The following is a 72089-nucleotide window of genomic DNA, read 5'->3' on the forward strand; positions in this document are numbered from 1 at the left end:
TTTAATGAACTTCGTGACATTTACATAGTATATAGCACACAAAATTCTTCAAAAGGACCAAGTATTGATAGTTTAATGAACTTCGTGACTTTTATGTAGTATAGCAAACGAAAATCTTCAAAAAACAAAAATTTACAAGTTTAACAAATTTCGTGACTTTTATGTGGTATATAACACACGAAAATCTTCCAAAAGACCACATTTTTAAAGTTTAACGAACTTCGTGAATTTTATGTAGCATAACACACGAAAATCTTCCAAAATATTAAAATTTGCAAGTTTTACGAATTTGTGATTTTTATGTAGTAGCACACGAAAATCTTCCAAAAGATCCAATTTTGCTAATTAAACAAATTTCGTTACTTTTATGCAGTATATAACACAGAAAAAATCATCCAAAAGACTAAACTTTGCATGTTTATGAAACTTCATGACTTTTATGTAGTGTATAGCTCACGGAAATATTCCAAAATACAAATGAATGCAAGTTTAATGAACTTCGTGACTTTTATGTCGTATATAGCACACAAAAATCTTCAAAAGGACAAAGTTTTGAAAGTTTAACGAACTTCGTGACTTTTATGTATTATAGCACACGAAAATCTTCCAAAAACAAAAATTTACAAATTTAACAAACTTCGTGACTTTTATGTAGTATATAACACACGAAAATCTTCCAAATGACCAAATTTTGAAAGTTTAACGAACTTCGTGAATTTTATGTAGTATAGCACACGAAAATCTTCCAAAATATTAAAATTTGCAAGTTTAACGAACTTCGTGATTTTTATGTAGTAGCACACGAAAATCTTCCAAAAGATCCAGTTTTGCTAATTAAACAAATTTCGTTACTTTTATGCAGTATATAACACAGAAAAATCATCCAAAAGACTAAATTTTGCATGTTTATGAAACTTCATGACTTTTATGTAGTATATAGCACACGAAAATATTCCAAAATACCAATGAATGCAAGTTTAATGAACTTCGTGACTTTTATGTAGTATATAGCACACAAAAATCTTCAAAAGGACAAAGTTTTGAAAGTTTAACGAACTTCGTGAGTTTTATGTAGTATAGCACACGAAAATCTTCCAAAAACAAAAATTTACAAGTTTAACAAACTTCGTGACTTTTATGTAGTATATAACACACGAAAATCTTCCAAATGACCAAATTTTGAAAGTTTAACGAACTTCGTGAATTTTATGTAGTATAGCACACGAAAATCTTCCAAAATATTAAAATTTGCAAGTTTAACGAACTTCGTGATTTTTATGTATTACCACACGAAAATCTTCCAACAGATCCAATTTTGCTAGTTAAACAAATTTCGTGACTTTTATGTAGTATATAACACAAAAAAAATCATCCAAAAGACTAAATTTTGTATGTTTAAGAAACGTCGTGACTTTTATGTAGTATATAGCACACGAAAATAATCCAAAATACAATTGTATGCAAGTTTAATGAACTTCGTGACATTTACATAGTATATAGCACACAAAATTCTTCAAAAGGACCAAGTATTGATAGTTTAATGAACTTCGTGACTTTTATGTAGTATAGCAAACGAAAATCTTCAAAAAACAAAAATTTACAAGTTTAACAAATTTCGTGACTTTTATGTGGTATATAACACACGAAAATCTTCCAAAAGACCACATTTTTAAAGTTTAACGAACTTCGTGAATTTTATGTAGCATAACACACGAAAATCTTCCAAAATATTAAAATTTGCAAGTTTTACGAATTTGTGATTTTTATGTACTAGCACACGAAAATCTTCCAAAAGATCCAATTTTGCTAATTAAACAAATTTCGTTACTTTTATGCAGTATATAACACAGAAAAAATCATCCAAAAGACTAAACTTTGCATGTTTATGAAACTTCATGACTTTTATGTAGTGTATAGCTCACGGAAATATTCCAAAATACAAATGAATGCAAGTTTAATGAACTTCGTGACTTTTATGTCGTATATAGCACACAAAAATCTTCAAAAGGACAAAGTTTTGAAAGTTTAACGAACTTCGTGACTTTTATGTATTATAGCACACGAAAATCTTCCAAAAACAAAAATTTACAAATTTAACAAACTTCGTGACTTTTATGTAGTATATAACACACGAAAATCTTCCAAATGACCAAATTTTGAAAGTTTAACGAACTTCGTGAATTTTATGTAGTATAGCACACGAAAATCTTCCAAAATATTAAAATTTGCAAGTTTAACGAACTTCGTGATTTTTATGTAGTAGCACACGAAAATCTTCCAAAAGATCCAGTTTTGCTAATTAAACAAATTTCGTTACTTTTATGCAGTATATAACACAGAAAAATCATCCAAAAGACTAAATTTTGCATGTTTATGAAACTTCATGACTTTTATGTAGTATATAGCACACGAAAATATTCCAAAATACCAATGAATGCAAGTTTAATGAACTTCGTGACTTTTATGTAGTATATAGCACACAAAAATCTTCAAAAGGACAAAGTTTTGAAAGTTTAACGAACTTCGTGAGTTTTATGTAGTATAGCACACGAAAATCTTCCAAAAACAAAAATTTACAAGTTTAACAAACTTCGTGACTTTTATGTAGTATATAACACACGAAAATCTTCCAAATGACCAAATTTTGAAAGTTTAACGAACTTCGTGAATTTTATGTAGTATAGCACACGAAAATCTTCCAAAATATTAAAATTTGCAAGTTTAACGAACTTCGTGATTTTTATGTATTACCACACGAAAATCTTCCAACAGATCCAATTTTGCTAGTTAAACAAATTTCGTGACTTTTATGTAGTATATAACACAAAAAAAATCATCCAAAAGACTAAATTTTGTATGTTTAAGAAACGTCGTGACTTTTATGTAGTATATAGCACACGAAAATAATCCAAAATACAATTGTATGCAAGTTTAATGAACTTCGTGACATTTACATAGTATATAGCACACAAAATTCTTCAAAAGGACCAAGTATTGATAGTTTAATGAACTTCGTGACTTTTATGTAGTATAGCAAACGAAAATCTTCAAAAAACAAAAATTTACAAGTTTAACAAATTTCGTGACTTTTATGTGGTATATAACACACGAAAATCTTCCAAAAGACCACATTTTTAAAGTTTAACGAACTTCGTGAATTTTATGTAGCATAACACACGAAAATCTTCCAAAATATTAAAATTTGCAAGTTTTACGAATTTGTGATTTTTATGTACTAGCACACGAAAATCTTCCAAAAGATCCAATTTTGCTAATTAAACAAATTTCGTTACTTTTATGCAGTATATAACACAGAAAAAATCATCCAAAAGACTAAACTTTGCATGTTTATGAAACTTCATGACTTTTATGTAGTGTATAGCTCACGGAAATATTCCAAAATACAAATGAATGCAAGTTTAATGAACTTCGTGACTTTTATGTCGTATATAGCACACAAAAATCTTCAAAAGGACAAAGTTTTGAAAGTTTAACGAACTTCGTGACTTTTATGTATTATAGCACACGAAAATCTTCCAAAAACAAAAATTTACAAATTTAACAAACTTCGTGACTTTTATGTAGTATATAACACACGAAAATCTTCCAAATGACCAAATTTTGAAAGTTTAACGAACTTCGTGAATTTTATGTAGTATAGCACACGAAAATCTTCCAAAATATTAAAATTTGCAAGTTTAACGAACTTCGTGATTTTTATGTAGTAGCACACGAAAATCTTCCAAAAGATCCAGTTTTGCTAATTAAACAAATTTCGTTACTTTTATGCAGTATATAACACAGAAAAATCATCCAAAAGACTAAATTTTGCATGTTTATGAAACTTCATGACTTTTATGTAGTATATAGCACACGAAAATATTCCAAAATACCAATGAATGCAAGTTTAATGAACTTCGTGACTTTTATGTAGTATATAGCACACAAAAATCTTCAAAAGGACAAAGTTTTGAAAGTTTAACGAACTTCGTGAGTTTTATGTAGTATAGCACACGAAAATCTTCCAAAAACAAAAATTTACAAGTTTAACAAACTTCGTGACTTTTATGTAGTATATAACACACGAAAATCTTCCAAATGACCAAATTTTGAAAGTTTAACGAACTTCGTGAATTTTATGTAGTATAGCACACGAAAATCTTCCAAAATATTAAAATTTGCAAGTTTAACGAACTTCGTGATTTTTATGTATTACCACACGAAAATCTTCCAACAGATCCAATTTTGCTAGTTAAACAAATTTCGTGACTTTTATGTAGTATATAACACAAAAAAAATCATCCAAAAGACTAAATTTTGTATGTTTAAGAAACGTCGTGACTTTTATGTAGTATATAGCACACGAAAATAATCCAAAATACAATTGTATGCAAGTTTAATGAACTTCGTGACATTTACATAGTATATAGCACACAAAATTCTTCAAAAGGACCAAGTATTGATAGTTTAATGAACTTCGTGACTTTTATGTAGTATAGCAAACGAAAATCTTCAAAAAACAAAAATTTACAAGTTTAACAAATTTCGTGACTTTTATGTGGTATATAACACACGAAAATCTTCCAAAAGACCACATTTTTAAAGTTTAACGAACTTCGTGAATTTTATGTAGCATAACACACGAAAATCTTCCAAAATATTAAAATTTGCAAGTTTTACGAATTTGTGATTTTTATGTACTAGCACACGAAAATCTTCCAAAAGATCCAATTTTGCTAATTAAACAAATTTCGTTACTTTTATGCAGTATATAACACAGAAAAAATCATCCAAAAGACTAAACTTTGCATGTTTATGAAACTTCATGACTTTTATGTAGTGTATAGCTCACGGAAATATTCCAAAATACAAATGAATGCAAGTTTAATGAACTTCGTGACTTTTATGTCGTATATAGCACACAAAAATCTTCAAAAGGACAAAGTTTTGAAAGTTTAACGAACTTCGTGACTTTTATGTATTATAGCACACGAAAATCTTCCAAAAACAAAAATTTACAAATTTAACAAACTTCGTGACTTTTATGTAGTATATAACACACGAAAATCTTCCAAATGACCAAATTTTGAAAGTTTAACGAACTTCGTGAATTTTATGTAGTATAGCACACGAAAATCTTCCAAAATATTAAAATTTGCAAGTTTAACGAACTTCGTGATTTTTATGTAGTAGCACACGAAAATCTTCCAAAAGATCCAGTTTTGCTAATTAAACAAATTTCGTTACTTTTATGCAGTATATAACACAGAAAAATCATCCAAAAGACTAAATTTTGCATGTTTATGAAACTTCATGACTTTTATGTAGTATATAGCACACGAAAATATTCCAAAATACCAATGAATGCAAGTTTAATGAACTTCGTGACTTTTATGTAGTATATAGCACACAAAAATCTTCAAAAGGACAAAGTTTTGAAAGTTTAACGAACTTCGTGAGTTTTATGTAGTATAGCACACGAAAATCTTCCAAAAACAAAAATTTACAAGTTTAACAAACTTCGTGACTTTTATGTAGTATATAACACACGAAAATCTTCCAAATGACCAAATTTTGAAAGTTTAACGAACTTCGTGAATTTTATGTAGTATAGCACACGAAAATCTTCCAAAATATTAAAATTTGCAAGTTTAACGAACTTCGTGATTTTTATGTATTACCACACGAAAATCTTCCAACAGATCCAATTTTGCTAGTTAAACAAATTTCGTGACTTTTATGTAGTATATAACACAAAAAAAATCATCCAAAAGACTAAATTTTGTATGTTTAAGAAACGTCGTGACTTTTATGTAGTATATAGCACACGAAAATAATCCAAAATACAATTGTATGCAAGTTTAATGAACTTCGTGACATTTACATAGTATATAGCACACAAAATTCTTCAAAAGGACCAAGTATTGATAGTTTAATGAACTTCGTGACTTTTATGTAGTATAGCAAACGAAAATCTTCAAAAAACAAAAATTTACAAGTTTAACAAATTTCGTGACTTTTATGTGGTATATAACACACGAAAATCTTCCAAAAGACCACATTTTTAAAGTTTAACGAACTTCGTGAATTTTATGTAGCATAACACACGAAAATCTTCCAAAATATTAAAATTTGCAAGTTTTACGAATTTGTGATTTTTATGTAGTAGCACACGAAAATCTTCCAAAAGATCCAATTTTGCTAATTAAACAAATTTCGTTACTTTTATGCAGTATATAACACAGAAAAAATCATCCAAAAGACTAAACTTTGCATGTTTATGAAACTTCATGACTTTTATGTAGTGTATAGCTCACGGAAATATTCCAAAATACAAATGAATGCAAGTTTAATGAACTTCGTGACTTTTATGTCGTATATAGCACACAAAAATCTTCAAAAGGACAAAGTTTTGAAAGTTTAACGAACTTCGTGACTTTTATGTATTATAGCACACGACTTTTATGTATTATCGAAAATCTTCCAAAAACAAAAATTTACAAATTTAACAAACTTCGTGACTTTTATGTAGTATATAACACACGAAAATCTTCCAAATGACCAAATTTTGAAAGTTTAACGAACTTCGTGAATTTTATGTAGTATAGCACACGAAAATCTTCCAAAATATTAAAATTTGCAAGTTTAACGAACTTCGTGATTTTTATGTAGTAGCACACGAAAATCTTCCAAAAGATCCAGTTTTGCTAATTAAACAAATTTCGTTACTTTTATGCAGTATATAACACAGAAAAATCATCCAAAAGACTAAATTTTGCATGTTTATGAAACTTCATGACTTTTATGTAGTATATAGCACACGAAAATATTCCAAAATACCAATGAATGCAAGTTTAATGAACTTCGTGACTTTTATGTAGTATATAGCACACAAAAATCTTCAAAAGGACAAAGTTTTGAAAGTTTAACGAACTTCGTGAGTTTTATGTAGTATAGCACACGAAAATCTTCCAAAAACAAAAATTTACAAGTTTAACAAACTTCGTGACTTTTATGTAGTATATAACACACGAAAATCTTCCAAATGACCAAATTTTGAAAGTTTAACGAACTTCGTGAATTTTATGTAGTATAGCACACGAAAATCTTCCAAAATATTAAAATTTGCAAGTTTAACGAACTTCGTGATTTTTATGTATTACCACACGAAAATCTTCCAACAGATCCAATTTTGCTAGTTAAACAAATTTCGTGACTTTTATGTAGTATATAACACAAAAAAAATCATCCAAAAGACTAAATTTTGTATGTTTAAGAAACGTCGTGACTTTTATGTAGTATATAGCACACGAAAATAATCCAAAATACAATTGTATGCAAGTTTAATGAACTTCGTGACATTTACATAGTATATAGCACACAAAATTCTTCAAAAGGACCAAGTATTGATAGTTTAATGAACTTCGTGACTTTTATGTAGTATAGCAAACGAAAATCTTCAAAAAACAAAAATTTACAAGTTTAACAAATTTCGTGACTTTTATGTGGTATATAACACACGAAAATCTTCCAAAAGACCACATTTTTAAAGTTTAACGAACTTCGTGAATTTTATGTAGCATAACACACGAAAATCTTCCAAAATATTAAAATTTGCAAGTTTTACGAATTTGTGATTTTTATGTACTAGCACACGAAAATCTTCCAAAAGATCCAATTTTGCTAATTAAACAAATTTCGTTACTTTTATGCAGTATATAACACAGAAAAAATCATCCAAAAGACTAAACTTTGCATGTTTATGAAACTTCATGACTTTTATGTAGTGTATAGCTCACGGAAATATTCCAAAATACAAATGAATGCAAGTTTAATGAACTTCGTGACTTTTATGTCGTATATAGCACACAAAAATCTTCAAAAGGACAAAGTTTTGAAAGTTTAACGAACTTCGTGACTTTTATGTATTATAGCACACGAAAATCTTCCAAAAACAAAAATTTACAAATTTAACAAACTTCGTGACTTTTATGTAGTATATAACACACGAAAATCTTCCAAATGACCAAATTTTGAAAGTTTAACGAACTTCGTGAATTTTATGTAGTATAGCACACGAAAATCTTCCAAAATATTAAAATTTGCAAGTTTAACGAACTTCGTGATTTTTATGTAGTAGCACACGAAAATCTTCCAAAAGATCCAGTTTTGCTAATTAAACAAATTTCGTTACTTTTATGCAGTATATAACACAGAAAAATCATCCAAAAGACTAAATTTTGCATGTTTATGAAACTTCATGACTTTTATGTAGTATATAGCACACGAAAATATTCCAAAATACCAATGAATGCAAGTTTAATGAACTTCGTGACTTTTATGTAGTATATAGCACACAAAAATCTTCAAAAGGACAAAGTTTTGAAAGTTTAACGAACTTCGTGAGTTTTATGTAGTATAGCACACGAAAATCTTCCAAAAACAAAAATTTACAAGTTTAACAAACTTCGTGACTTTTATGTAGTATATAACACACGAAAATCTTCCAAATGACCAAATTTTGAAAGTTTAACGAACTTCGTGAATTTTATGTAGTATAGCACACGAAAATCTTCCAAAATATTAAAATTTGCAAGTTTAACGAACTTCGTGATTTTTATGTATTACCACACGAAAATCTTCCAACAGATCCAATTTTGCTAGTTAAACAAATTTCGTGACTTTTATGTAGTATATAACACAAAAAAAATCATCCAAAAGACTAAATTTTGTATGTTTAAGAAACGTCGTGACTTTTATGTAGTATATAGCACACGAAAATAATCCAAAATACAATTGTATGCAAGTTTAATGAACTTCGTGACATTTACATAGTATATAGCACACAAAATTCTTCAAAAGGACCAAGTATTGATAGTTTAATGAACTTCGTGACTTTTATGTAGTATAGCAAACGAAAATCTTCAAAAAACAAAAATTTACAAGTTTAACAAATTTCGTGACTTTTATGTGGTATATAACACACGAAAATCTTCCAAAAGACCACATTTTTAAAGTTTAACGAACTTCGTGAATTTTATGTAGCATAACACACGAAAATCTTCCAAAATATTAAAATTTGCAAGTTTTACGAATTTGTGATTTTTATGTAGTAGCACACGAAAATCTTCCAAAAGATCCAATTTTGCTAATTAAACAAATTTCGTTACTTTTATGCAGTATATAACACAGAAAAAATCATCCAAAAGACTAAACTTTGCATGTTTATGAAACTTCATGACTTTTATGTAGTGTATAGCTCACGGAAATATTCCAAAATACAAATGAATGCAAGTTTAATGAACTTCGTGACTTTTATGTCGTATATAGCACACAAAAATCTTCAAAAGGACAAAGTTTTGAAAGTTTAACGAACTTCGTGACTTTTATGTATTATAGCACACGAAAATCTTCCAAAAACAAAAATTTACAAATTTAACAAACTTCGTGACTTTTATGTAGTATATAACACACGAAAATCTTCCAAATGACCAAATTTTGAAAGTTTAACGAACTTCGTGAATTTTATGTAGTATAGCACACGAAAATCTTCCAAAATATTAAAATTTGCAAGTTTAACGAACTTCGTGATTTTTATGTAGTAGCACACGAAAATCTTCCAAAAGATCCAGTTTTGCTAATTAAACAAATTTCGTTACTTTTATGCAGTATATAACACAGAAAAATCATCCAAAAGACTAAATTTTGCATGTTTATGAAACTTCATGACTTTTATGTAGTATATAGCACACGAAAATATTCCAAAATACCAATGAATGCAAGTTTAATGAACTTCGTGACTTTTATGTAGTATATAGCACACAAAAATCTTCAAAAGGACAAAGTTTTGAAAGTTTAACGAACTTCGTGAGTTTTATGTAGTATAGCACACGAAAATCTTCCAAAAACAAAAATTTACAAGTTTAACAAACTTCGTGACTTTTATGTAGTATATAACACACGAAAATCTTCCAAATGACCAAATTTTGAAAGTTTAACGAACTTCGTGAATTTTATGTAGTATAGCACACGAAAATCTTCCAAAATATTAAAATTTGCAAGTTTAACGAACTTCGTGATTTTTATGTATTACCACACGAAAATCTTCCAACAGATCCAATTTTGCTAGTTAAACAAATTTCGTGACTTTTATGTAGTATATAACACAAAAAAAATCATCCAAAAGACTAAATTTTGTATGTTTAAGAAACGTCGTGACTTTTATGTAGTATATAGCACACGAAAATAATCCAAAATACAATTGTATGCAAGTTTAATGAACTTCGTGACATTTACATAGTATATAGCACACAAAATTCTTCAAAAGGACCAAGTATTGATAGTTTAATGAACTTCGTGACTTTTATGTAGTATAGCAAACGAAAATCTTCAAAAAACAAAAATTTACAAGTTTAACAAATTTCGTGACTTTTATGTGGTATATAACACACGAAAATCTTCCAAAAGACCACATTTTTAAAGTTTAACGAACTTCGTGAATTTTATGTAGCATAACACACGAAAATCTTCCAAAATATTAAAATTTGCAAGTTTTACGAATTTGTGATTTTTATGTAGTAGCACACGAAAATCTTCCAAAAGATCCAATTTTGCTAATTAAACAAATTTCGTTACTTTTATGCAGTATATAACACAGAAAAAATCATCCAAAAGACTAAACTTTGCATGTTTATGAAACTTCATGACTTTTATGTAGTGTATAGCTCACGGAAATATTCCAAAATACAAATGAATGCAAGTTTAATGAACTTCGTGACTTTTATGTCGTATATAGCACACAAAAATCTTCAAAAGGACAAAGTTTTGAAAGTTTAACGAACTTCGTGACTTTTATGTATTATAGCACACGAAAATCTTCCAAAAACAAAAATTTACAAATTTAACAAACTTCGTGACTTTTATGTAGTATATAACACACGAAAATCTTCCAAATGACCAAATTTTGAAAGTTTAACGAACTTCGTGAATTTTATGTAGTATAGCACACGAAAATCTTCCAAAATATTAAAATTTGCAAGTTTAACGAACTTCGTGATTTTTATGTAGTAGCACACGAAAATCTTCCAAAAGATCCAATTTTGCTAATTAAACAAATTTCGTTACTTTTATGCAGTATATAACACAGAAAAAATCATCCAAAAGACTAAATTTTGCATGTTTATGAAACTTCATGACTTTTATGTAGTATATAGCACACGAAAATATTCCAAAATACCAATGAATGCAAGTTTAATGAACTTCGTGACTTTTATGTAGTATATAGCACACAAAAATCTTCAAAAGGACAAAGTTTTGAAAGTTTAACGAACTTCGTGAGTTTTATGTAGTATAGCACACGAAAATCTTCCAAAAACAAAAATTTACAAGTTTAACAAACTTCGTGACTTTTATGTAGTATATAACACACGAAAATCTTCCAAATGACCAAATTTTGAAAGTTTAACGAACTTCGTGAATTTTATGTAGTATAGCACACGAAAATCTTCCAAAATATTAAAATTTGCAAGTTTAACGAACTTCGTGATTTTTATGTATTACCACACGAAAATCTTCCAACAGATCCAATTTTGCTAGTTAAACAAATTTCGTGACTTTTATGTAGTATATAACACAAAAAAAATCATCCAAAAGACTAAATTTTGCATGTTTAAGAAACTTCGTGACTTTTATGTAGTATATAGCACACGAAAATAATCCAAAATACCAATGTATGCAAGTTTAATGAACTTCGTGACTTTTACATAGTATATAGCACACAAAATCTTCAAAAGGACCAAAGTATTGATAGTTTAATGAACTTCGTGACTTTTATGTAGTATAGCACACGAAAATCTTCAAAAAACAAAAATTTACAAGTTTAACAAACTTCGTGACTTTTATGTAGTATATAACACACGAAAATCTTCCAAAAGACCAAATTTTTAAAGTTTAACGAACTTCGTGAATTTTATGTAGTATAGCACACGAAAATCTTCCAAAATATTAAAATTTGCAAGTTTAACGAACTTTGTGATTTTTATGTAGTAGCACACGAAAATCTTCCAAAAGATCCAATTTTGCTAATTAAACAAATTTCGTTACTTTTATGCAGTATATAACACAGAAAAAATCATCCAAAAGACTAAATTTTGCATGTTTATGAAACTTCATGACTTTTATGTAGTGTATAGCTCACGAAAATATTCCAAAATACAAATGAATGCAAGTTTAATGAACTTCGTGACTTTTATGTAGTATATAGCACACAAAAATCTTCAAAAGGACAAAGTTTTGAAAGTTTAACGAACTTCGTGACTTTTATGTAGTATAGCACACGAAAATCTTCCAAAAACAAAAATTTACAATTTAACAAACTTCGTGACTTTTATGTAGTATATAACACACGAAAATCTTCCAAATGACCAAATTTTGAAAGTTTAACGAACTTCGTGACTTTTATGTAGTATAGCACACGAAAATCTTCCAAAATATTAAAATTTGCAAGTTTAACGAACTTCGTGATTTTTATGTAATAGCACACGAAAATCTTCCAAAAGATCCAATTTTGCTAATTAAACAAATTTCGCCAGTTTATCAAATTTCGTGACTTTAATGTAGTATATAGCACACAAAAAATCTTCCAAAAGACTAAAATTTTCAATGTTTAACAAACTTCGTGACTTTTATGTAGTATAGCACACGAAAATCTTCCAAAATACCAATGTATGCAAGTTTAACGAACTTCGTGACTTTTATGTAGTATATAGCACACAAAAATCTTCCAAATGACCAAATTTTGAAAGTTTAACGAACTTCGTGACTTTTATGTAGTATAGCACACGAAAATCTTCCAAAATATTAAAATTTGCAAGTTTAAACAAACTTTGTGACTTTTATGTAGTAGCACACGAAAATCTTCCACAATCCAAAATTTTGCTAGTTTAACAAATTTCGTGACTTTTATGTATAAGTATATAACACGAAAAATCATCCAAAAGACTAAATTTTGCGATGTTTAAGAAACTTCGTGACTTTTATGTAGTATATAGCACACGAAAATCTTCCAAAATACCAATGTATGCAAGTTTAATGAACTTCGTGACTTTTATGTAGTATATAGCACACGAAAATCTTCAAAAGGACCAAAGTTTTGAAAGTTTAACGAACTTCGTGACTTTTATGTAGTATAGCATACGAAAATCACAAAAACAAAAATTTACAAGTTTAACAAACTTTCGTGACTTTTATGTAGTATATAACACACGAAAATCTTCCAAAAGACCAAATTTTAAAAGTTTAACGAACTTCGTGAATTTTATGTAGCATGGCACACGAAAATCTTCCAAAATATTAAAATTTGCAAGTTTAACGAACTTCATGTGATTTTTATGTAGTAGCACACGAAAATCTTCCAAAAGATCCAATTTTGCTAATTAAACAAATTTCGTTACTTTTATGCAGTATATAACACAGAAAAAATCATCCAAAAGACTAAACTTTGCATGTTTATGAAACTTCATGACTTTTATGTAGTGTATAGCTCACGAAAATATTCCAAAATACAAATGAATGCAAGTTTAATGAACTTCGTGACTTTTATGTCGTATATAGCACACAAAAATCTTCAAAAGGACAAAGTTTTGAAAGTTTAACGAACTTCGTGACTTTTATGTATTATAGCACACGAAAATCTTCCAAAAACAAAAATTTACAAATTTAACAAACTTCGTGACTTTTATGTAGTATATAACACACGAAAATCTTCCAAATGACCAAATTTTGAAAGTTTAACGAACTTCGTGAATTTTATGTAGTATAGCACACGAAAATCTTCCAAAATATTAAAATTTGCAAGTTTAACGAACTTCGTGATTTTTATGTAGTAGCACACGAAAATCTTCCAAAAGATCCAATTTTGCTAATTAAACAAATTTCGTTACTTTTATGCAGTATATAACACAAAAAAAATCATCCAAAAGACTAAATTTTGCATGTTTATGAAACTTCAATTAGACCAAATTTATTAAGTTTAACAAACGTCGTGACTTCTATGTAGCATCACACACGAAAATCTTCCAAAGTACCAATGTATACAAGTTTAATAAACTTCGTGATATTTATGTATTGTAGCACATGAAAATCTTCCAAAATACCAAACTTTGTAAGTTTAACGAACTTCGTGACTTTTATGTAGTATAGCACACGAAAATCTTCCAAAATATTAAAATTAGCAAGTTTAACGAACTTCGTGAATTTTATGTAGTGGCACAAGATAATCTTTCAAAAGACCAAATTTTGCTAGATTAACAAATTTCGTGACTTTTATTTATAATATAGCTCACGAAAAAGCTTCCGAAAGACTAAATTTTGCAAGTTTAACAAACTTCGTGATTTTATGTAGTATAGCACACGAAAATCCTCCAAAATACCAATGTATACAAGTTTAACGAACTTCGTGACTTTTATGTAGTAAAGCACGCGAAAATCTTCAAAAGGACCAAATTTTGAGAGTTGGATAAACTTCTTGAGATTTACGTAGTATAATAGCACACGAAAATCTTCTAAAATCCAAATTTTGCAAGTGTAACAAACTTCGTGACTTTTATGTAGTATAGCAAACAAAAATCTTCCAAAAGACCAAATTTTTAAAGTTTAACATACTTCATGACTTTTATGTAGTATAGCACACGAAAATCTTCCAAAATATTAAAATTTGCAAGTTTAACGAACTTCATGACTTTTATTTAGTAGCACACGAAAATCTTCCAAAAGACCCAATTTTGCTAGTTAAACAAATTACGTGACTTTTATGTAGTATATAGCACACAAAAAATCATCCAAAAGATTAAATTTTGCAAGTTTAAGAAACTTCGTGACTTTTATATATTATAGCATACAAAAATCTTCCATAATACCAATGTATGCAATTTTAATGAATTTCGTGACTTTTATGTAGTATAGCACATGAAAATCATCAAAAGGACCAAATTTTGAAAGTTTAACGAACTTCGTGACTTTTACGTAGTATAGCACAAAAAAATCTTCCAAAAGACCAAATTTTGAAAGTTTAACGAACTTCGTGACTTTTATGTAGTATAGCACACAAAAATTTTCCAAAATTTTAAAATTTGCAATTATAATGAACTTCGTGACTTTTATGTAATAGCACACAAAAATCTTCCAAAAGACCAAATTTTGCCAGTTTATCAAATTTCGTGACTTTAATGTAGTATATAGCACACAAAAAATCTTCCAAAAGACTAAAATTCTCAATTTTAACAAACTTCGTGACTTTTATGTAGTATAGCACACGAAAATCTTCCAAAATACCAATGTATGCAAGTTAAACGAACTTCGTGACTTTTATGTAGTATAGCACACAAAAATCTTCCAAAATACCAAATTTTGAAGTTTAACGAACTTCTTGACTTTTATGTAGTATAGCACACGAAAATCTTCAAAAATATTAAAATTTGCAAATTAAACAAACTTTGTGACTTTTATGTAGTAGCATACGAAAATCTTCCACAAACCAAAATTTGACAGTTTAACAAATTTCATGACTTTTATGTATAATATAGCACACGAAAAATCATTCGAAAGACTAACTTTTGCGAGCTTAACAAACTTCGTGATTTTATGTAGTATAGCACACGAAAATCTTCCAAAATACCAATGTATGCAAGTTTAACGAACTTCGTGACTTTTATGTAGTAAAGCACACGAAAATCTTCAAAAGGACCAAATTTTGAAAGTTGGACGAACTTCGTGAGTTTTACGTAGTATAATAGCACACAAAAGGACCAAATTTTGCAAGTTTAACAAACTTTATGACTTTTATGTAGTATAGCACACAAAAATCTTCCAAAAGCCCAAATTTTAAAAGTGTAACATACTTCATGACTTTTATGTAGTGTGGCACACGAAAATCTTCCAAAATATTAAAACTTGCAAATTTAACGAACTTCATTACTTTTATTTAGTAGCACACGAAAATCTTCCAAAAGATCCAATTTTGCCAATTAATCAAATTTCGTGGCTTTTATGTATTATATAGCACACACAAAATCATCCAAAAGACTAAATTTTGCAAGTTTAAGATGCTTCGTGACTTTTATGTAGTATAGCACACGAAAATCTTTCATTTAACCAATGTATACAAGTTTAACGAACTTCGTGACTTTTATGTAGTATAGCACACGAAAATCATCAAAAGGATCAAATTTTGAAAGTTTAACGAACTTCGTGACTTTTAAGTAGTATAGCACACAAAAATCTTCCAAAATCCAAATTTTACAAGTTTAACGAACTTCGTGACTTTTATGTAGTATAGCACATGAAAATCTTCATCAATACGAAAGTTTGCAAGCTTAACGAATTTCATAATTTTTATGTAGTATAGCAAATGAAAATCTTCAAAAAGACCAATTTTTGTAATTTTAAATAACTTTGTGACTTTTATGTTGTATAACACACTAAATACTTCCAAAATACCAATGTATGCAAGTTTAACAAACTTTGTGAATGTTATGTAGGATAGCACACGAAAAGCTTCCAAAATACCAAAGTTTGTAAGTTTAACGAACTTCGGGACTTTTCGGTAGTATAATCAATGAGTACAATAGGGTTAATTGATTAACTAATTTGTAATTGCCTTTAAATTGATTAAGAGGGATTTTATTCGATTAATGAGTATGTATTTTAAAAACCTTCCTTATTTAGCTTATCTAACTTATTAACAATTAGGATTAATCGATAAGTATATTAAAAAAAACTCATGGATCATTCTATTTAGTGTAAAATCTTCTATAAATAGATGACATCTCTTAATTCCATTTCACCCCAATTTTAGAAATTAAAACTATACTATACTATTTTCTACTCCATTTGTAATACTCCATATTATTCTAGGCATGATTATTCATATAATTATGAAGTATTAAGAGGGAATTAATGGATTAATATAATTAAGAGAAGGTTAGTTGGAATAGAAAGATGTTGGTTAGAAGCAAACCAAATGGCAAGGTGGTAATTTTGGTTTAGTTGAGGGGCACATTGGACCTTAACCTTATATTGCATGACATGTGATTGGTTGGTAGAGGTACACCATTCCAATTCAGATTTTTGTGAAAGAGAAGTGGAGAGAAAAGTGGAAGAAGTCATACATCCCATTTCAAGTTTTCATTTTCGTATTCCTTGGACAGCCCCCACTAAACTGATCATAACTCTCTGCTCACAACTCCGATTCAGGTAATTCTCGAAGATTTGGATTCTACACGGAATTCTCTTCGATTTGGTATGTTATTTCGTTCTAATAGCTTGTTTATTTGTGGAGAAAAACGAGCTTGAAGTTGGGACATGCATGCTGAATGTGAAGAAGAGTGGGCTACGGATTTGATGAAGATGAAGTGAAACTTTGACTATGGTGGGAGTTCAATGGCAGCAAGGAACATCTTTCTAACCTCTCTAAATCCATGGTGAGTCCTTAGTTAGAGACTTTGGGGAAAATTATGGGAATTGCATGTTTGGGGTTTAGGGATTGTGAGATAAATCCATGAAATTCATGATGCTAAAACATGCTATGTGATAATTGTTGGTTGTTTGTGATGCATATTACTGTTATATGTTGTAATTTGACACATGCAGGTGGATTCTAGGGGTTAGAATACCCCCATAGCGGAACTGGTGCGTTCTGCATTTTTCTGATTCTGCTATGGTCCGCTAAGCGGGCTAAGGCCGCTTAGCGGATGATGTACATTTTTCCAGAAAATCGCGAGTCCGCTAAGTGGACGTGAGGCTGCTAAGCGGAAGATGCTGTTTGTGGAAAATAAAATATCGCGAACCCGCTAAGCGGACAGGAGCCGCTAAGCGGAAGATGCTGATTGCAGAATTCTGTTTCTTACCCCTTGAGTTCAGTTCTGGTTTTCATTCGTAACCGGACTCCTCCCTTATTGTTTATGCGTACCTGTTGGTAGTATGTGACGCTGTTAAGTATTTAATTTCAATACTTCCATTTGATTATTTGGAAATTGTGAATTATGCATGATTTGAATGTGATAGTGTAACTACCATTATTTGTTCCTTAATGCTTGATGAATGCAATGTGATGGAACATGGAAATGTGGTGATATCCAAATGTTTTGGTTAAACATTCGGATTGAATTGTCTTATGACCTTACGCTTGTTGTGTGTGCGTATGCTTGAATCGAAGTGACCGGGGGCTAGATTGGGATATACCTCTTACTATGAAGTCAAGGTATTTTCCCGGACCATGGAGTCCGTAGAATAGTCCGATGATGTGATCAAAGGTCGCGCACCTGAGCTACCGTTGCAGTGTGCTAGTGAGTTTCCGTACGGGGTTTTACTCACTTGGAGTTAACACACTTGCGTGCTCGGTATGGTGGGATTATGTGGCCACGTAGGCCAATACATTTTCGGTAACTCACCTCTAGTGAAGTCATGTAGACTACTACTAGGCTTTCGCCCGGTGGGCTCATGCGTCAAGATGGCGGTTTGGTACTTGGTGTTAACACACGTGCGCAAAGGTGGTTACCGGGGCAAAGACGCCATTTCGGCTAATGTCATCTCGCGGCCAGATAGGCTTGTGCGAACCCGCTTAACTACTCTTGCAGTGTGCTTGTACGAGTCTCTTAACAATAGGCATGGGTGAACCCATCGAGGGTGCGTTCATTCTATAATCCAGTCGAGGTTTGTAACGACTTCTGGATTCCCCGTACATGGGTATGGGTTTTTGCATACTTGTTTGTCGATACTTGTGTATGATGAGTCCTATGGTGGACGATTCCTTGTTTTCTCCGTACTTGTACCGGATGTGAGGATAACCCCGAATCAATGGTAGATTCGGTTTTGATGCATGTACCCTGTAGATCTGAGTGGGCCCATAGGATAGGAGGACTCACTGAGATTTAGTAATCTCACCCCAATCAACTTATTTTTTCAGGTACAGTTTAGTAGTGGTTGGTCAGTAGCAGGTTTGGATTGAAGACATGGAAGTGGTGATGGCTCAAAGACCTCGTCAGATCTCTTTTTCCGCTGTGCAGATCCATTGAAGACAGATGTTTTGTAATTCTTGTTAGAATTTCATGTTGTATTGTATTATGGATCTTTCTATATATATAGCTTTTGTATGTACTCAATATCAATTTTAACGTTATATGCATAATATACTAGTCAATTATGTATGGGGTGTTACACCATTTTTCTCTATTTTCTTATTCTATATTAAAGTTGTCTTAATTCCAATAGAGTGAAAAAAAATTGTGAAAGTTTGGTTAGCTTAACGAATTTCATGACTTTTATGTAGTATAACAAATGAAAATCTTCAAAAAAAACCAAATTTTGTAAATTTAAATAACTTCGTGACTTTTATTTTGTAAAACACACTAAAAACTTCCAAAATACCAATGTATGCAAGTTTAACAATCTTTGTGTATGATATGTAGTAGAGCACACGACAATCTTCCAAAATACCAAAGTTTTCTAGTTTATCGAACTTCGGGACTTTTAGATAGTATAGCAAACAAAAATCATCAAAAAGAACAAATTTTATAAGTTTAACGAACTTCGTGACTTTTATGTAGTATCGCACACGAAAATCTTCCAAAATACCAATGTATGCAAGTTTAACAAACTTCGTGACATTTATGTAGCACATGAAAATTTTCCAAAATACCTAACTTTGCGAGTTAGACGGACTTCAAAACTTTTATGTAGTATAGCCCAAAAAATCTTAAAATGGACCAAATTGTGCAAGTTTAACGAACTTCGTGACTTCTATGTAATATAGCACCGCAAATCTTCCAAAATACTAATGTATGCAAGTTTAACGAACTTTGTGACATTTATGTAGTATAGCACATGAAAATCTTCGTAAATTTGAAAGTTTACAAGTTTAACGAATTTCATGACTTTTATGTAGTATAGCACATGAAAATCTTCAAAAAGACCAAATTTTATGTTGTATAACACACTAAAAACTTCGTAACTTTTATGTTGTATGACACACTAAAAACTTCCAAATACCAATGTTTGCAAGTTTAACAAAATTTGTGTATGTTATGTAGTATAGCATACGAAAATCTTTCAAAACACTAAAATTTGTAAGTTTAACGAATTTCGTGACATTTACGTAGTATAGCACAGGAAAAACTTCCTAAATATAAAAGTTTGCAAGTTTAACAAACTTCGGGACTTTTAGGTAGTATAGCACACGAAAATCTTCAAAAAGACCATATTTATTAAGTTTAACAAACGTCGTGACTTTTATGTAGCATCGCACACGAAAATCTTCCAAAGTACCAATGTATGCAAGTTTAATAAACTTCGTGACATTTATGTATTGTAGCACATGAAAATCTTCCAAAATACCAAACTTTGTAAGTTTAACGAACTTCGTGACTTTTATGTAGTATAGCACACGAAAATCTTCCATAATATTAAAATTAGCAAGTTTAACGAACTTCGTGAATTTTATGTACTAGCACAAGAAAATCTTTCAAAAGACCAAATTTTGCTAGATTAACAAATTTCGTGACTTTTATTTATAATATAGCTCACGAAATAGTTTCCGAAAGACCAAATTTTGCAAGTTTAACAAACTTCATGATTTTATGTAGTATAGCACACGAAAATCCTCCAAAATACCAATGTATACAAGTTTAACAAACTTCGTGACTTTTATGTAGTAAAGCACGCGAAAATCTTCAAAAGGACCAAATTTTGAGAGTTGGATAAACTTCTTGAGATTTACGTAGTATAATAGCACACGAAAATCTTCTAAAATCCAAATTTTGCAAGTTTAACAAACTTCGTGACTTTTATGTAGTATAGCAAACAAAAATCTTCCAAAAGACCAAATTTTTAAAGTTTAACATACTTCATGAATTTTATGTAGTATAGCAAACGAAAATCTTCCAAAATATTAAAATTTGCAAGTTTAACGAACTTCGTGACTTTTATTTAGTAGCACACGAAAATCTTCCAAAAGACCCAATTTTGCTAGTTAAACATGTTAGAACAAGATTTGTTCTTATCAATTATCTTAGTTTTGATGATAACAATAATATGAATTTTGCTTAAGATAATATGGTACTCTAATCCAATGCAATTTCCCTTTCAGGAAATATATATAAAGAGTACGCATAATTCAGCGCTCAGAAGATGTGTCTCAAATGGTTCAGCATGCAACATCAGAACATGGTCTGGCAAGACATCAGAAGATGGTCGAAGCAGAATCAGAACATGGGTCTATGGAAGCATCAGAAGAACATGAGATCAGAAGCATTGAAGATCAGAAGATGGTATCACGCTCAGAAGCACTTCAAGGTCAGAAGATCAGAAGATGCTGTGCACCAAGCTGTTTGACTCTGATGATATTCAAACGTAGTATTCACAAACATCAGATCAGAAGGAAGTACACGTGGCAGACTACGCTGACTGACAAAAGGAACGTTAAAGCTACTAAAGGCTACGTCAGTAGACACAGCGTGAACAAGGCTCGAGGTAGTTGACAAAAGCGTATAACATTAAATGCAAAGCTGTACGGAACACGCAAAGCATTAAATGCATTCAACGGTCATCTTCTCAACGCCTATAAATATGAAGTTCTGATGAGAAGCAAGGTTAACGATTCTACAAAAAAATCAACTTATATCAAACTTGCTGAAACGCTGTTCAAATCAAAACTCAGAATCTTCATCTTCATCAAAGCTCACTACATTGCTGTTGTAATATCTTAGTGAGATTAAGCTTAAATTGTAAGAGAAATATCACAGTTGTGATTATCGCTTTTAAGAAGCATTTGTAAACTCTTGAATAGATTACATTAAGTTGTAAGGAACTAGAGTGATCAGTTGATCAGTATACTCTAGGAAGTCTTAGCAGTTAGCTGAGCAGGAAGTCTTAGCAGTTGGCTGAGCAGGAAGTCTTGGCAGTTGGCTGAGCAGGAAGTCTTGGCAGTTGGCTGAGCAGAAAGTCTTAGGAGTGAACTAAGCCTAGAGTGATCGTGTTGATCAGTAGACTCTAGAAAAGTCTTAGGAGTGAACTAAGCAGTTGTTCCTGGAGTGATCAGGTTATGATCAGAAGACTCTGGAAGACTTAGTTGCGGCTAAGTGGAAAACCATTGTAATCCGTGCGATTAGTGGATTAAATCCTCAGTTGAGGTAAATCATCTCTGCGGGGGTGGACTGGAGTAGCTTCGTTAAAAGCGAACCAGGATAAAAATAATTGTGCATTTTATTTTTATCGCTCAAGTTTTTAAGTCACACTTATTCAATCCCCCCCCTTTCTAAGTGTTTTTCTATCCTTCAATTGGCATCAGAGCGCCGGTTCTAAGGTGCAAGCACTTAACCGTGTGTAGAAAAGATTCAGGAAGAGAAAAACGCTTCATTTAAAAGATGGTTGATGAAAGTGAAAGGACTATACCTACACCTGCATCTACATCTGGCTCTGCTGAGCAATACAACGGTAACAATGGTTATACTAGACCGCCGGTATTTGATGGTGAAAACTTTGAATACTGGAAAGATAAACTGGAGAGTTACTTTCTGGGTCTAGATGGTGATCTATGGGATCTTCTGATGGATGGTTACAAACATCCAGTAAATGCTAGAGGCGTGAAGCTGTCAAGGCAAGAAATGAATGATGACCAAAAGAAGCTTTTCAGGAATCATCATAAATGTAGAACTGTTTTGCTGAATGCTATCTCTCATGCTGAGTATGAGAAGATATCTAACAGGGAAACGGCCTATGACATATATGAGTCCTTGAAAATGACTCATGAAGGAAATGCTCAAGTCAAGGAGACAAAAGCTCTTGCCCTAATCCAGAAGTATGAAGCCTTCAAGATGGAGGATGATGAAGACATTGAAAAGATGTTTTCGAGATTTCAAACTCTGACTGCTGGATTGAGAGTTCTTGACAAAGGATACACCAAGGCTGATCATGTAAAGAAGATCATCAGAAGCTTACCCAGAAGATGGGGTCCGATGGTGACTGCATTCAAGATTGCGAAGAATCTGAATGAAGTTTCTCTGGAAGAGCTTATCAGTGCCTTGAGAAGCCATGAGATTGAGCTGGACGCAAATGAGCCTCAAAAGAAAGGTAAGTCTATTGCATTAAAATCTAATATCAAGAAATGCACTAACGCTTTTCAGGCTAGAGAAGAAGATCTTGAAGAATCAGAATCTGAAGAAGAAGATGAACTGTCCATGATTTCCAGAAGGCTAAATCAACTCTGGAAGACCAAGCAAAGGAAGTTCAGAGGCTTCAGAAGTTCAAGGAAATTTGAACGTGGAGAATCTTCTGATGAAAGAAGATTTGACAAGAAGAAGGTCATGTGCTATGAATGCAATGAGCCTGGACACTACAAGAATGAATGTCCAAATCTTCAGAAGGAAAGTCCCAAGAAAAAGTTTCATAAGAAGAAAGGTCTTATGGCAACCTGGGATGAGTCAGAAGATGATTCAGAAGATGAGCAGGCCAACTGTGCGCTGATGGCGACAGAAGATGACGGATCAGAATCTACATCAGAATCAGATTCTGAAGAGGTATTTTCTGAACTTACTAGAAATGAGTTAGTTTCCGGTCTAACTGAACTTCTGGAACTCAAGTCTCAAATTAGTCTCAAATACAAAAAGCTGAAAAAGCAATTTGAATTTGAAACAAAGAAGCTTGAGTTGGAGAATTCTGAATTAAAGGAAAAACTTTTAAAATTATCCAATAATGTTGGATCTCCTTCTGATTCAGAAAAATCCACTCCCAGTCTGAACCATATTCTGAAAGAATATGATTTAAGTTTCAAGAAGTTCCTATCTAGAAGTATTGGCAGAAGTCAGCTAGCTTCTATGATATATGCTGTGTCTGGAAACAAAAGAGTTGGCATTGGTTATGAGGGTGAAACCCCATACAAACTTGAACCTGTTGATGAAATGAAAATTACATACAAGCCATTGTATGATCAGTTCAAGTATGGCCACTCACATGATATTAGGCACACTTCACATGCACAAAGTTTTCACAGTACACACACTAAGAAGCATGTGACACAACCTAGGAAATATCATGAAACTCACATTAAGAATTATCATGCTGTTCCTCCTATTGCTTACAATGTTAAACCCAAGTTCAATCAGAACTTGAGAAAATCTAACAAGAAAGGACCCAAAAAGATGTGGGTACCTAAGGATAAGATTATTCCTATTGCAGATATCCTTGGCTGCAAGAAGGACAAAGCACAACATGTCATGGTACCTGGACTCTGGATGCTCGCGACACATGACAGGAAGAAGGTCTATGTTCCAAGACCTGGTGCTTAAGTCTGGAGGAGAAGTCAAGTTCGGAGGAGATCAGAAGGGCAAGATAATTGGCTCTGGAACTATAAAATCTGGTAACTCTCCTTCCATCTCTAATGTACTTCTTGTAGAAGGATTAACACATAACCTTTTATCTATCAGTCAATTAAGTGACAATGGTTATGATATAATCTTTAATCAAGAGTCTTGCAAGGCTGTAAATCAGAAGGATGGCTCAATCCTATTTACAGGCAAGAGGAAGAACAACATTTATAAGACAGATCTGCAAGATCTTATGAGTCAGAAGGTGACTTGCCTTATGTCTGTTTCTGAAGAGCAGTGGGTCTGGCACAGGAGATTAGGTCATGCTAGTTTGAGAAAGATCTCTCAAATTAACAAACTGAATCTTGTCAGAGGACTCCCTAATCTGAAATTCCAATCAGATGCTCTTTGTGAAGCATGTCAAAAGGGCAAGTTCTCCAAACCTGCATTCAAGTCTAAGAATGTTGTTTCTACCTCAAGGCCATTAGAACTCTTGCACATTGATCTGTTTGGACCAGTCAAAACAGCATCTGTCAGAGGAAAGAAATATGGATTAGTCATCGTAGATGATTATAGCCGCTGGACATGGGTAAAATTCTTAAAACACAAGGATGAGACTCATTCAGTGTTCTTTGATTTCTGCATTCAGATTCAATCTGAAAAAGAGTGTAAAATCATAAAGGTCAGAAGTGATCATGGTGGTGAATTTGAGAACAAATCCTTTGAAGAATTCTTCAAAGAAAATGGTATTGCCCATGATTTCTCTTGTCCTAGAACTCCACAGCAAAATGGGGTTGTAGAACATAAGAATAGGACTCTTCAAGAAATGGCCAGAACCATGATCAATGAAACCAATATGGCTAAGCATTTCTGGGCAGAAGCAATAAACACTGCATGTTATATTCAGAATAGAATCTCTATCAGACCTATTCTAAATAAGACTCCCTATGAATTGTGGAAGAATAGAAAGCCCAACATTTCATATTTCCATCCTTTTGGATGTGTATGCTTTATTCTGAACACTAAAGATCATCTTGGTAAGTTTGATTCCAAAGCTCAAAAGTGTTTCCTTCTTGGATATTCTGAACGCTCAAAAGGCTACAGGGTATACAATACTGAAACATTGGTTGTAGAAGAATCAATCAATATCAGGTTTGATGATAAGCTTGGTTCTGAAAAACCAAAGCAAGTTGATAATTTTGCAGGTTGTGATATTGACATATCAGAAGTTGTTGAGCCAAGAAGCAACGCATCAGAAGCAGAGCTCCTCAGAAGCAAAGAATCTGAAGATCAAGTAACAGCTTCTCTGGAGGATCTAAGTATTTCTGAAGAACCATCTGTCAAAAGATCATCCAGACTCATCTCTGGTCATTCAGAAGATGTCATTCTTGGAAAGAAGGATGATCCAATCAGAACAAGAGCATTCCTTAGGAACAATGCAGACTGTCAATTAGGTCTTGTATCTTTGATCGAGCCAACTTCTATTGATCATGCTCTAGAAGATCCAGACTGGATAATTGCTATGCAAGAAGAAATAAATCAGTTTACAAGGAATGATGTTTGGGATCTTGTTCCTAGACCAGATGGATTCAATATAATCAGTACAAAATGGGTCTTCAGAAACAAGCTCAGAATGAGAAGATGAGAAATTCTTACGTATGAGTATCCTGTGATATGAAATTTTTTTTAAGAAGTTCTGATAGAAATCAATTAGAAATTGTGATTCAGTTATTACTAACGTTTCAGTGTCTAAGTTGATTCAGAATCTCTCTTCAAAGCAAAACAGCTGTAACTGACTATCCAGATGGTAAACACGTGTTCACTATTCCTGGACAAGCGTGCGTGCAGTTGAGGGGACGTCTTCTTAGGTAACTGTGCAAATCACGTCTTTTGTCATTATTATCTCTCCTCAAGTCACGTAACATTAAATGCTTTTCATCATTTACTTTCTTTTCAGTTTTCTTTTTATACTCTTCAAACGTTTCTTTTCCCTCTCATATTTCTCTCTCTGCATTCGGTTTCTTTTTCATCTCTCTCTTTTCATATCATAAACCCTAGCTATTTCCATTATCTGAAAGTTCATCATGAATCCATCGTCAGGCTCTGGAAATCAAGACAATGATAAGAAACAAAAGAGAAAGGCATCTGCTGAACCTGAAACCAAACCTAAAAGAGTTAGGATCTCCTATGACCCTCTCAAAATATATCAACCCCTTGACGATTCTCGAAAATCACCTCCCTCTTCAAAGACCTCCACCACCTCTTCCTCCTCATTCATCCTCTCGGAACCACCTTCTTCACCATCTGATATCTCTTCTCCTTTAACCCTTCCCTCAGATATTTCTTCATCCCTCTCATACCCTTTTCCCACCAGAACACCTAATCCCTATAGTGTTGTTCTTCCCGACTCAAGGATCACTGTCAACCCTCCAACCCCTACCACTCAGACATATCTGGAGCTCTTACATGCTGATGTAAGTGGCTGGTTGGAGATTCTTGGTGCTGCTCACCTTAATCATCTGGATGAGTATGCTACAAACAACCTCTGGAATACCTTTCGTCAGGATTTTCTGGAGAAGGCTACAGACACTCAGAGAAGGATTATGTCTGAAGCTCCTGGTGTTCGTGGTCTCCGGTTGGAAGTTGGTGAGAGCAGCCATCACTGTCTCATCAGGAACAGAAGAGTTCTTGAAGAGAAGATACCTGCAGATGAGTTGGAAGAAGAAAATCTCTGCAGAGATATCGTGGTGTGGAAACCCCGGTCTTCTGTGCTCTGGTTTCCTGTGCTGACTGGAGATTTTCAGTGGCTGTTCAACTGGTTCAGAATGAACCCTTCTGAAAATGCACCTCACATGGTCTTTCCAGTAGTGGTTTATCGTGCTGAAGTTGCTGGTCCTACTCCTCCAACAAACCTTGCAGCTATTCTTCAAGCATTGGAAGATGGAACTTCTGAGCTGCCTGAACCAGAATATACTAAGGCTCTTTCTGAGTCAGACTCAGATGAGGAAATGGGAGATGCACAAGCTGAAGATCTTCCAGAAGATCACTCTGCTGAGATTACTGTCCCTCTGGGCAGAAATACTGGTGCTTCTTCTTCGGGTGAAACCTCAGCTCTGATGGAGACCTTGGAAACTCTTCATCAGAATCAAGATATGCTGGCTTCTCGTTTGGATGCGCAAGAAGCAGCCAATGCTGAGTTTCGTTCCTTCATGACAAGGCAAGCTGCAAGCACTGACGGGATTCATGCTGTTCTGGCGCGGATTTTGCGTAGGCTAGGATCTTAGTTTTTTAGTCTTTGTAGTCTCCTTTCCTTGTTGCATCTGTTTTCCTGCATTCCTGTCCTGTAAAACTTTGATTATTCAATGAAAAAGTTTCTTTGTGTTTTACATTCCAGTAAATGTTTTCTTTTGTCGTTTTATACATCTGAATCTTTTTATATATTCTTTTTGATGTTATGACAAAAAGGGGGAGAAAGATAAATGATAAATGATTTGATTAAATCTATCAGTTGCTGGGTAAAGGCTCCCACACATTCACTAACAAGAACTGCAAGTTCTATATGGTTTAAGTGTTTTGCAGGTACAAAGAAGTGAAGTGAATCTTCAAAGCAAACACTAGAAGCAAAACCATTGAAACTGAAGCAAGCTGAGTGCTGTCAAGCTTCAGAGATCAGAAGCAAGAAAGAAGAATGAATCAGAAGCACTGATAATAGAATTTGCCAAAATTCTATTTGCCCTGATACACATAATGTCATGGCTCTGATACATTATTTGCTCTGATACATGTTTTTAGCCTAAAATGCTCTGATACATTTGGCTCTGATACATATCATGTATTTGAATATACATTTTATGTTCTAACTCGTTCATGCTGACTTTTGTCGTTTAGTTTCTGTTCTGTAACATTTCAGGATGTAGAGATGCTCAGATGATGCTCTGGTACATTCAACAATGTTCTGATACAAATCTAGCATGAAGTGGTGTTAGTAAGACATTCAAAGTTCTGAAGCTATCCGAGGGAAGCAGAAATCAGAAGATGTGAATGATCTAAAAGATCCAGAAATTCAAGTTCTGAAGCTGTCCTGAATGGAAGCAGAAGTCAGAAGCTGTGAATGTTCTGAAGATCAAAGAAATTCAAGTTCTGAAGCTGTCCTGAATGGAAGCAGAAGTCAGAAGCTGTGAATGTTCTGAAGATCAAAGAAATTCAAATTCTGAAGCTGTCCAATGGAAGCAGAAGTCAGAAGCTATGGATTCTCTGAAGACAGAAGCTCATATGATCGTCTCTACCGAAATAATCAGGGAAGTCTTTTATTAAAGTTCTTCGAGTATTTATTTCAGGGGGAGATTATTTATCTCAGGGGGAGATTGTTAATCTCAAGGGGAGACATATTCATATGCTTATGCTATAGCTGTGTAATTTGTCTTTTGCCGTCTACTCTTTCTGATCGCAAATTCATATCATTTATATATGTTTTTGTCATCATCAAAAAGGGGGAGATTGTTAGAACAAGATTTGTTCTTATCAATTATCTTAGTTTTGATGATAACAATAATATGAATTTTGCTTAAGATAATATGGTACTCTAATCCAATGCAATTTCCCTTTCAGGAAATATATATAAAGAGTACGCATAATTCAGCGCTCAGAAGATGTGTCTCAAATGGTTCAGCATGCAACATCAGAACATGGTCTGGCAAGACATCAGAAGATGGTCGAAGCAGAATCAGAACATGAGTCTATGGAAGCATCAGAAGAACATGAGATCAGAAGCACTGAAGATCAGAAGATGGTATCACGCTCAGAAGCACTTCAAGGTCAGAAGATCAGAAGATGCTGTGCACCAAGCTGTTTGACTCTGATGATATTCAAACGTAGTATTCACAAACATCAGATCAGAAGGAAGTACACGTGGCAGACTACGCTGACTGACAAAAGGAACGTTAAAGCTACTAAAGGCTACGTCAGTAGACACAGCGTGAACAAGGCTCGAGGTAGTTGACAAAAGCGTATAACATTAAATGCAAAGCTGTACGGAACACGCAAAGCATTAAATGCATTCAACGGTCATCTTCTCAACGCCTATAAATATGAAGTTCTGATGAGAAGCAAGGTTAACGATTCTACAAAAAAATCAACTTATATCAAACTTGCTGAAACGCTGTTCAAATCAAAACTCAGAATCTTCATCTTCATCAAAGCTCACTACATTGCTGTTGTAATATCTTAGTGAGATTAAGCTTAAATTGTAAGAGAAATATCACAGTTGTGATTATCGCTTTTAAGAAGCATTTGTAAACTCTTGAATAGATTACATTAAGTTGTAAGGAACTAGAGTGATCAGTTGATCAGTATACTCTAGGAAGTCTTAGCAGTTAGCTGAGCAGGAAGTCTTAGCAGTTGGCTGAGCAGGAAGTCTTGGCAGTTGGCTGAGCAGGAAGTCTTGGCAGTTGGCTGAGCAGAAAGTCTTAGGAGTGAACTAAGCCTAGAGTGATCGTGTTGATCAGTAGACTCTAGAAAAGTCTTAGGAGTGAACTAAGCAGTTGTTCCTGGAGTGATCAGGTTGTGATCAGAAGACTCTGGAAGACTTAGTTGCGGCTAAGTGGAAAACCATTGTAATCCGTGCGATTAGTGGATTAAATCCTCAGTTGAGGTAAATCATCTCTGCGGGGGTGGACTGGAGTAGCTTCGTTAACAGCGAACCAGGATAAAAATAATTGTGCATTTTATTTTTATCGCTCAAGTTTTTAAGTCACACTTATTCAATCCCCCCCCTTTCTAAGTGTTTTTCTATCCTTCAAAACAAATTACGTGACTTTTATGTAGTATATAGCACACAAAAAATCATCCAAAAGATTAAATTTTGCAAGTTTAAGAAACTTTGTGACTTTTATATATTATAGCTTCAAAAATCTTCCATAATACCAATGTATGCAAGTTTAATGAATTTCGTGACTTTTATGTAGTATAGCACATGAAAATCATCAAAAGGACCAAATTTTGAAAGTTTAACGAACTTCGTGACTTTTATGTAGTATAGCACAAAAAAAATCTTCAAAAAGACCAAATTATGAAAATTTAACGAACTTCGTGACTTTTATGTAGTATAACACACAAACATTTTCAAAAATTTTAAAATTTGCAATTATAATGAACTTCGTGACTTTTATGTAGTAGCACACGAAAATCTTCCAAAAGACCAAATTTTGCCAGTTTAACAAATTTCGTGACTTTAATGCAGTATATAGCACACAAAAAATCTTCCAAAAAACTCAAATTTTCAATTTTAACAAACTTCGTGACTTTTATGTAGTATAGCACACAAAATTCTTCCAAAAGACCAAATTTTGAAAGTTTAACGAACTTCGTGACTTTTATGTAGTATAGCACACAAAAATCTTCCAAAATTTAAAATTTGCAATTTTAATGAACTTCGTGACTTTTATGTAGTATAACACACGAAAATCTTCCAAAATATTAAAATTTGCAAGTTTTATGAACTTTGTGATTTTTATGTAGTAGCACACGTAAATCTTCTAAAAGATCCAATTTTGCTAATTAAACAAATTTCGTTACTTTTATGCAGTATATAACACAGAAAAAATCATCCAAAAGACTAAACTTTGCATGTTTATGAAACTTCATGACTTTTATGTAATGTATAGCTCACGAAAATATTCCAAAATACCAATGAATGCAAGTTTAATAAACTTCGTGACTTTTATGTAGTATATAGCACAAAAAATCTTCAAAAGGACAAAGTTTTGAAAGTTTAACGAACTTCGTGACTTTTATGTATTATAGCACACGAAAATCTTCCAAAAACAAAAATTTATAAATTTAACAAACTTCGTGACTTTTATGTAGAATATAACACACGAAAATCTTCCAAATGACCAAATTTTGAAAGTTTAACGAACTTCGTGAATTTTATGTAGTATAGCACACGAAAATCTTCCAAAATATTAAAATTTGCAAGTTTAACGAACTTCGTGATTTTTATTTAGTAGCACACGAAAATCTTCCAAAAGATCCAATTTTGCTAATTAAACAAATTTCGTTACTTTTATGCAGTATATAACAAAGAAAAAATCATCCAAAAGACTAAATTTTGCATGTTTATGAAACTTCATAACTTTTATGTAGTATATAGCACACGAAAATATTCCAAAATACCAATGAATGCAAGTTTAATGAACTTCGTGACTTTTATGTAGTATATAGCACAAAAAAATCTTCAAAAGGACAAAGTTTTGAAAGTTTAACGAACTTCGTGAGTTTTATGTAGTATAGCACACGAAAATCTTCCAAAAACAAAAATTTACAAGTTTAACAAACTTCGTGACTTTTATGTAGAATATAACACACGAAAATCTTCCAAATGACCAAATTTTGAAAGTTTAACGAACTTCGTGAATTTTATGTAGTATAGCACACGAAAATCTTCCAAAATATTAAAATTTGCAAGTTTAACGAACTTCGTGATTTTTATGTAGTAGCACACGAAAATCTTCCAAAAGATCCAATTTTGCTAATTAAACAAATTTCGTTACTTTTATGCAGTATATAACAAAGAAAAAATCATCCAAAAGACTAAATTTTGCATGTTTATGAAACTTCATAACTTTTATGTAGTATATAGCACACGAAAATATTCCAAAATACCAATGAATGCAAGTTTAATGAACTTCGTGACTTTTATGTAGTATATAGCACAAAAAAATCTTCAAAAGGACAAAGTTTTGAAAGTTTAACGAACTTCGTGAGTTTTATGTAGTATAGCACACGAAAATCTTCCAAAAACAAAAATTTACAAGTTTAACAAACTTCGTGACTTTTACGTAGTATATAACACACGAAAATCTTCCAAATGACCAAATTTTGAAAGTTTAACGAACTTCGTGAATTTTATGTAGTATAGCACACGAAAATCTTCCAAAATATTAAAATTTGCAAGTTTAACGAACTTCGTGATTTTTATGTATTACCACACGAAAATCTTCCAAAAGACTAAATTTTGTATGTTTAAGAAACGTCGTGACTTTTATGTAGTATATAGCACACGAAAATAATCCAAAATACCAATGTATGCAAGTTTAATGAACTTCGTGACATTTACATAGTATATAGCACAAAAAACTCTTCAAAAGGACCAAGTATTGATAGTTTAACGAACTTCGTGACTTTTATGTAGTATAGCAAACGAAAATCTTCAAAAAACAAAAATTTACAAGTTTAACAAATTTCGTGACTTTTATGTGGTATATAACACACGAAAATCTTCCAAAAGACCAAATTTTTAAAGTTTAACGAACTTCGTGAATTTTATGTAGTATAACACACGAAAATCTTCCAAAATATTAAAATTTGCAAGTTTTATGAACTTTGTGATTTTTATGTAGTAGCACACGTAAATCTTCTAAAGATCCAATTTTGCTAATTAAACAAATTTCGTTACTTTTATGCAGTATATAACACAGAAAAAATCATCCAAAAGACTAAATTTTGCATGTTTATGAAACTTCAATTAGACCAAATTTATTAAGTTTAACAAACGTCGTGACTTCTATGTAGCATCACACACGAAAATCTTCCAAAGTACCAATGTATACAAGTTTAATAAACTTCGTGACATTTATGTATTGTAGCACATGAAAATCTTCCAAAATACCAAACTTTGTAAGTTTAACGAACTTCGTGACTTTTATGTAGTATAGCACACGAAAATCTTCCAAAATATTAAAATTAGCAAGTTTAACGAACTTCGTGAATTTTATGTAGTGGCACAAGATAATCTTTCAAAAGACCAAATTTTGCTAGATTAACAAATTTCGTGACTTTTATTTATAATATAGCTCACGAAAAAGCTTCCGAAAGACTAAATTTTGCAAGTTTAACAAACTTCGTGATTTTATGTAGTATAGCACACGAAAATCCTCCAAAATACCAATGTATACAAGTTTAACGAACTTCGTGACTTTTATGTAGTAAAGCACGCGAAAATCTTCAAAAGGACCAAATTTTGAGAGTTGGATAAACTTCTTGAGATTTACGTAGTATAATAGCACACGAAAATCTTCTAAAATCCAAATTTTGCAAGTGTAACAAACTTCGTGACTTTTATGTAGTATAGCAAACAAAAATCTTCCAAAAGACCAAATTTTTAAAGTTTAACATACTTCATGACTTTTATGTAGTATAGCACACGAAAATCTTCCAAAATATTAAAATTTGCAAGTTTAACGAACTTCATGACTTTTATTTAGTAGCACACGAAAATCTTCCAAAAGACCCAATTTTGCTAGTTAAACAAATTACGTGACTTTTATGTAGTATATAGCACACAAAAAATCATCCAAAAGATTAAATTTTGCAAGTTTAAGAAACTTCGTGACTTTTATATATTATAGCATACAAAAATCTTCCATAATACCAATGTATGCAATTTTAATGAATTTCGTGACTTTTATGTAGTATAGCACATGAAAATCATCAAAAGGACCAAATTTTGAAAGTTTAACGAACTTCGTGACTTTTACGTAGTATAGCACAAAAAAATCTTCCAAAAGACCAAATTTTGAAAGTTTAACGAACTTCGTGACTTTTATGTAGTATAGCACACAAAAATTTTCCAAAATTTTAAAATTTGCAATTATAATGAACTTCGTGACTTTTATGTAATAGCACACAAAAATCTTCCAAAAGACCAAATTTTGCCAGTTTATCAAATTTCGTGACTTTAATGTAGTATATAGCACACAAAAAATCTTCCAAAAGACTAAAATTCTAGATTTTAACAAACTTCGTGACTTTTATGTAGTATAGCACACGAAAATCTTCCAAAATACCAATGTATGCAAGTTAAACGAACTTCGTGACTTTTATGTAGTATAGCACACAAAAATCTTCCAAAATACCAAATTTTGAAGTTTAACGAACTTCTTGACTTTTATGTAGTATAGCACACGAAAATCTTCAAAAATATTAAAATTTGCAAATTAAACAAACTTTGTGACTTTTATGTAGTAGCATACGAAAATCTTCCACAAACCAAAATTTGACAGTTTAACAAATTTCATGACTTTTATGTATAATATAGCACACGAAAAATCATTTGAAAGACTAACTTTTGCGAGCTTAACAAACTTCGTGATTTTATGTAGTATAGCACACGAAAATCTTCAAAAGGACCAAATTTTGAAAGTTGGACGAACTTCGTGACTTTTATGTAGTAAAGCACACGAAAATCTTCAAAAGGACCAAATTTTGAAAGTTGGACGAACTTCGTGAGTTTTACGTAGTATAATAGCACACAAAAGGACCAAATTTTGCAAGTTTAACAAACTTTATGACTTTTATGTAGTATAGCACACAAAAATCTTCCAAAAGCCCAAATTTTAAAAGTGTAACATACTTCATGACTTTTATGTAGTGTGGCACACGAAAATCTTCCAAAATATTAAAACTTGCAAATTTAACGAACTTCATTACTTTTATTTAGTAGCACACGAAAATCTTCCAAAAGATCCAATTTTGCCAATTAATCAAATTTCGTGGCTTTTATGTAGTATATAGCAGACACAAAATCATCCAAAAGACTAAATTTTGCAAGTTTAAGATGCTTCGTGACTTTTATGTAGTATAGCACACGAAAATCTTTCATTTAACCAATGTATACAAGTTTAACGAACTTCGTGACTTTTATGTAGTATAGCACACGAAAATCATCAAAAGGATCAAATTTTGAAAGTTTAACGAACTTCGTGACTTTTAAGTAGTATAGCACACAAAAATCTTCCAAAATCCAAATTTTACAAGTTTAACGAACTTCGTGACTTTTATGTAGTATAGCACATGAAAATCTTCATCAATACGAAAGTTTGCAAGCTTAACGAATTTCATAATTTTTATGTAGTATAGCAAATGAAAATCTTCAAAAAGACCAATTTTTGTAATTTTAAATAACTTTGTGACTTTTATGTTGTATAACACACTAAATACTTCCAAAATACCAATGTATGCAAGTTTAACAAACTTTGTGAATGTTATGTAGGATAGCACACGAAAAGCTTCCAAAATACCAAAGTTTGTAAGTTTAACGAACTTCGGGACTTTTCGGTAGTATAATCAATGAGTACAATAGGGTTAATTGATTAACTAATTTGTAATTGCCTTTAAATTGATTAAGAGGGATTTTATTCGATTAATGAGTATGTATTTTAAAAACCTTCCTTATTTAGCTTATCTAACTTATTAACAATTAGGATTAATCGATAAGTATATTAAAAAAAACTCATGGATCATTCTATTTAGTGTAAAATCTTCTATAAATAGATGACATCTCTTAATTCCATTTCACCCCAATTTTAGAAATTAAAACTATACTATACTATTTTCTACTCCATTTGTAATACTCCATATTATTCTAGGCATGATTATTCATATAATTATGAAGTATTAAGAGGGAATTAATGGATTAATATAATTAAGAGAAGGTTAGTTGGAATAGAAAGATGTTGGTTAGAAGCAAACCAAATGGCAAGGTGGTAATTTTGGTTTAGTTGAGGGGCACATTGGACCTTAACCTTATATTGCATGACATGTGATTGGTTGGTAGAGGTACACCATTCCAATTCAGATTTTTGTGAAAGAGAAGTGGAGAGAAAAGTGGAAGAAGTCATACATCCCATTTCAAGTTTTCATTTTCGTATTCCTTGGACAGCCCCCACTAAACTGATCATAACTCTCTGCTCACAACTCCGATTCAGGTAATTCTCGAAGATTTGGATTCTACACGGAATTCTCTTCGATTTGGTATGTTATTTCGTTCTAATAGCTTGTTTATTTGTGGAGAAAAACGAGCTTGAAGTTGGGACATGCATGCTGAATGTGAAGAAGAGTGGGCTACGGATTTGATGAAGATGAAGTGAAACTTTGACTATGGTGGGAGTTCAATGGCAGCAAGGAACATCTTTCTAACCTCTCTAAATCCATGGTGAGTCCTTAGTTAGAGACTTTGGGGAAAATTATGGGAATTGCATGTTTGGGGTTTAGGGATTGTGAGATAAATCCATGAAATTCATGATGCTAAAACATGCTATGTGATAATTGTTGGTTGTTTGTGATGCATATTACTGTTATATGTTGTAATTTGACACATGCAGGTGGATTCTAGGGGTTAGAATACCCCCATAGCGGAACTGGTGCGTTCTGCATTTTTCTGATTCTGCTATGGTCCGCTAAGCGGGCTAAGGCCGCTTAGCGGATGATGTACATTTTTCCAGAAAATCGCGAGTCCGCTAAGTGGACGTGAGGCTGCTAAGCGGAAGATGCTGTTTGTGGAAAATAAAATATCGCGAACCCGCTAAGCGGACAGGAGCCGCTAAGCGGAAGATGCTGATTGCAGAATTCTATTTCTTACCCCTTGAGTTCAGTTCTGGTTTTCATTCGTAACCGGACTCCTCCCTTATTGTTTATGCGTACCTGTTGGTAGTATGTGACGCTGTTAAGTATTTAATTTCAATACTTCCATTTGATTATTTGGAAATTGTGAATTATGCATGATTTGAATGTGATAGTGTAACTACCATTATTTGTTCCTTAATGCTTGATGAATGCAATGTGATGGAACATGGAAATGTGGTGATATCCAAATGTTTTGGTTAAACATTCGGATTGAATTGTCTTATGACCTTACGCTTGTTGTGTGTGCGTATGCTTGAATCGAAGTGACCGGGGGCTAGATTGGGATATACCTCTTACTATGAAGTCAAGGTATTTTCCCGGACCATGGAGTCTGTAGAATAGTCCGATGATGTGATCAAAGGTCGCGCACCTGAGCTACCGTTGCAGTGTGCTAGTGAGTTTCCGTACGGGGTTTTACTCACTTGGAGTTAACACACTTGCGTGCTCGGTATGGTGGGATTATGTGGCCACGTAGGCCAATACATTTTCGGTAACTCACCTCTAGTGAAGTCATGTAGACTACTACTAGGCTTTCGCCCGGTGGGCTCATGCGTCAAGATGGCGGTTTGGTACTTGGTGTTAACACACGTGCGTAAAGGTGGTTACCGGGGCAAAGACGCCATTTCGGCTAATGTCATCTCGCGGCCAGATAGGCTTGTGCGAACCCGCTTAACTACTCTTGCAGTGTGCTTGTACGAGTCTCTTAACAATAGGCATGGGTGAACCCATCGAGGGTGCGTTCATTCTATAATCCAGTCGAGGTTTGTAACGACTTCTGGATTCCCCGTACATGGGTATGGGTTTTTGCATACTTGTTTGTCGATACTTGTGTATGATGAGTCCTATGGTGGACGATTCCTTGTTTTCTCCGTACTTGTACCGGATGTGAGGATAACCCCGAATCAATGGTAGATTCGGTTTTGATGCATGTACCCTGTAGATCTGAGTGGGCCCATAGGATAGGAGGACTCACTGAGATTTAGTAATCTCACCCCAATCAACTTATTTTTTCAGGTACAGTTTAGTAGTGGTTGGTCAGTAGCAGGTTTGGATTGAAGACATGGAAGTGGTGATGGCTCAAAGACCTCGTCAGATCTCTTTTTCCGCTGTGCAGATCCATTGAAGACAGATGTTTTGTAATTCTTGTTAGAATTTCATGTTGTATTGTATTATGGATCTTTCTATATATATAGCTTTTGTATGTACTCAATATCAATTTTAACGTTATATGCATAATATACTAGTCAATTATGTATGGGGTGTTACACCATTTTTCTCTATTTTCTTATTCTATATTAAAGTTGTCTTAATTCCAATAGAGTGAAAAAAAATTGTGAAAGTTTGGTTAGCTTAACGAATTTCATGACTTTTATGTAGTATAACAAATGAAAATCTTCAAAAAAAACCAAATTTTGTAAATTTAAATAACTTCGTGACTTTTATTTTGTAAAACACACTAAAAACTTCCAAAATACCAATGTATGCAAGTTTAACAATCTTTGTGTATGATATGTAGTAGAGCACACGACAATCTTCCAAAATACCAAAGTTTTCTAGTTTATCGAACTTCGGGACTTTTAGATAGTATAGCAAACAAAAATCATCAAAAAGAACAAATTTTATAAGTTTAACGAACTTCGTGACTTTTATGTAGTATCGCACACGAAAATCTTCCAAAATACCAATGTATGCAAGTTTAACAAACTTCGTGACATTTATGTAGCACATGAAAATTTTCCAAAATACCTAACTTTGCGAGTTAGACGGACTTCAAAACTTTTATGTAGTATAGCCCAAAAAATCTTAAAATGGACCAAATTGTGCAAGTTTAACGAACTTCGTGACTTCTATGTAATATAGCACCGCAAATCTTCCAAAATACTAATGTATGCAAGTTTAACGAACTTTGTGACATTTATGTAGTATAGCACATGAAAATCTTCGTAAATTTGAAAGTTTACAAGTTTAACGAATTTCATGACTTTTATGTAGTATAGCACATGAAAATCTTCAAAAAGACCAAATTTTATGTTGTATAACACACTAAAAACTTCGTAACTTTTATGTTGTATGACACACTAAAAACTTCCAAATACCAATGTTTGCAAGTTTAACAAAATTTGTGTATGTTATGTAGTATAGCATACGAAAATCTTTCAAAACACTAAAATTTGTAAGTTTAACGAATTTCGTGACATTTACGTAGTATAGCACAGGAAAAACTTCCTAAATATAAAAGTTTGCAAGTTTAACAAACTTCGGGACTTTTAGGTAGTATAGCACACGAAAATCTTCAAAAAGACCATATTTATTAAGTTTAACAAACGTCGTGACTTTTATGTAGCATCGCACACGAAAATCTTCCAAAGTACCAATGTATGCAAGTTTAATAAACTTCGTGACATTTATGTATTGTAGCACATGAAAATCTTCCAAAATACCAAACTTTGTAAGTTTAACGAACTTCGTGACTTTTATGTAGTATAGCACACGAAAATCTTCCATAATATTAAAATTAGCAAGTTTAACGAACTTCGTGAATTTTATGTACTAGCACAAGAAAATCTTTCAAAAGACCAAATTTTGCTAGATTAACAAATTTCGTGACTTTTATTTATAATATAGCTCACGAAATAGTTTCCGAAAGACCAAATTTTGCAAGTTTAACAAACTTCGTGATTTTATGTAGTATAGCACACGAAAATCCTCCAAAATACCAATGTATACAAGTTTAACAAACTTCGTGACTTTTATGTAGTAAAGCACGCGAAAATCTTCAAAAGGACCAAATTTTGAGAGTTGGATAAACTTCTTGAGATTTACGTAGTATAATAGCACACGAAAATCTTCTAAAATCCAAATTTTGCAAGTTTAACAAACTTCGTGACTTTTATGTAGTATAGCAAACAAAAATCTTCCAAAAGACCAAATTTTTAAAGTTTAACATACTTCATGAATTTTATGTAGTATAGCAAACGAAAATCTTCCAAAATATTAAAATTTGCAAGTTTAACGAACTTCGTGACTTTTATTTAGTAGCACACGAAAATCTTCCAAAAGACCCAATTTTGCTAGTTAAACAAATTACGTGACTTTTATGTAGTATATAGCACACAAAAAATCATCCAAAAGATTAAATTTTGCAAGTTTAAGAAACTTTGTGACTTTTATATATTATAGCTTCAAAAATCTTCCATAATACCAATGTATGCAAGTTTAATGAATTTCGTGACTTTTATGTAGTATAGCACATGAAAATCATCAAAAGGACCAAATTTTGAAAGTTTAACGAACTTCGTGACTTTTATGTAGTATAGCACAAAAAAATCTTCAAAAAGACCAAATTTTGAAAATTTAACGAACTTCGTGACTTTTATGTAGTATAACACACAAACATTTTCCAAAATTTTAAAATTTGCAATTATAATGAACTTCGTGACTTTTATGTAGTAGCACACGAAAATCTTCCAAAAGACCAAATTTTGCCAGTTTAACAAATTTCGTGACTTTAATGCAGTATATAGCACACAAAAAATCTTCCAAAAAACTCAAATTTTCAATTTTAACAAACTTCGTGACTTTTATGTAGTATAGCACACAAAATTCTTCCAAAACACCAAATTTTGAAAGTTTAACGAACTTCGTGACTTTTATGTAGTATAGCACACAAAAATCTTCCAAAATTTAAAATTTGCAATTTTAATGAACTTCGTGACTTTTATGTAGTATAACACACGAAAATCTTCCAAAATATTAAAATTTGCAAGTTTTATGAATTTTGTGATTTTTATGTAGTAGCACACGTAAATCTTCTAAAAGATCCAATTTTGCTAATTAAACAAATTTCGTTACTTTTATGCAGTATATAACACAGAAAAAATCATCCAAAAGACTAAATTTTGCATGTTTATGAAACTTCAATTAGACCAAATTTATTAAGTTTAACAAACGTCGTGACTTCTATGTAGCATCACACACGAAAATCTTCCAAAGTACCAATGTATACAAGTTTAATAAACTTCGTGACATTTATGTATTGTAGCACATGAAAATCTTCCAAAATACCAAACTTTGTAAGTTTAACGAACTTCGTGACTTTTATGTAGTATAGCACACGAAAATCTTCCAAAATATTAAAATTAGCAAGTTTAACGAACTTCGTGAATTTTATGTAGTGGCACAAGATAATCTTTCAAAAGACCAAATTTTGCTAGATTAACAAATTTCGTGACTTTTATTTATAATATAGCTCACGAAAAAGCTTCCGAAAGACTAAATTTTGCAAGTTTAACAAACTTCGTGATTTTATGTAGTATAGCACACGAAAATCCTCCAAAATACCAATGTATACAAGTTTAACGAACTTCGTGACTTTTATGTAGTAAAGCACGCGAAAATCTTCAAAAGGACCAAATTTTGAGAGTTGGATAAACTTCTTGAGATTTACGTAGTATAATAGCACACGAAAATCTTCTAAAATCCAAATTTTGCAAGTGTAACAAACTTCGTGACTTTTATGTAGTATAGCAAACAAAAATCTTCCAAAAGACCAAATTTTTAAAGTTTAACATACTTCATGACTTTTATGTAGTATAGCACACGAAAATCTTCCAAAATATTAAAATTTGCAAGTTTAACGAACTTCATGACTTTTATTTTGTAGCACACGAAAATCTTCCAAAAGACCCAATTTTGCTAGTTAAACAAATTACGTGACTTTTATGTAGTATATAGCACACAAAAAATCATCCAAAAGATTAAATTTTGCAAGTTTAAGAAACTTCGTGACTTTTATATATTATAGCATACAAAAATCTTCCATAATACCAATGTATGCAATTTTAATGAATTTCGTGACTTTTATGTAGTATAGCACATGAAAATCATCAAAAGGACCAAATTTTGAAAGTTTAACGAACTTCGTGACTTTTACGTAGTATAGCACAAAAAAATCTTCCAAAAGACCAAATTTTGAAAGTTTAACGAACTTCGTGACTTTTATGTAGTATAGCACACAAAAATTTTCCAAAATTTTAAAATTTGCAATTATAATGAACTTCGTGACTTTTATGTAATAGCACACAAAAATCTTCCAAAAGACCAAATTTTGCCAGTTTATCAAATTTCGTGACTTTAATGTAGTATATAGCACACAAAAAATCTTCCAAAAGACTAAAATTCTCAATTTTAACAAACTTCGTGACTTTTATGTAGTATAGCACACGAAAATCTTCCAAAATACCAATGTATGCAAGTTAAACGAACTTCTTGACTTTTATGTAGTATAGCACACGAAAATCTTCAAAAGGACCAAATTTTGAAAGTTGGACGAACTTCGTGAGTTTTACGTAGTATAATAGCACAAAAAAATTTTCTAAAAACCAAATTTTGCAAGTTTAACAAACTTTATGACTTTTATGTAGTATAGCACACAAAAATCTTCCAAAAGACCAAATTTTAAAAGTGTAACATACTTCATGACTTTTATGTAGTGTGGCACACGAAAATCTTCCAAAATATTAAAACTTGCAAATTTAACCAACTTCATTACTTTTATTTAGTAGCACACGAAAATCTTCCAAAAGATCCAATTTTGCCAATTAATCAATTTGCGCGGCTTTTATGTATCATATAGCACACAAAAAATCATCCAAAAGACTAAATTTTGCAAGTTTAAGATGCTTCGTGACTTTTATGTAGTATAGCACACTAAAATCTTCCATTTAACCAATGTATACAAGTTTAACGAACTTCGTGACTCTTATGTAGTATAGCACACGAAAATCATCAAAAGGACCAAATTTTGAAAGTTTAACGAACTTCGTGACTTTTATGTAGTATAGCACACAAAAATCTTCCAAAATCCAAATTTTACAAGTTTAACGAACTTCGTGACTTTTATGTAGTATAGCACATGAAAATCTTCCAAAATAACAACGTATGCAAGTTTAACAAACTTTGTATATGGTATGTAGTATAGCTCACGAAAAAATTTCAAAATAACAAACTTTGCAAGTTTAACGAACTTCGAGACTATAATGTAGTATGCTCACGAAAATCTTCCAAAATACCAAACTTTGCAAGCTTAACGAACTTCGTGACTAAAATGTAGTATATCACACGGAAATCATCAAAAGGACCAAATTGTGCAAGTTTAACGAACTTCGTGACTTCTATGTAATATAGCACCGCAATTCTTCTGAAATATCAATGTATGCAAGTTAAACGAACTTCGTGACATTTATGTAGTATAGCACATGAGAATCTTCATCAATACGAAAGTTTGCAAGCTTAACGAATTTCATAATTTTTATGTAGTATAGCAAATGAAAATCTTCAAAAAGACCAAATTTTGTAATTTTAAATAACTTTGTGACTTTTATGTTGTATAACACACTAAATACTTCCAAAATACCAATGTATGCAAGTTTAACAAACTTTGTGAATGTTATGTAGGATAGCACACGAAAAGCTTCCAAAATACCAAAGTTTGTAAGTTTAACGAACTTCGGGACTTTTCGGTAGTATAATCAATGAGTACAATAGGGTTAATTGATTAACTAATTTGTAATTGCCTTTAAATTGATTAAGAGGGATTTTATTCGATTAATGAGTATGTATTTTATAAACCTTCCTTATTTAGCTTATCTAACTTATTAACAATTAGGATTAATCGATAAGTATATTAAAAAAAACTCATGGATCATTCTATTTACTGTAAAATCTTCTATAAATAGATGACATCTCTGAATTCCATTTCACCCCAATTTTAGAAATTAAAACTATACTATACTATTTTCTACTCCATTTTTCTCTATTTTCTTATTCTATATTAAAGTTGTCTTAATTCCAATAGAGTGAAAAAAAATTGTGAAAGTTTGGTTAGCTTAACGAATTTCATGACTTTTATGTAGTATAACAAATGAAAATCTTCAAAAAAAACTAAATTTTGTAAATTTAAATAACTTCGTGACTTTTATTTTGTAAAACACACTAAAAACTTCCAAAATACCAATGTATGCAAGTTTAACAATCTTTGTGTATGTTATGTAGTAGAGCACACGACAATCTTCCAAAATACCAAAGTTTTCTAGTTTATCGAACTTCGGGACTTTTAGATAGTATAGCAAACAAAAATCATCAAAAAGAACAAATTTTATAAGTTTAACGAACTTCGTGACTTTTATGTAGTATCGCACACGAAAATCTTCCAAAATACCAATGTATGCAAGTTTAACAAACTTCGTGACATTTATGTAGCACATGAAAATTTTCCAAAATACCTAACTTTGCGAGTTAGACGGACTTCAAAACTTTTATGTAGTATAGCCCAAAAAATCTTAAAATGGACCAAATTGTGCAAGTTTAACGAACTTCGTGACTTCTATGTAATATAGCACCGCAAATCTTCCAAAATACTAATGTATGCAAGTTTAACGAACTTTGTGACATTTATGTAGTATAGCACATGAAAATCTTCGTAAATTTGAAAGTTTACAAGTTTAACGAATTTCATGACTTTTATGTAGTATAGCACATGAAAATCTTCAAAAAGACCAAATTTTATGTTGTATAACACACTAAAAACTTCGTAACTTTTATGTTGTATGACACACTAAAAACTTCCAAATACCAATGTTTGCAAGTTTAACAAAATTTGTGTATGTTATGTAGTATAGCATACGAAAATCTTTCAAAACACTAAAATTTGTAAGTTTAACGAATTTCCTGACATTTACGTAGTATAGCACAGGAAAAACTTCCTAAATATAAAAGTTTGCAAGTTTAACAAACTTCGGGACTTTTAGGTAGTATAGCACACGAAAATCTTCAAAAAGACCATATTTATTAAGTTTAACAAACGTCGTGACTTTTATGTAGCATCGCACACGAAAATCTTCCAAAGTACCAATGTATGCAAGTTTAATAAACTTCGTGACATTTATGTATTGTAGCACATGAAAATCTTCCAAAATACCAAACTTTGTAAGTTTAACGAACTTCGTGACTTTTATGTAGTATAGCACACGAAAATCTTCCATAATATTAAAATTAGCAAGTTTAACGAACTTCGTGAATTTTATGTACTAGCACAAGAAAATCTTTCAAAAGACCAAATTTTGCTAGATTAACAAATTTCGTGACTTTTATTTATAATATAGCTCACGAAATAGTTTCCGAAAGACCAAATTTTGCAAGTTTAACAAACTTCGTGATTTTATGTAGTATAGCACACGAAAATCCTCCAAAATACCAATGTATACAAGTTTAACAAACTTCGTGACTTTTATGTAGTAAAGCACGCGAAAATCTTCAAAAGGACCAAATTTTGAGAGTTGGATAAACTTCTTGAGATTTACGTAGTATAATAGCACACGAAAATCTTCTAAAATCCAAATTTTGCAAGTTTAACAAACTTCGTGACTTTTATGTAGTATAGCAAACAAAAATCTTCCAAAAGACCAAATTTTTAAAGTTTAACATACTTCATGAATTTTATGTAGTATAGCAAACGAAAATCTTCCAAAATATTAAAATTTGCAAGTTTAACGAACTTCGTGACTTTTATTTAGTAGCACACGAAAATCTTCCAAAAGACCCAATTTTGCTAGTTAAACAAATTACGTGACTTTTATGTAGTATATAGCACACAAAAAATCATCCAAAAGATTAAATTTTGCAAGTTTAAGAAACTTTGTGACTTTTATATATTATAGCTTCAAAAATCTTCCATAATACCAATGTATGCAAGTTTAATGAATTTCGTGACTTTTATGTAGTATAGCACATGAAAATCATCAAAAGGACCAAATTTTGAAAGTTTAACGAACTTCGTGACTTTTATGTAGTATAGCACAAAAAAATCTTCAAAAAGTCCAAATTTTGAAAATTTAACGAACTTCGTGACTTTTATGTAGTATAACACACAAACATTTTCCAAAATTTTAAAATTTGCAATTATAATGAACTTCGTGACTTTTATGTAGTAGCACACGAAAATCTTCCAAAAGACCAAATTTTGCCAGTTTAACAAATTTCGTGACTTTAATGCAGTATATAGCACACAAAAAATCTTCCAAAAAACTCAAATTTTCAATTTTAACAAACTTCGTGACTTTTATGTAGTATAGCACACAAAATTCTTCCAAAAGACCAAATTTTGAAAGTTTAACGAACTTCGTGACTTTTATGTAGTATAGCACACAAAAATCTTCCAAAATTTAAAATTTGCAATTTTAATGAACTTCGTGACTTTTATGTAGTATAACACACGAAAATCTTCCAAAATATTAAAATTTGCAAGTTTTATGAACTTTGTGATTTTTATGTAGTAGCACACGTAAATCTTCTAAAAGATCCAATTTTGCTAATTAAACAAATTTCGTTACTTTTATGCAGTATATAACACAGAAAAAATCATCCAAAAGACTAAATTTTGCATGTTTATGAAACTTCAATTAGACCAAATTTATTAAGTTTAACAAACGTCGTGACTTCTATGTAGCATCACACACGAAAATCTTCCAAAGTACCAATGTATACAAGTTTAATAAACTTCGTGACATTTATGTATTGTAGCACATGAAAATCTTCCAAAATACCAAACTTTGTAAGTTTAACGAACTTCGTGACTTTTATGTAGTATAGCACACGAAAATCTTCCAAAATATTAAAATTAGCAAGTTTAACGAACTTCGTGAATTTTATGTAGTGGCACAAGATAATCTTTCAAAAGACCAAATTTTGCTAGATTAACAAATTTCGTGACTTTTATTTATAATATAGCTCACGAAAAAGCTTCCGAAAGACTAAATTTTGCAAGTTTAACAAACTTCGTGATTTTATGTAGTATAGCACACGAAAATCCTCCAAAATACCAATGTATACAAGTTTAACGAACTTCGTGACTTTTATGTAGTAAAGCACGCGAAAATCTTCAAAAGGACCAAATTTTGAGAGTTGGATAAACTTCTTGAGATTTACGTAGTATAATAGCACACGAAAATCTTCTAAAATCCAAATTTTGCAAGTGTAACAAACTTCGTGACTTTTATGTAGTATAGCAAACAAAAATCTTCCAAAAGACCAAATTTTTAAAGTTTAACATACTTCATGACTTTTATGTAGTATAGCACACGAAAATCTTCCAAAATATTAAAATTTGCAAGTTTAACGAACTTCATGACTTTTATTTTGTAGCACACGAAAATCTTCCAAAAGACCCAATTTTGCTAGTTAAACAAATTACGTGACTTTTATGTAGTATATAGCACACAAAAAATCATCCAAAAGATTAAATTTTGCAAGTTTAAGAAACTTCGTGACTTTTATATATTATAGCATACAAAAATCTTCCATAATACCAATGTATGCAATTTTAATGAATTTCGTGACTTTTATGTAGTATAGCACATGAAAATCATCAAAAGGACCAAATTTTGAAAGTTTAACGAACTTCGTGACTTTTACGTAGTATAGCACAAAAAAATCTTCCAAAAGACCAAATTTTGAAAGTTTAACGAACTTCGTGACTTTTATGTAGTATAGCACACAAAAATTTTCCAAAATTTTAAAATTTGCAATTATAATGAACTTCGTGACTTTTATGTAATAGCACACAAAAATCTTCCAAAAGACCAAATTTTGCCAGTTTATCAAATTTCGTGACTTTAATGTAGTATATAGCACACAAAAAATCTTCCAAAAGACTAAAATTCTCAATTTTAACAAACTTCGTGACTTTTATGTAGTATAGCACACGAAAATCTTCCAAAATACCAATGTATGCAAGTTAAACGAACTTCGTGACTTTTATGTAGTATAGCACACAAAAATCTTCCAAAATACCAAATTTTGAAGTTTAACGAACTTCTTGACTTTTATGTAGTATAGCACACGAAAATCTTCAAAAATATTAAAATTTGCAAATTAAACAAACTTTGTGACTTTTATGTAGTAGCATACGAAAATCTTCCACAAACCAAAATTTGACAGTTTAACAAATTTCATGACTTTTATGTATAATATAGCACACGAAAAATCATTCGAAAGACTAACTTTTGCGAGCTTAACAAACTTCGTGATTTTATGTAGTATAGCACACGAAAATCTTCCAAAATACCAATGTATGCAAGTTTAACGAACTTCGTGACTTTTATGTAGTAAAGCACACGAAAATCTTCAAAAGGACCAAATTTTGAAAGTTGGACGAACTTCGTGAGTTTTACGTAGTATAATAGCACACAAAAGGACCAAATTTTGCAAGTTTAACAAACTTTATGACTTTTATGTAGTATAGCACACAAAAATCTTCCAAAAGCCCAAATTTTAAAAGTGTAACATACTTCATGACTTTTATGTAGTGTGGCACACGAAAATCTTCCAAAATATTAAAACTTGCAAATTTAACGAACTTCATTACTTTTATTTAGTAGCACACGAAAATCTTCCAAAAGATCCAATTTTGCCAATTAATCAAATTTCGTGGCTTTTATGTAGTATATAGCACACACAAAATCATCCAAAAGACTAAATTTTGCAAGTTTAAGATGCTTCGTGACTTTTATGTAGTATAGCACACGAAAATCTTTCATTTAACCAATGTATACAAGTTTAACGAACTTCGTGACTTTTATGTAGTATAGCACACGAAAATCATCAAAAGGATCAAATTTTGAAAGTTTAACGAACTTCGTGACTTTTAAGTAGTATAGCACACAAAAATCTTCCAAAATCCAAATTTTACAAGTTTAACGAACTTCGTGACTTTTATGTAGTATAGCACATGAAAATCTTCATCAATACGAAAGTTTGCAAGCTTAACGAATTTCATAATTTTTATGTAGTATAGCAAATGAAAATCTTCAAAAAGACCAATTTTTGTAATTTTAAATAACTTTGTGACTTTTATGTTGTATAACACACTAAATACTTCCAAAATACCAATGTATGCAAGTTTAACAAACTTTGTGAATGTTATGTAGGATAGCACACGAAAAGCTTCCAAAATACCAAAGTTTGTAAGTTTAACGAACTTCGGGACTTTTCGGTAGTATAATCAATGAGTACAATAGGGTTAATTGATTAACTAATTTGTAATTGCCTTTAAATTGATTAAGAGGGATTTTATTCGATTAATGAGTATGTATTTTAAAAACCTTCCTTATTTAGCTTATCTAACTTATTAACAATTAGGATTAATCGATAAGTATATTAAAAAAAACTCATGGATCATTCTATTTAGTGTAAAATCTTCTATAAATAGATGACATCTCTTAATTCCATTTCACCCCAATTTTAGAAATTAAAACTATACTATACTATTTTCTACTCCATTTGTAATACTCCATATTATTCTAGGCATGATTATTCATATAATTATGAAGTATTAAGAGGGAATTAATGGATTAATATAATTAAGAGAAGGTTAGTTGGAATAGAAAGATGTTGGTTAGAAGCAAACCAAATGGCAAGGTGGTAATTTTGGTTTAGTTGAGGGGCACATTGGACCTTAACCTTATATTGCATGACATGTGATTGGTTGGTAGAGGTACACCATTCCAATTCAGATTTTTTTGAAAGAGAAGTGGAGAGAAAAGTGGAAGAAGTCATACATCCCATTTCAAGTTTTCATTTTCGTATTCCTTGGACAGCCCCCACTAAACTGATCATAACTCTCTGCTCACAACTCCGATTCAGGTAATTCTCGAAGATTTGGATTCTACACGGAATTCTCTTCGATTTGGTATGTTATTTCGTTCTAATAGCTTGTTTATTTGTGGAGAAAAACGAGCTTGAAGTTGGGACATGCATGCTGAATGTGAAGAAGAGTGGGCTACGGATTTGATGAAGATGAAGTGAAACTTTGACTATGGTGGGAGTTCAATGGCAGCAAGGAACATCTTTCTAACCTCTCTAAATCCATGGTGAGTCCTTAGTTAGAGACTTTGGGGAAAATTATGGGAATTGCATGTTTGGGGTTTAGGGATTGTGAGATAAATCCATGAAATTCATGATGCTAAAACATGCTATGTGATAATTGTTGGTTGTTTGTGATGCATATTACTGTTATATGTTGTAATTTGACACATGCAGGTGGATTCTAGGGGTTAGAATACCCCCATAGCGGAACTGGTGCGTTCTGCATTTTTCTGATTCTGCTATGGTCCGCTAAGCGGGCTAAGGCCGCTTAGCGGATGATGTACATTTTTCCAGAAAATCGCGAGTCCGCTAAGTGGACGTGAGGCTGCTAAGCGGAAGATGCTGTTTGTGGAAAATAAAATATCGCGAACCCGCTAAGCGGACAGGAGCCGCTAAGCGGAAGATGCTGATTGCAGAATTCTGTTTCTTACCCCTTGAGTTCAGTTCTGGTTTTCATTCGTAACCGGACTCCTCCCTTATTGTTTATGCGTACCTGTTGGTAGTATGTGACGCTGTTAAGTATTTAATTTCAATACTTCCATTTGATTATTTGGAAATTGTGAATTATGCATGATTTGAATGTGATAGTGTAACTACCATTATTTGTTCCTTAATGCTTGATGAATGCAATGTGATGGAACATGGAAATGTGGTGATATCCAAATGTTTTGGTTAAACATTCGGATTGAATTGTCTTATGACCTTACGCTTGTTGTGTGTGCGTATGCTTGAATCGAAGTGACCGGGGGCTAGATTGGGATATACCTCTTACTATGAAGTCAAGGTATTTTCCCGGACCATGGAGTCCGTAGAATAGTCCGATGATGTGATCAAAGGTCGCGCACCTGAGCTACCGTTGCAGTGTGCTAGTGAGTTTCCGTACGGGGTTTTACTCACTTGGAGTTAACACACTTGCGTGCTCGGTATGGTGGGATTATGTGGCCACGTAGGCCAATACATTTTCGGTAACTCACCTCTAGTGAAGTCATGTAGACTACTACTAGGCTTTCGCCCGGTGGGCTCATGCGTCAAGATGGCGGTTTGGTACTTGGTGTTAACACACGTGCGTAAAGGTGGTTACCGGGGCAAAGACGCCATTTCGGCTAATGTCATCTCGCGGCCAGATAGGCTTGTGCGAACCCGCTTAACTACTCTTGCAGTGTGCTTGTACGAGTCTCTTAACAATAGGCATGGGTGAACCCATCGAGGGTGCGTTCATTCTATAATCCAGTCGAGGTTTGTAACGACTTCTGGATTCCCCGTACATGGGTATGGGTTTTTGCATACTTGTTTGTCGATACTTGTGTATGATGAGTCCTATGGTGGACGATTCCTTGTTTTCTCCGTACTTGTACCGGATGTGAGGATAACCCCGAATCAATGGTAGATTCGGTTTTGATGCATGTACCCTGTAGATCTGAGTGGGCCCATAGGATAGGAGGACTCACTGAGATTTAGTAATCTCACCCCAATCAACTTATTTTTTCAGGTACAGTTTAGTAGTGGTTGGTCAGTAGCAGGTTTGGATTGAAGACATGGAAGTGGTGATGGCTCAAAGACCTCGTCAGATCTCTTTTTCCGCTGTGCAGATCCATTGAAGACAGATGTTTTGTAATTCTTGTTAGAATTTCATGTTGTATTGTATTATGGATCTTTCTATATATATAGCTTTTGTATGTACTCAATATCAATTTTAACGTTATATGCATAATATACTAGTCAATTATGTATGGGGTGTTACACCATTTTTCTCTATTTTCTTATTCTATATTAAAGTTGTCTTAATTCCAATAGAGTGAAAAAAAATTGTGAAAGTTTGGTTAGCTTAACGAATTTCATGACTTTTATGTAGTATAACAAATGAAAATCTTCAAAAAAAACTAAATTTTGTAAATTTAAATAACTTCGTGACTTTTATTTTGTAAAACACACTAAAAACTTCCAAAATACCAATGTATGCAAGTTTAACAATCTTTGTGTATGTTATGTAGTAGAGCACACGACAATCTTCCAAAATACCAAAGTTTTCTAGTTTATCGAACTTCGGGACTTTTAGATAGTATAGCAAACAAAAATCATCAAAAAGAACAAATTTTATAAGTTTAACGAACTTCGTGACTTTTATGTAGTATCGCACACGAAAATCTTCCAAAATACCAATGTATGCAAGTTTAACAAACTTCGTGACATTTATGTAGCACATGAAAATTTTCCAAAATACCTAACTTTGCGAGTTAGACGGACTTCAAAACTTTTATGTAGTATAGCCCAAAAAATCTTAAAATGGACCAAATTGTGCAAGTTTAACGAACTTCGTGACTTCTATGTAATATAGCACCGCAAATCTTCCAAAATACTAATGTATGCAAGTTTAACGAACTTTGTGACATTTATGTAGTATAGCACATGAAAATCTTCGTAAATTTGAAAGTTTACAAGTTTAACGAATTTCATGACTTTTATGTAGTATAGCACATGAAAATCTTCAAAAAGACCAAATTTTATGTTGTATAACACACTAAAAACTTCGTAACTTTTATGTTGTATGACACACTAAAAACTTCCAAATACCAATGTTTGCAAGTTTAACAAAATTTGTGTATGTTATGTAGTATAGCATACGAAAATCTTTCAAAACACTAAAATTTGTAAGTTTAACGAATTTCGTGACATTTACGTAGTATAGCACAGGAAAAACTTCCTAAATATAAAAGTTTGCAAGTTTAACAAACTTCGGGACTTTTAGGTAGTATAGCACACGAAAATCTTCAAAAAGACCATATTTATTAAGTTTAACAAACGTCGTGACTTTTATGTAGCATCGCACACGAAAATCTTCCAAAGTACCAATGTATGCAAGTTTAATAAACTTCGTGACATTTATGTATTGTAGCACATGAAAATCTTCCAAAATACCAAACTTTGTAAGTTTAACGAACTTCGTGACTTTTATGTAGTATAGCACACGAAAATCTTCCATAATATTAAAATTAGCAAGTTTAACGAACTTCGTGAATTTTATGTACTAGCACAAGAAAATCTTTCAAAAGACCAAATCTTGCTAGATTAACAAATTTCGTGACTTTTATTTATAATATAGCTCACGAAATAGTTTCCGAAAGACCAAATTTTGCAAGTTTAACAAACTTCGTGATTTTATGTAGTATAGCACACGAAAATCCTCCAAAATACCAATGTATACAAGTTTAACAAACTTCGTGACTTTTATGTAGTAAAGCACGCGAAAATCTTCAAAAGGACCAAATTTTGAGAGTTGGATAAACTTCTTGAGATTTACGTAGTATAATAGCACACGAAAATCTTCTAAAATCCAAATTTTGCAAGTTTAACAAACTTCGTGACTTTTATGTAGTATAGCAAACAAAAATCTTCCAAAAGACCAAATTTTTAAAGTTTAACATACTTCATGAATTTTATGTAGTATAGCAAACGAAAATCTTCCAAAATATTAAAATTTGCAAGTTTAACGAACTTCGTGACTTTTATTTAGTAGCACACGAAAATCTTCCAAAAGACCCAACTTTGCTAGTTAAACAAATTACGTGACTTTTATGTAGTATATAGCACACAAAAAATCATCCAAAAGATTAAATTTTGCAAGTTTAAGAAACTTTGTGACTTTTATATATTATAGCTTCAAAAATCTTCCATAATACCAATGTATGCAAGTTTAATGAATTTCGTGACTTTTATGTAGTATAGCACATGAAAATCATCAAAAGGACCAAATTTTGAAAGTTTAACGAACTTCGTGACTTTTATGTAGTATAGCACAAAAAAATCTTCAAAAAGACCAAATTTTGAAAATTTAACGAACTTCGTGACTTTTATGTAGTATAGCACACAAACATTTTCCAAAATTTTAAAATTTGCAATTATAATGAACTTCGTGACTTTTATGTAGTAGCACACGAAAATCTTCCAAAAGACCAAATTTTGCCAGTTTAACAAATTTCGTGACTTTAATGCAGTATATAGCACACAAAAAATCTTCCAAAAAACTCAAATTTTCAATTTTAACAAACTTCGTGACTTTTATGTAGTATAGCACACAAAATTCTTCCAAAAGACCAAATTTTGAAAGTTTAACGAACTTCGTGACTTTTATGTAGTATAGCACACAAAAATCTTCCAAAATTTAAAATTTGCAATTTTAATGAACTTCGTGACTTTTATGTAGTATAACACACGAAAATCTTCCAAAATATTAAAATTTGCAAGTTTTATGAACTTTGTGATTTTTATGTAGTAGCACACGTAAATCTTCTAAAAGATCCAATTTTGCTAATTAAACAAATTTCGTTACTTTTATGCAGTATATAACACAGAAAAAATCATCCAAAAGACTAAATTTTGCATGTTTATGAAACTTCAATTAGACCAAATTTATTAAGTTTAACAAACGTCGTGACTTCTATGTAGCATCACACACGAAAATCTTCCAAAGTACCAATGTATACAAGTTTAATAAACTTCGTGACATTTATGTATTGTAGCACATGAAAATCTTCCAAAATACCAAACTTTGTAAGTTTAACGAACTTCGTGACTTTTATGTAGTATAGCACACGAAAATCTTCCAAAATATTAAAATTAGCAAGTTTAACGAACTTCGTGAATTTTATGTAGTGGCACAAGATAATCTTTCAAAAGACCAAATTTTGCTAGATTAACAAATTTCGTGACTTTTATTTATAATATAGCTCACGAAAAAGCTTCCGAAAGACTAAATTTTGCAAGTTTAACAAACTTCGTGATTTTATGTAGTATAGCACACGAAAATCCTCCAAAATACCAATGTATACAAGTTTAACGAACTTCGTGACTTTTATGTAGTAAAGCACGCGAAAATCTTCAAAAGGACCAAATTTTGAGAGTTGGATAAACTTCTTGAGATTTACGTAGTATAATAGCACACGAAAATCTTCTAAAATCCAAATTTTGCAAGTGTAACAAACTTCGTGACTTTTATGTAGTATAGCAAACAAAAATCTTCCAAAAGACCAAATTTTTAAAGTTTAACATACTTCATGACTTTTATGTAGTATAGCACACGAAAATCTTCCAAAATATTAAAATTTGCAAGTTTAACGAACTTCATGACTTTTATTTTGTAGCACACGAAAATCTTCCAAAAGACCCAATTTTGCTAGTTAAACAAATTACGTGACTTTTATGTAGTATATAGCACACAAAAAATCATCCAAAAGATTAAATTTTGCAAGTTTAAGAAACTTCGTGACTTTTATATATTATAGCATACAAAAATCTTCCATAATACCAATGTATGCAATTTTAATGAATTTCGTGACTTTTATGTAGTATAGCACATGAAAATCATCAAAAGGACCAAATTTTGAAAGTTTAACGAACTTCGTGACTTTTACGTAGTATAGCACAAAAAAATCTTCCAAAAGACCAAATTTTGAAAGTTTAACGAACTTCGTGACTTTTATGTAGTATAGCACACAAAAATTTTCCAAAATTTTAAAATTTGCAATTATAATGAACTTCGTGACTTTTATGTAATAGCACACAAAAATCTTCCAAAAGACCAAATTTTGCCAGTTTATCAAATTTCGTGACTTTAATGTAGTATATAGCACACAAAAAATCTTCCAAAAGACTAAAATTCTCAATTTTAACAAACTTCGTGACTTTTATGTAGTATAGCACACGAAAATCTTCCAAAATACCAATGTATGCAAGTTAAACGAACTTCGTGACTTTTATGTAGTATAGCACACAAAAATCTTCCAAAATACCAAATTTTGAAGTTTAACGAACTTCTTGACTTTTATGTAGTATAGCACACGAAAATCTTCAAAAATATTAAAATTTGCAAATTAAACAAACTTTGTGACTTTTATGTAGTAGCATACGAAAATCTTCCACAAACCAAAATTTGACAGTTTAACAAATTTCATGACTTTTATGTATAATATAGCACACGAAAAATCATTCGAAAGACTAACTTTTGCGAGCTTAACAAACTTCGTGATTTTATGTAGTATAGCACACGAAAATCTTCCAAAATACCAATGTATGCAAGTTTAACGAACTTCGTGACTTTTATGTAGTAAAGCACACGAAAATCTTCAAAAGGACCAAATTTTGAAAGTTGGACGAACTTCGTGAGTTTTACGTAGTATAATAGCACACAAAAGGACCAAATTTTGCAAGTTTAACAAACTTTATGACTTTTATGTAGTATAGCACACAAAAATCTTCCAAAAGCCCAAATTTTAAAAGTGTAACATACTTCATGACTTTTATGTAGTGTGGCACACGAAAATCTTCCAAAATATTAAAACTTGCAAATTTAACGAACTTCATTACTTTTATTTAGTAGCACACGAAAATCTTCCAAAAGATCCAATTTTGCCAATTAATCAAATTTCGTGGCTTTTATGTAGTATATAGCACACACAAAATCATCCAAAAGACTAAATTTTGCAAGTTTAAGATGCTTCGTGACTTTTATGTAGTATAGCACACGAAAATCTTTCATTTAACCAATGTATACAAGTTTAACGAACTTCGTGACTTTTATGTAGTATAGCACACGAAAATCATCAAAAGGATCAAATTTTGAAAGTTTAACGAACTTCGTGACTTTTAAGTAGTATAGCACACAAAAATCTTCCAAAATCCAAATTTTACAAGTTTAACGAACTTCGTGACTTTTATGTAGTATAGCACATGAAAATCTTCATCAATACGAAAGTTTGCAAGCTTAACGAATTTCATAATTTTTATGTAGTATAGCAAATGAAAATCTTCAAAAAGACCAATTTTTGTAATTTTAAATAACTTTGTGACTTTTATGTTGTATAACACACTAAATACTTCCAAAATACCAATGTATGCAAGTTTAACAAACTTTGTGAATGTTATGTAGGATAGCACACGAAAAGCTTCCAAAATACCAAAGTTTGTAAGTTTAACGAACTTCGGGACTTTTCGGTAGTATAATCAATGAGTACAATAGGGTTAATTGATTAACTAATTTGTAATTGCCTTTAAATTGATTAAGAGGGATTTTATTCGATTAATGAGTATGTATTTTAAAAACCTTCCTTATTTAGCTTATCTAACTTATTAACAATTAGGATTAATCGATAAGTATATTAAAAAAAACTCATGGATCATTCTATTTAGTGTAAAATCTTCTATAAATAGATGACATCTCTTAATTCCATTTCACCCCAATTTTAGAAATTAAAACTATACTATACTATTTTCTACTCCATTTGTAATACTCCATATTATTCTAGGCATGATTATTCATATAATTATGAAGTATTAAGAGGGAATTAATGGATTAATATAATTAAGAGAAGGTTAGTTGGAATAGAAAGATGTTGGTTAGAAGCAAACCAAATGGCAAGGTGGTAATTTTGGTTTAGTTGAGGGGCACATTGGACCTTAACCTTATATTGCATGACATGTGATTGGTTGGTAGAGGTACACCATTCCAATTCAGATTTTTTTGAAAGAGAAGTGGAGAGAAAAGTGGAAGAAGTCATACATCCCATTTCAAGTTTTCATTTTCGTATTCCTTGGACAGCCCCCACTAAACTGATCATAACTCTCTGCTCACAACTCCGATTCAGGTAATTCTCGAAGATTTGGATTCTACACGGAATTCTCTTCGATTTGGTATGTTATTTCGTTCTAATAGCTTGTTTATTTGTGGAGAAAAACGAGCTTGAAGTTGGGACATGCATGCTGAATGTGAAGAAGAGTGGGCTACGGATTTGATGAAGATGAAGTGAAACTTTGACTATGGTGGGAGTTCAATGGCAGCAAGGAACATCTTTCTAACCTCTCTAAATCCATGGTGAGTCCTTAGTTAGAGACTTTGGGGAAAATTATGGGAATTGCATGTTTGGGGTTTAGGGATTGTGAGATAAATCCATGAAATTCATGATGCTAAAACATGCTATGTGATAATTGTTGGTTGTTTGTGATGCATATTACTGTTATATGTTGTAATTTGACACATGCAGGTGGATTCTAGGGGTTAGAATACCCCCATAGCGGAACTGGTGCGTTCTGCATTTTTCTGATTCTGCTATGGTCCGCTAAGCAGGCTAAGGCCGCTTAGCGGATGATGTACATTTTTCCAGAAAATCGTGAGTCCGCTAAGTGGACGTGAGGCTGCTAAGCGGAAGATGCTGTTTGTGGAAAATAAAATATCGCGAACCCGCTAAGCGGACAGGAGCCGCTAAGCGGAAGATGCTGATTGCAGAATTCTGTTTCTTACCCCTTGAGTTCAGTTCTGGTTTTCATTCGTAACCGGACTCCTCCCTTATTGTTTATGCGTACCTGTTGGTAGTATGTGACGCTGTTAAGTATTTAATTTCAATACTTCCATTTGATTATTTGGAAATTGTGAATTATGCATGATTTGAATGTGATAGTGTAACTACCATTATTTGTTCCTTAATGCTTGATGAATGCAATGTGATGGAACATGGAAATGTGGTGATATCCAAATGTTTTGGTTAAACATTCGGATTGAATTGTCTTATGACCTTACGCTTGTTGTGTGTGCGTATGCTTGAATCGAAGTGACCGGGGGCTAGATTGGGATATACCTCTTACTATGAAGTCAAGGTATTTTCCCGGACCATGGAGTCCGTAGAATAGTCCGATGATGTGATCAAAGGTCGCGCACCTGAGCTACCGTTGCAGTGTGCTAGTGAGTTTCCGTACGGGGTTTTACTCACTTGGAGTTAACACACTTGCGTGCTCGGTATGGTGGGATTATGTGGCCACGTAGGCCAATACATTTTCGGTAACTCACCTCTAGTGAAGTCATGTAAACTACTACTAGGCTTTCGCCCGGTGGGCTCATGCGTCAAGATGGCGGTTTGGTACTTGGTGTTAACACACGTGCGTAAAGGTGGTTACCGGGGCAAAGACGCCATTTCGGCTAATGTCATCTCGCGGCCAGATAGGCTTGTGCGAACCCGCTTAACTACTCTTGCAGTGTGCTTGTACGAGTCTCTTAACAATAGGCATGGGTGAACCCATCGAGGGTGCGTTCATTCTATAATCCAGTCGAGGTTTGTAACGACTTCTGGATTCCCCGTACATGGGTATGGGTTTTTGCATACTTGTTTGTCGATACTTGTGTATGATGAGTCCTATGGTGGACGATTCCTTGTTTTCTCCGTACTTGTACCGGATGTGAGGATAACCCCGAATCAATGGTAGATTCGGTTTTGATGCATGTACCCTGTAGATCTGAGTGGGCCCATAGGATAGGAGGACTCACTGAGATTTAGTAATCTCACCCCAATCAACTTATTTTTTCAGGTACAGTTTAGTAGTGGTTGGTCAGTAGCAGGTTTGGATTGAAGACATGGAAGTGGTGATGGCTCAAAGACCTCGTCAGATCTCTTTTTCCGCTGTGCAGATCCATTGAAGACAGATGTTTTGTAATTCTTGTTAGAATTTCATGTTGTATTGTATTATGGATCTTTCTATATATATAGCTTTTGTATGTACTCAATATCAATTTTAACGTTATATGCATAATATACTAGTCAATTATGTATGGGGTGTTACACCATTTTTCTCTATTTTCTTATTCTATATTAAAGTTGTCTTAATTCCAATAGAGTGAAAAAAAATTGTGAAAGTTTGGTTAGCTTAACGAATTTCATGACTTTTATGTAGTATAACAAATGAAAATCTTCAAAAAAAACCAAATTTTGTAAATTTAAATAACTTCGTGACTTTTATTTTGTAAAACACACTAAAAACTTCCAAAATACCAATGTATGCAAGTTTAACAATCTTTGTGTATGATATGTAGTAGAGCACACGACAATCTTCCAAAATACCAAAGTTTTCTAGTTTATCGAACTTCGGGACTTTTAGATAGTATAGCAAACAAAAATCATCAAAAAGAACAAATTTTATAAGTTTAACGAACTTCGTGACTTTTATGTAGTATCGCACACGAAAATCTTCCAAAATACCAATGTATGCAAGTTTAACAAACTTCGTGACATTTATGTAGCACATGAAAATTTTCCAAAATACTTAACTTTGCGAGTTAGACGGACTTCAAAACTTTTATGTAGTATAGCCCAAAAAATCTTAAAATGGACCAAATTGTGCAAGTTTAACGAACTTCGTGACTTCTATGTAATATAGCACCGCAAATCTTCCAAAATACTAATGTATGCAAGTTTAACGAACTTTGTGACATTTATGTAGTATAGCACATGAAAATCTTCGTAAATTTGAAAGTTTACAAGTTTAACGAATTTCATGACTTTTATGTAGTATAGCACATGAAAATCTTCAAAAAGACCAAATTTTATGTTGTATAACACACTAAAAACTTCGTAACTTTTATGTTGTATGACACACTAAAAACTTCCAAATACCAATGTTTGCAAGTTTAACAAAATTTGTGTATGTTATGTAGTATAGCATACGAAAATCTTTCAAAACACTAAAATTTGTAAGTTTAACGAATTTCGTGACATTTACGTAGTATAGCACAGGAAAAACTTCCTAAATATAAAAGTTTGCAAGTTTAACAAACTTCGGGACTTTTAGGTAGTATAGCACACGAAAATCTTCAAAAAGACCATATTTATTAAGTTTAACAAACGTCGTGACTTTTATGTAGCATCGCACACGAAAATCTTCCAAAGTACCAATGTATGCAAGTTTAATAAACTTCGTGACATTTATGTATTGTAGCACATGAAAATCTTCCAAAATACCAAACTTTGTAAGTTTAACGAACTTCGTGACTTTTATGTAGTATAGCACACGAAAATCTTCCATAATATTAAAATTAGCAAGTTTAACGAACTTCGTGAATTTTATGTACTAGCACAAGAAAATCTTTCAAAAGACCAAATTTTGCTAGATTAACAAATTTCGTGACTTTTATTTATAATATAGCTCACGAAATAGTTTCCGAAAGACCAAATTTTGCAAGTTTAACAAACTTCGTGATTTTATGTAGTATAGCACACGAAAATCCTCCAAAATACCAATGTATACAAGTTTAACAAACTTCGTGACTTTTATGTAGTAAAGCACGCGAAAATCTTCAAAAGGACCAAATTTTGAGAGTTGGATAAACTTCTTGAGATTTACGTAGTATAATAGCACACGAAAATCTTCTAAAATCCAAATTTTGCAAGTTTAACAAACTTCGTGACTTTTATGTAGTATAGCAAACAAAAATCTTCCAAAAGACCAAATTTTTAAAGTTTAACATACTTCATGAATTTTATGTAGTATAGCAAACGAAAATCTTCCAAAATATTAAAATTTGCAAGTTTAACGAACTTCGTGACTTTTATTTAGTAGCACACGAAAATCTTCCAAAAGACCCAATTTTGCTAGTTAAACAAATTACGTGACTTTTATGTAGTATATAGCACACAAAAAATCATCCAAAAGATTAAATTTTGCAAGTTTAAGAAACTTTGTGACTTTTATATATTATAGCTTCAAAAATCTTCCATAATACCAATGTATGCAAGTTTAATGAATTTCGTGACTTTTATGTAGTATAGCACATGAAAATCATCAAAAGGACCAAATTTTGAAAGTTTAACGAACTTCGTGACTTTTATGTAGTATAGCACAAAAAAATCTTCAAAAAGACCAAATTTTGAAAATTTAACGAACTTCGTGACTTTTATGTAGTATAGCACACAAACATTTTCCAAAATTTTAAAATTTGCAATTATAATGAACTTCGTGACTTTTATGTAGTAGCACACGAAAATCTTCCAAAAGACCAAATTTTGCCAGTTTAACAAATTTCGTGACTTTAATGCAGTATATAGCACACAAAAAATCTTCCAAAAAACTCAAATTTTCAATTTTAACAAACTTCGTGACTTTTATGTAGTATAGCACACAAAATTCTTCCAAAAGACCAAATTTTGAAAGTTTAACGAACTTCGTGACTTTTATGTAGTATAGCACACAAAAACCTTCCAAAATTTTAAAATTTGCAATTTTAATGAACTTCGTGACTTTCATGTAGTAGCACACGAAAATCTTCCAAAAGATCAAATTTTGCCAGTTTAACAAATTTCGTGACTTTTATGTAGTATATAGCACACGAAAAATCTTCCAAAAGACTAAAATTCTCAATTTTAACAAAATTCGTGACTTTTATGTAGTATAGCACACGAAAATCTTCCAAAATACCAATGTGTGCAAGTTAAACGAACTTCGTGACTTTTATGTAGTATAGCACACAAAAATCTTCCAAAATACCAAATTTTGAAGTTTAACGAACTTCTTGACTTTTATGTAGTATAGCACACGAAAATCTTCAAAAATATTAAAATTTGCAAATTAAACAAACTTTGTGACTTTTATGTAGTAGCATACGAAAATCTTCCAAAAACCAAAATTTGACAGTTTAACAAATTTCATGACTTTTATGTATAATATAGCACACGAAAAATCATTCGAAAGACTAACTTTTGCGAGTTTAACAAACTTCGTGATTTTATGTAGTATAGCACACGAAAATCTTCCAAAATACCAATGTATGCAAGTTTAACGAACTTCGTGACTTTTATGTAGTAAAGCACACGAAAATCTTCAAAAGGACCAAATTTTGAAAGTTGGACGAACTTCGTGAGTTTTACGTAGTATAATAGCACAAAAAAATTTTCTAAAAACCAAATTTTGCAAGTTTAACAAACTTTATGACTTTTATGTAGTATAGCACACAAAAATCTTCCAAAAGACCAAATTTTAAAAGTGTAACATACTTCATGACTTTTATGTAGTGTGGCACACGAAAATCTTCCAAAATATTAAAACTTGCAAATTTAACCAACTTCATTACTTTTATTTAGTAGCACACGAAAATCTTCCAAAAGATCCAATTTTGCCAATTAATCAATTTGCGCGGCTTTTATGTATCATATAGCACACAAAAAATCATCCAAAAGACTAAATTTTGCAAGTTTAAGATGCTTCGTGACTTTTATGTAGTATAGCACACTAAAATCTTCCATTTAACCAATGTATACAAGTTTAACGAACTTCGTGACTCTTATGTAGTATAGCACACGAAAATCATCAAAAGGACCAAATTTTGAAAGTTTAACGAACTTCGTGACTTTTATGTAGTATAGCACACAAAAATCTTCCAAAATCCAAATTTTACAAGTTTAACGAACTTCGTGACTTTTATGTAGTATAGCACATGAAAATCTTCCAAAATAACAACGTATGCAAGTTTAACAAACTTTGTATATGGTATGTAGTATAGCTCACGAAAAAATTTCAAAATAACAAACTTTGCAAGTTTAACGAACTTCGAGACTATAATGTAGTATGCTCACGAAAATCTTCCAAAATACCAAACTTTGCAAGCTTAACGAACTTCGTGACTAAAATGTAGTATATCACACGGAAATCATCAAAAGGACCAAATTGTGCAAGTTTAACGAACTTCGTGACTTCTATGTAATATAGCACCGCAATTCTTCTGAAATATCAATGTATGCAAGTTAAACGAACTTCGTGACATTTATGTAGTATAGCACATGAAAATCTTCATCAATACGAAAGTTTGCAAGCTTAACGAATTTCATAATTTTTATGTAGTATAGCAAATGAAAATCTTCAAAAAGACCAAATTTTGTAATTTTAAATAACTTTGTGACTTTTATGTTGTATAACACACTAAATACTTCCAAAATACCAATGTATGCAAGTTTAACAAACTTTGTGAATGTTATGTAGGATAGCACACGAAAAGCTTCCAAAATACCAAAGTTTGTAAGTTTAACGAACTTCGGGACTTTTCGGTAGTATAATCAATGAGTACAATAGGGTTAATTGATTAACTAATTTGTAATTGCCTTTAAATTGATTAAGAGGGATTTTATTCGATTAATGAGTATGTATTTTATAAACCTTCCTTATTTAGCTTATCTAACTTATTAACAATTAGGATTAATCGATAAGTATATTAAAAAAAACTCATGGATCATTCTATTTACTGTAAAATCTTCTATAAATAGATGACATCTCTTAATTCCATTTCACCCCAATTTTAGAAATTAAAACTATACTATACTATTTTCTACTCCATTTTTCTCTATTTTCTTATTCTATATTAAAGTTGTCTTAATTCCAATAGAGTGAAAAAAAATTGTGAAAGTTTGGTTAGCTTAACGAATTTCATGACTTTTATGTAGTATAACAAATGAAAATCTTCAAAAAAAACTAAATTTTGTAAGTTTAAATAACTTCGTGACTTTTATTTTGTAAAACACACTAAAAACTTCCAAAATACCAATGTATGCAAGTTTAACAATCTTTGTGTATGTTATGTAGTAGAGCACACGACAATCTTCCAAAATACCAAAGTTTTCTAGTTTATCGAACTTCGGGACTTTTAGATAGTATAGCAAACAAAAATCATCAAAAAGAACAAATTTTATAAGTTTAACGAACTTCGTGACTTTTATGTAGTATCGCACACGAAAATCTTCCAAAATACCAATGTATGCAAGTTTAACAAACTTCGTGACATTTATGTAGCACATGAAAATTTTCCAAAATACCTAACTTTGCGAGTTAGACGGACTTCAAAACTTTTATGTAGTATAGCCCAAAAAATCTTAAAATGGACCAAATTGTGCAAGTTTAACGAACTTCGTGACTTCTATGTAATATAGCACCGCAAATCTTCCAAAATACTAATGTATGCAAGTTTAACGAACTTTGTGACATTTATGTAGTATAGCACATGAAAATCTTCGTAAATTTGAAAGTTTACAAGTTTAACGAATTTCATGACTTTTATGTAGTATAGCACATGAAAATCTTCAAAAAGACCAAATTTTATGTTGTATAACACACTAAAAACTTCGTAACTTTTATGTTGTATGACACACTAAAAACTTCCAAATACCAATGTTTGCAAGTTTAACAAAATTTGTGTATGTTATGTAGTATAGCATACGAAAATCTTTCAAAACACTAAAATTTGTAAGTTTAACGAATTTCGTGACATTTACGTAGTATAGCACAGGAAAAACTTCCTAAATATAAAAGTTTGCAAGTTTAACAAACTTCGGGACTTTTAGGTAGTATAGCACACGAAAATCTTCAAAAAGACCATATTTATTAAGTTTAACAAACGTCGTGACTTTTATGTAGCATCGCACACGAAAATCTTCCAAAGTACCAATGTATGCAAGTTTAATAAACTTCGTGACATTTATGTATTGTAGCACATGAAAATCTTCCAAAATACCAAACTTTGTAAGTTTAACGAACTTCGTGACTTTTATGTAGTATAGCACACGAAAATCTTCCATAATATTAAAATTAGCAAGTTTAACGAACTTCGTGAATTTTATGTACTAGCACAAGAAAATCTTTCAAAAGACCAAATTTTGCTAGATTAACAAATTTCGTGACTTTTATTTATAATATAGCTCACGAAATAGTTTCCGAAAGACCAAATTTTGCAAGTTTAACAAACTTCGTGATTTTATGTAGTATAGCACACGAAAATCCTCCAAAATACCAATGTATACAAGTTTAACAAACTTCGTGACTTTTATGTAGTAAAGCACGCGAAAATCTTCAAAAGGACCAAATTTTGAGAGTTGGATAAACTTCTTGAGATTTACGTAGTATAATAGCACACGAAAATCTTCTAAAATCCAAATTTTGCAAGTTTAACAAACTTCGTGACTTTTATGTAGTATAGCAAACAAAAATCTTCCAAAAGACCAAATTTTTAAAGTTTAACATACTTCATGAATTTTATGTAGTATAGCAAACGAAAATCTTCCAAAATATTAAAATTTGCAAGTTTAACGAACTTCGTGACTTTTATTTAGTAGCACACGAAAATCTTCCAAAAGACCCAATTTTGCTAGTTAAACAAATTACGTGACTTTTATGTAGTATATAGCACACAAAAAATCATCCAAAAGATTAAATTTTGCAAGTTTAAGAAACTTTGTGACTTTTATATATTATAGCTTCAAAAATCTTCCATAATACCAATGTATGCAAGTTTAATGAATTTCGTGACTTTTATGTAGTATAGCACATGAAAATCATCAAAAGGACCAAATTTTGAAAGTTTAACGAACTTCGTGACTTTTATGAAGTATAGCACAAAAAAATCTTCAAAAAGACCAAATTTTGAAAATTTAACGAACTTCGTGACTTTTATGTAGTATAGCACACAAACATTTTCCAAAATTTTAAAATTTGCAATTATAATGAACTTCGTGACTTTTATGTAGTAGCACACGAAAATCTTCCAAAAGACCAAATTTTGCCAGTTTAACAAATTTCGTGACTTTAATGCAGTATATAGCACACAAAAAATCTTCCAAAAAACTCAAATTTTCAATTTTAACAAACTTCGTGACTTTTATGTAGTATAGCACACAAAATTCTTCCAAAAGACCAAATTTTGAAAGTTTAACGAACTTCGTGACTTTTATGTAGTATAGCACACAAAAACCTTCCAAAATTTTAAAATTTGCAATTTTAATGAACTTCGTGACTTTCATGTAGTAGCACACGAAAATCTTCCAAAAGATCAAATTTTGCCAGTTTAACAAATTTCGTGACTTTTATGTAGTATATAGCACACGAAAAATCTTCCAAAAGACTAAAATTCTCAATTTTAACAAAATTCGTGACTTTTATGTAGTATAGCACACGAAAATCTTCCAAAATACCAATGTGTGCAAGTTAAACGAACTTCGTGACTTTTATGTAGTATAGCACACAAAAATCTTCCAAAATACCAAATTTTGAAGTTTAACGAACTTCTTGACTTTTATGTAGTATAGCACACGAAAATCTTCAAAAATATTAAAATTTGCAAATTAAACAAACTTTGTGACTTTTATGTAGTAGCATACGAAAATCTTCCAAAAACCAAAATTTGACAGTTTAACAAATTTCATGACTTTTATGTATAATATAGCACACGAAAAATCATTCGAAAGACTAACTTTTGCGAGTTTAACAAACTTCGTGATTTTATGTAGTATAGCACACGAAAATCTTCCAAAATACCAATGTATGCAAGTTTAACGAACTTCGTGACTTTTATGTAGTAAAGCACACGAAAATCTTCAAAAGGACCAAATTTTGAAAGTTGGACGAACTTCGTGAGTTTTACGTAGTATAATAGCACAAAAAAATTTTCTAAAAACCAAATTTTGCAAGTTTAACAAACTTTATGACTTTTATGTAGTATAGCACACAAAAATCTTCCAAAAGACCAAATTTTAAAAGTGTAACATACTTCATGACTTTTATGTAGTGTGGCACACGAAAATCTTCCAAAATATTAAAACTTGCAAATTTAACCAACTTCATTACTTTTATTTAGTAGCACACGAAAATCTTCCAAAAGATCCAATTTTGCCAATTAATCAATTTTGCGCGGCTTTTATGTATCATATAGCACACAAAAAATCATCCAAAAGACTAAATTTTGCAAGTTTAAGATGCTTCGTGACTTTTATGTAGTATAGCACACTAAAATCTTCCATTTAACCAATGTATACAAGTTTAACGAACTTCGTGACTCTTATGTAGTATAGCACACGAAAATCATCAAAAGGACCAAATTTTGAAAGTTTAACGAACTTCGTGACTTTTATGTAGTATAGCACACAAAAATCTTCCAAAATCCAAATTTTACAAGTTTAACGAACTTCGTGACTTTTATGTAGTATAGCACATGAAAATCTTCCAAAATAACAACGTATGCAAGTTTAACAAACTTTGTATATGGTATGTAGTATAGCTCACGAAAAAATTTCAAAATAACAAACTTTGCAAGTTTAACGAACTTCGAGACTATAATGTAGTATGCTCACGAAAATCTTCCAAAATACCAAACTTTGCAAGCTTAACGAACTTCGTGACTAAAATGTAGTATATCACACGGAAATCATCAAAAGGACCAAATTGTGCAAGTTTAACGAACTTCGTGACTTCTATGTAATATAGCACCGCAATTCTTCTGAAATATCAATGTATGCAAGTTAAACGAACTTCGTGACATTTATGTAGTATAGCACATGAAAATCTTCATCAATACGAAAGTTTGCAAGCTTAACGAATTTCATAATTTTTATGTAGTATAGCAAATGAAAATCTTCAAAAAGACCAAATTTTGTAATTTTAAATAACTTTGTGACTTTTATGTTGTATAACACACTAAATACTTCCAAAATACCAATGTATGCAAGTTTAACAAACTTTGTGAATGTTATGTAGGATAGCACACGAAAAGCTTCCAAAATACCAAAGTTTGTAAGTTTAACGAACTTCGGGACTTTTCGGTAGTATAATCAATGAGTACAATAGGGTTAATTGATTAACTAATTTGTAATTGCCTTTAAATTGATTAAGAGGGATTTTATTCGATTAATGAGTATGTATTTTATAAACCTTCCTTATTTAGCTTATCTAACTTATTAACAATTAGGATTAATCGATAAGTATATTAAAAAAAACTCATGGATCATTCTATTTAGTGTAAAATCTTCTATAAATAGATGACATCTCTTAATTCCATTTCACCCCAATTTTAGAAATTAAAACTATACTATACTATTTTCTACTCCATTTTTCTCTATTTTCTTATTCTATATTAAAGTTGTCTTAATTCCAATAGAGTGAAAAAAAATTGTGAAAGTTTGGTTAGCTTAACGAATTTCATGACTTTTATGTAGTATAACAAATGAAAATCTTCAAAAAAAACTAAATTTTGTAAGTTTAAATAACTTCGTGACTTTTATTTTGTAAAACACACTAAAAACTTCCAAAATACCAATGTATGCAAGTTTAACAATCTTTGTGTATGTTATGTAGTAGAGCACACGACAATCTTCCAAAATACCAAAGTTTTCTAGTTTATCGAACTTCGGGACTTTTAGATAGTATAGCAAACAAAAATCATCAAAAAGAACAAATTTTATAAGTTTAACGAACTTCGTGACTTTTATGTAGTATCGCACACGAAAATCTTCCAAAATACCAATGTATGCAAGTTTAACAAACTTCGTGACATTTATGTAGCACATGAAAATTTTCCAAAATACCTAACTTTGCGAGTTAGACGGACTTCAAAACTTTTATGTAGTATAGCCCAAAAAATCTTAAAATGGACCAAATTGTGCAAGTTTAACGAACTTCGTGACTTCTATGTAATATAGCACCGCAAATCTTCCAAAATACTAATGTATGCAAGTTTAACGAACTTTGTGACATTTATGTAGTATAGCACATGAAAATCTTCGTAAATTTGAAAGTTTACAAGTTTAACGAATTTCATGACTTTTATGTAGTATAGCACATGAAAATCTTCAAAAAGACCAAATTTTATGTTGTATAACACACTAAAAACTTCGTAACTTTTATGTTGTATGACACACTAAAAACTTCCAAATACCAATGTTTGCAAGTTTAACAAAATTTGTGTATGTTATGTAGTATAGCATACGAAAATCTTTCAAAACACTAAAATTTGTAAGTTTAACGAATTTCGTGACATTTACGTAGTATAGCACAGGAAAAACTTCCTAAATATAAAAGTTTGCAAGTTTAACAAACTTCGGGACTTTTAGGTAGTATAGCACACGAAAACCTTCAAAAAGACCAAATTTATTAAGTTTAACAAACGTCGTGACTTTTATGTAGCATCGCACACGAAAATCTTCCAAAGTACCAATGTATGCAAGTTTAATAAACTTCGTGACATTTATGTATTGTAGCACATGAAAATCTTCCAAAATACCAAACTTTGTAAGTTTAACGAACTTCGTGACTTTTATGTAGTATAGCACACGAAAATCTTCCAAAATATTAAAATTAGCAAGTTTAACGAACTTCGTGAATTTTATGTAGTAGCACAAGAAAATCTTTCAAAAGACCAAATTTTGCTAGATTAAAAAATTTCGTGACTTTTATTTATAATATAGCTCACGAAAAAGCTTCCGAAAGACTAAATTCTGCAAGTTTAACAAACTTCGTGATTTTATGTAGTATAGCACACGAAAATCCTCCAAAATACCAATGTATACAAGTTTAACGAACTTCGTGACTTTTATGTAGTAAAGCACGCGAAAATCTTCAAAAGGACCAAATTTTGAGAGTTGGATAAACTTCTTGAGATTTACGTAGTATAATAGCACACGAAAATCTTCTAAAATCCAAATTTTGCAAGTTTAACAAACATCGTGACTTTTATGTAGTATAGCAAACAAAAATCTTCCAAAAGACCAAATTTTTAAAGTTTAACATACTTCATGACTTTTATGTAGTATAGCACACGAAAATCTTCCAAAATATTAAAATTTGCAAGTTTAACGAACTCCGTGACTTTTATTTAGTAGCACACGAAAATCTTCCAAAAGACTTAATTTTGCTAGTTAAACAAATTACGTGACTTTTATGTAGTATATAGCACACAAAAAATCATCCAAAAGATTAAATTTTGCAAGTTTAAGAAACTTCGTGACTTTTATACATTATAGCATCCAAAAATCTTCCATAATACCAATGTATGCAAGTTTAATGAATTTCGTGACTTTTATGTAGTATAGCACATGAAAATCATCAAAAGGACCAAATTTTGAAAGTTTAACGAACTTCGTGACTTTTATGTAGTATAGCACAAAAAATTCTTCCAAAAGACAAAATTTTGAAAGTTTAACGAACTTCGTGACTTTCATGTAGTAGCACACGAAAATCTTCCAAAAGATCAAATTTTGCCAGTTTAACAAATTTCGTGACTTTTATGTAGTATATAGCACACGAAAAATCTTCCAAAAGACTAAAATTCTCAATTTTAACAAAATTCGTGACTTTTATGTAGTATAGCACACGAAAATCTTCCAAAATACCAATGTATGCAAGTTAAACGAACTTTGTGACTTTTATGTAGTGTAGCACACAAAAATCTTCCAAAATACCAAATTTTGAAGTTTAACGAACTTCTTGACTTTTATGTAGTATAGCACACGAAAATCTTCAAAAATATTAAAATTTGCAAATTAAACAAACTTTGTGACTTTTATGTAGTAGCATACGAAAATCTTCCAAAAACCAAAATTTGACAGTTTAACAAATTTCATGACTTTTATGTATAATATAGCACACGAAAAATCATTCGAAAGACTAACTTTTGCGAGTTTAATAAACTTCGTGATTTTATGTAGTATAGCACACGAAAATCTTCCAAAATACCAATGTATGCAAGTTTAACGAACTTCGTGACTTTTATGAAGTAAAGCACACGAAAATCTTCAAAAGGACCAAATTTTGAAAGTTGCACGAACTTCGTGAGTTTTACGTAGTATAATAGCACAGAAAAATTTTCTAAAAACCAAATCTTGCAAGTTTAACAAACTTTATGTAGTATAGCACACAAAAATCTTCCAAAAGACCAAATTTTAAAAGTGTAACATACTTCATGACTTTTATGTAGTGTGGCACACGAAAATCTTCCAAAATATTAAAACTTGCAAATTTAACGAACTTCATTACTTTTATCTAGTAGCACACGAAAATCATCCAAAAGACTCAATTTTGCCAATTAATCAAATTTTGTGGCTTTTATGTAGTATATAGCACACAAAAAATCATCCAAAAGACTAAATTTTGCAAGTTTAAGATGCTTCGTGACTTTTATGTAGTATAGCACACTAAAATCTTCCATTTAACCAATGTATACAAGTTTAACGAACTTCGTGACTCTTATGTAGTATAGCACACGAAAATCATCAAAAGGACCAAATTTTGAAAGTTTAACGAACTTCGTGACTTTTATGTAGTATAGCACACAAAAATCTTCCAAAATCCAAATTTTACAAGTTTAACGAACTTCGTGACTTTTATGTAGTATAGCACATGAAAATCTTCCAAAATAACAACGTATGCAAGTTTAACAAACTTTGTATATGGTATGTAGTATAGCTCACGAAAAAATTTCAAAATAACAAACTTTGCAAGTTTAACGAACTTCGAGACTATAATGTAGTATGCTCACGAAAATCTTCCAAAATACCAAACTTTGCAAGCTTAACGAACTTCGTGACTAAAATGTAGTATATCACACGGAAATCATCAAAAGGACCAAATTGTGCAAGTTTAACGAACTTCGTGACTTCTATGTAATATAGCACCGCAATTCTTCTGAAATATCAATGTATGCAAGTTAAACGAACTTCGTGACATTTATGTAGTATAGCACATGAAAATCTTCATCAATACGAAAGTTTGCAAGCTTAACGAATTTCATAATTTTTA

At 31.5% G+C, this 72089-nt stretch overlaps 4 long non-coding RNA genes across 4 annotated transcripts; all 4 read left to right on the top strand.

Annotated features, from left to right (window-relative positions):
• The first annotated feature begins 17117 nt into the window (after nucleotides 1-17117).
• Nucleotides 17118-19200, top strand: LOC131611114 (uncharacterized). The gene is made up of 3 exons (XR_009286758.1): nucleotides 17118-17250; nucleotides 17336-17477; nucleotides 18962-19200. It is a non-coding gene; the product is annotated as an uncharacterized LOC131611114 (long non-coding RNA).
• Nucleotides 19201-35985: 16785 nt separating this feature from the next.
• Nucleotides 35986-38068, top strand: LOC131611115 (uncharacterized). The gene is made up of 3 exons (XR_009286759.1): nucleotides 35986-36118; nucleotides 36204-36345; nucleotides 37830-38068. It is a non-coding gene; the product is annotated as an uncharacterized LOC131611115 (long non-coding RNA).
• An 11332-nt stretch (nucleotides 38069-49400) lies between these two features.
• LOC131611116 (uncharacterized) lies at nucleotides 49401-51464 on the top strand. Its single transcript, XR_009286760.1, has 3 exons — nucleotides 49401-49514; nucleotides 49600-49741; nucleotides 51226-51464. It is a non-coding gene; the product is annotated as an uncharacterized LOC131611116 (long non-coding RNA).
• Nucleotides 51465-57259: 5795 nt separating this feature from the next.
• On the top strand, nucleotides 57260-59323 carry LOC131611117 (uncharacterized). The gene is made up of 3 exons (XR_009286761.1): nucleotides 57260-57373; nucleotides 57459-57600; nucleotides 59085-59323. It is a non-coding gene; the product is annotated as an uncharacterized LOC131611117 (long non-coding RNA).
• Nucleotides 59324-72089: the final 12766 nt, after the last annotated feature.

Source organism: Vicia villosa, linkage group LG6 (assembly GCF_029867415.1).
Source record: "Vicia villosa cultivar HV-30 ecotype Madison, WI linkage group LG6, Vvil1.0, whole genome shotgun sequence".
In the NCBI taxonomy this organism is placed as follows: domain Eukaryota; kingdom Viridiplantae; phylum Streptophyta; class Magnoliopsida; order Fabales; family Fabaceae; genus Vicia; species Vicia villosa.